This window comes from Centruroides vittatus, unplaced genomic scaffold (genome assembly GCF_030686945.1).
Source record: "Centruroides vittatus isolate TY-2023 unplaced genomic scaffold, ASM3068694v2 contig_273, whole genome shotgun sequence".
NCBI classification, from domain to species: Eukaryota; Metazoa; Arthropoda; class Arachnida; order Scorpiones; family Buthidae; genus Centruroides; species Centruroides vittatus.
In genome coordinates, this window is record NW_027121739.1 from 1,541,833 (window position 1) to 1,602,531 (window position 60,699).

The 60,699-nt window shown below is 29.5% G+C and overlaps 1 protein-coding gene and 1 long non-coding RNA gene across 2 annotated transcripts; both read right to left on the minus strand.

Moving 5' to 3' along the window:
• Positions 1-544: 544 nt before the first annotated feature.
• On the minus strand, positions 545-59,576 carry Smg5 (Smg5 nonsense mediated mRNA decay factor). Its single transcript, XM_067266388.1, has 24 exons — positions 59,174-59,576; positions 40,619-40,717; positions 35,241-35,364; positions 30,477-30,639; positions 29,292-29,393; positions 26,928-27,096; positions 26,738-26,848; positions 26,588-26,662; positions 15,461-15,645; positions 15,247-15,387; positions 15,077-15,177; positions 10,280-10,394; positions 7,449-7,683; positions 7,202-7,342; positions 6,451-6,580; positions 5,119-5,200; positions 4,871-5,034; positions 2,849-3,010; positions 2,709-2,777; positions 2,481-2,637; positions 2,308-2,398; positions 2,159-2,239; positions 1,526-1,668; positions 545-1,352 (listed from the first exon to the last, which is right to left on the minus strand). The coding sequence occupies exons 1-24, from the start codon at positions 59,233-59,235 to the stop codon at positions 1,285-1,287; spliced, it is 2,970 nt and encodes a 989-aa protein (XP_067122489.1). The 5' UTR covers positions 59,236-59,576; the 3' UTR covers positions 545-1,284.
• On the minus strand, positions 12,485-13,804 carry LOC136971891 (uncharacterized). The gene is made up of 2 exons (XR_010880236.1): positions 13,470-13,804; positions 12,485-13,061 (listed from the first exon to the last, which is right to left on the minus strand). It is a non-coding gene; the product is annotated as an uncharacterized lncRNA (long non-coding RNA).
• Positions 59,577-60,699: the final 1,123 nt, after the last annotated feature.

The following is a 60,699-nucleotide window of genomic DNA, read 5'->3' on the forward strand; positions in this document are numbered from 1 at the left end:
AATTGGACTTAATCAGAAGTAATGACGAAGTTACAAGGTTTCTCCCTTCGGGGATTTACCATCCATTACGATATTAAATGTAGTGATTTGTGATCTACCCTTACCTGCGTCTCGCTGGTGTCCCGACCCATTACCTCCGATCGCGGTAGTAGTGCATCAGCGGACGCAAATCCCTCCTCGCAATTGGCTGTTCGTGATTTCCTCCGATCTCGCTCGCCCAACGATTATTATAAAATAAGTTCCACCCGGATAACCGGATTTACGGGGGAAGATGCGGACGGTTTTCTGCCCGTCATCGCCCTCTGATGCTCCTGTGGTGTGTGATGGGCAGACTATAATTTACAAATTGTGGTCTCTACCTCCACTCCTCAGTGCCAAACGGAAAAAGTTTGGCACTGAGAAGAGGAGGTAGAGACACATTAGAGAGGATCAATCTCCTCTATGTAATGTATGTGTGTATGCCAATCCTTGTGAGTGTGTGTGTGTGTACACCACTGTCTGTCTATGGTGTGTGGGTATAGAAAAAACAAAGAACTTTCTGCAATTTTTCTTGTCAAAGGGGGAAAAGGTTGCTTTTTATTCAGCCAACAATTTTTCATTCCAATAATATAATAAACCACCTACTGAAATTTGTTTGTTTTCTTTTGAAACTGGATGTTGGACCGTGGCGGACATGTGGAAACAGACTAACCGGAGGGAGGGTTCCGTTCCTCCCGTGCTTCTGGGGTCGTGCTAATCCGTTGGCAGTTTCGCCACGGTTACCGGTCGTGGGTCGTCTGGCCAAAAGGGACGTCGCCGTCCACAACCATTCCCGGAGAGGTTTTGGAGAGTGTGGTTAAAATTTTCTTGGGGTACTCTGGGGTGATTAAAAATAAAACAGGCTTAAAGTATTTTTTTGAACTATTAGCACCATTACACTATTGACGACTTTTGTATTGTGTCTTCTCAAAACAGCCGTTTGGTCTGACGGTTATTTTTCTTATTCTGGCTGAAGTTTTTTTTACCTTTGGGTGGAGCAACAAAATTGTCTTTGCGATAACACTTTTTTTTTTATCTCGTAAATTTAAATTTGTGTAACGACACTCTTGCGAGAGAATCCTCGTGCTTTCGACCCAATATAGTCCCGGTTATATCAAGTGTGGGAATCCGTTTGGCCTAATTTGACTGCTTGGACAAATTTCTTCTTGTCCGTCCTTCTGTGGAAGGTAGCAGTGTGTTCTAAGATGAGAATCTCCTTTGCCACTTTTTCTGCCAAATGCTTCCTCGACTGTGTAATCCTTGTGATCAACCCTGGCTCTTGGAAGAGTTACGCCACTTGGAAACAAATTCCTCCATGTTCTCCATGTTTACACCTAAAGAATTGATGGGAGAATTTGGAATTAGATTTATATATAACAAACGAAATATTTTTCAAGAAATCTTGAGGATAATGTGGATGGTTGTGCATTCTTGCGGATTATCAGGATTGAAACAATGAATGGCTATCAGCTCGGTACAAAGTTAGCTCAAATATTTAATTACTTACCTACTGACAGTGCAAGAGTGGAGGCATTTGAAGGCAACATATTACTACTACCAGTAATCAGAGTAACTAATGGAACGTCGGAATTGCTGTTCGATCCTTGTTGATTTAAATAATGGCAACATTCCAAGATCTTAAAAAAATCCCTGCAAGAATAAAAAAAATTGAATACTCATTAGTCATTACTGCTATACAAATTATTGATTAACAATAATATCTAGAAATATTTTTTTGGTAGGAAAGAGGCAGGATGGAAAAATAAGCTGGTCATTTATAAATCAAATTTAAAGTCATGGAAAGAAAAAAAGGGGCTGCGAGCATTGTTTAATACAGAAATTAAGTTTGGTTTCAGAAAAATGGGAATCTCCAAAGTCTAAATAATAACCAGTTCAAAAAATTTAGTAATTAAAGTAATATTTGGCAATGTTTAAGCATCTTCCAAATTTTCTTATAAATTAATTAGTTATATGTGCACAAAAAATAATATACGAAGCAGAAAAAATTCGTTTATGGACATTAAAATTGAAATATTTTAGATAATGTATAAATTTGTTTCCAAACTCTACCAACAGATGGCGCTACCTCACAGACACACCCTCAACCGGCAAAATATAAATAAAAACGATACAAACTTACCATGCTTCTTTATCCTTCTTCTTTGGATATTTCACTAGAGTCAGACTTAATCTTTCCTGTTGTTTCTGAGCCCTCATGTATCTAAATAAATAAATAAATCTTTTTATCTTAATTCATAATCAAAATTTTTTAAAATCTATTATGCTTACCTGCTACCTCTACGTAGTTCCGATTCGAGCCAGCGTATGGCCTCTCTGGCGCTCGGACTCTCTCGTTTTATTTGATCTAGATTTTCTATAACTGCAGAACGAAATGGTAATTCATAAATTACATGTAATTTCTAAATAGACTTAGAGATTCAAAAATTCTATATTTAGCTCACCTACTGTAGGGATGACCAGAATGAATCTTTTAGTTGCTACCAACTGCTTTAATAGAGTAAGTTGACTACAGAGAGACCCGGTGTCGGGAACTAAATAGGGAGACAACTGAGGAGTCGAACTGCCTTCTACTAATACTTCTAAATCATTGACTTCGGCCTGTGTAAATTTATAACATGGTTAGAAATATCTTGAAAATTTAGCATTTAATATGATTACTATGATCATACTTTGAGCCACAGATGAGCCATGCTTCTCATCATTTGTTTTCTTTGATTTTCTAGTTCTTTGTTATCAACCTAACATAGCAAATGTGATTAAATTAAAAATTTGAAATTGTTAATTTGATCATATAAAAATTTTAACTCACTTCTTTCTTAATTGAGGTTTCCGTTTCATTCGAATTTATTGTTCCGTTAGTCGATGGGATAATGGCATACAACTTATTCTCGGAATTGAAAGTAATTACTTTGTTGCAACACTTGCACAGAACGGAACCAAAATTCAGAAGACACTGAAGGCGAAGAAAAGTCTGAAAAACATTATTTTAAAATTATAAAGGATGCTTTTTTGTATAATAAACGTTTTAATAATACCTTGTTAAAACTAATAGCAACTTTGAATAGAAGTCACTGTCAATTTACATGTTACATAAGAACAAAGTTGAAACACCTCATATATGGAGCATTTTTTAATATTAAATTCTCATCTTTTCTGGCAAAATCAAATACTTTTGTGAAACATATGAAAATATAAACACACAGGGATAAAATCTATCTAAATTATACTTTTTGAAACTTATAAATCATTTTACTTATCTAAAATTATGGAAACAACACACATTTATGAATTTTTACATAAATAAAACTGTGTTAAGAATGTATCTTTTGCATAATTCAAATGTCAAGGAAATCTCCTACAGAAAATAGCTAAATTATGAAAGTTGTAATTACAAATCTAGTTGTATAAATAAAGAATTACTCAATTTGCAGATTAATCCAGAAAAGTTTTATAACAAAAGTAACAACTGATATGTGTTATTATCTTCAATCACTTTAATCCTGTTGAAGTGATTGAAGATGATGATAATACAACTTCCCAACAAATAAGAAAAAGTAAATAAACTGATACATTTTTTTAAATCATCAAAAATGTTTAAAAACAAGCACAAAAAAATAATGTGGACATAATACATCATTCTCATTACATATAAATAAAACATTACTAAAGTCCAAGGAAATAATAAAAATCACTTAATGATTTTATGTTACCTTCAAATTATAACTGTGAGGTAAATTTTTTTCTAGTTTAAATTGGTTTTTTAATAAATATTAGCTAAAAATGATCCAAATTTTATATAAAATTAATCAGTAAAGGTCCAAATAAAGTAGACTATGCTTACTTTAAGTACAGATATTGTTAAATATATAACTTAAAATACACAGTTTAGGCACTTTTTAGGCTGCCAGCTTCAATGTGTGATTGATAGTGCAGTTGTTATCAAGCTTAAGCAGTGCTTTAATTCATTTTACTCAACATTTACATACAGTATAGTAGCTTAAATTGTCAGTCACTTCAGTTATTTGCCAAACAAATCACTATTAAATAATAAAAATGATGAATTAATCTTCATTTATGTACTTCAGATTGTTTTAATGTCGAAACCAATAAAATCAATGTTTCTGGTAAATCCCACTCATTATTATTGGATGGTTATCATCAGTCCAAGTCTCAAATTAATCAATCGTAAGCAGATTTCAACGTATTTAATAATACATAAAAATACTTACTGATGTTATAAAATGTTTTAAGCTTCATAAATTTTAAATTTAAACATCAAGACATTTACCGAAATCACTTGTTTTGTTTTTTATACATACAGTTGATACGTGTGTAAAATTATTTATTTTATTCCATAAAGTAGTATGTATTGACATTTGGTTTCCTCCCAACAAATAAAGAAAATGAAAGTATTCAATGTAAATGTTATTTACTTTGTTGTTATATGAGCATTTTTGTACAATTGTTAGTCAAAGAGAAACTCCATCAAAAGCAGTTTTATTAATGAAATTTTTCAAATGGTTTCCTAAACAAAGTTTATTATTCATCATGCTTTGTGTATTTTCATTAAATAACTTAAGAGAAAAAAAACATTTATTGAATCATTATTATTATCTAGTAGGATATAAACATTAGTTTACATAAGTGACTATGTAATAAAAAACTATGTAATTATAGAATTTTTATTAAAGGAGTTGGTTATTGTGTAAATATTTATTTTTCTGATTTCAATTAGTTTTTATTATAAGACATTTGATAAATATTACTATTTTATATCTTGTGCCACTAAATAAATAATATATTTAAATATGAACAATTAAAATATACTTACTTGCTGGGTAAGAGATAAGCTCTTCTTTTTATCAAAGTTTAATTTATTATGAATATTTTCTAACAAAGGAAGATTTTGAAGTTCGATGTCTTCGGGAAGAGGATATTTTTGTTCCCAATCGCTGCAATTTCTGGAAAACTGAAGAAGACTGCTGATATCCAATTCTGTTTAAAATATTTTAAAATTTTATTAACAACAAATTTTCCAAATTACGTACTCTTTTTAAACTTAAAATGTTAATTACTTACCATTAGCTGATAATATATTTTCTTCAATTTTTAAAAGAAAATTAAGAAGATCCACTACTTGACACCAAAGAAACTTTGAACTCTAAAAAGAATAAAAAAAGAAAAGTTAACATAATAAAAATATCAAAATTATTATTACAGGTTTGGCCAACAAGTCTGTGCAACTTTTCAACATGAGAGTGAAAGAATTTTTTCGGATAAAAGCACTAACTTCATTTGAATAATGTATTGACTGTTTTGATCTACAATCTTTTGGGCAGCTCCATAATTTCTTGTTCAAAAAACTTTGTTTTTTCTGACAAAATCAGTTCAAGTGCCATTTGATGCCTTCCACAAAAACAAAGTGCTATCCATTTAATTAAGGAATTCTGAAAACAGCAAAACAGATGGTAATTAGAGATAGCAATATCTGGAGAATATGGAGGATGTGGTAAAACCTCCAGCCCAGCTCTGATAATTTTTGCCATGTTTGCAAAGTTGTGGGAGTATGGCATTGTTGTGACAGAAGACAATGCCCTTGCAGTTTACCAATTCTGAATGCTGCTTGTGGGCAGTTGCATTCAATTTGTCCAGCTGGCCACAGTATACATCCAAATAGATTGTTCTGTTCTTTGGAAGCAATTGTAGAACACAACACCCTTCTGGTTCTACCAAATTGAGAGCTTGATCATGTTTGGTCAAAACCTTGCCTTTGAAGTAGTTGTTAGTGTTTGCCAAGCTGTCTCAAAATAGATTTTGCTTGATGTTGCATACAATGCATTGTTCATTGCCTGTTATCATCATCTTCAAAAATGGATCTCTTTCTCACTGATGGAAATGTGCTCTAGAAGATTTGCTTCAGCTACTACTTTGTATGAAACTAAAACATCAAGTCTGATAATGTTGCCAAGTTAATGCAAGTGGTTTTTAATATTTGGAGAATGACTGCAATCTTCCATGTCATGTAGCATGGTTTGGTATTAGATTTGCTCCTTTACTTTATTGGTCTCTCTCTCTTGTGGCTGGCCCAAGTGAGGTGTGTTTTGGACAGAAAAATCCCCAGAATGAAACCAATTTTTGGAATAGGCATTGTTTTCAGAGCATCCTCACTGTACAACATACATCTTTTTTACAAATTTACTGTTTTTCTCTTTTTTAAGTGTTCCAAAAATTCTTGTTTATTCATTTTTCCATCAACATAAAAACACACACAAAACACAATCAAACACAAAGTTTGATTGAAGTTAGTTGCTTTTCGTAAGGTCTCCCGCCAACTATCAACAAAAATTGCCCGAACTTATTGGCCAACCACATGTTGTTAATGAAAGACACATTTACAATTATGACAGTTACCTCTTCACAAGCAGAAACTATTTCTGTATGGGTCTGCATCCAATCGAAAATTATTTTCAAACAGGGTAATAATCCTTCTTTGCTTAAGATATTTAGTGTTTTCAGAGGAAGTAAAGTAATTGTAGATATGCTACAAATTATATAAACATAAAAAAAGTAATAAATAAATAAATTTCTGTTAGCTTGAAAATAAACAAATTTCACAATTTGCTAACAGTGGATACATACATAGTTTATCAATTGATCAAAAATATTTTTAAATTTTAAATTTAACTTAAAATCTTATGCCAAATGTATATACATGATGATCCAGAAGCCAATTAACTGACATTTTTAGGAACAATTAAAGCAAGTTTGGAATAATTTCATGTTATTTGTTTCCAATAAAATGACTAAACAACTATTCCAAACTGGTTGTATGTATACTTAAAATAATCTCAATATAAACCTTGGTTAACTAATTTGGTGATTCTTTTGTCAATTCTGTTGCAATGAAAAAAAATAAAAGTTTTAGATTTTTGCAATGTTTAATCCATTTTATATTAAATTTTAGCAACCACCTACTAATTAATGTCAATTTCTTCTTTTACATAAAATTGAATTTCCTTTTTTAATTTCATAACAGAGAATGTATGAAATAAAAACACACGTACAAATTATTGTCATTAGTTTCTTTCATTCTTTAAGATTTAAAAACAAATTACAGAACATCATTTTATGTATTTAAAAGCTTTTAATAATCAAAGCTTACTTTTGTTTCAGATCTTGTTTGGAAGATTTTATCTTATTACTTGAATTGACTTTATTATGCATGATTATTGAATCGATTCCATTATTCAACTCATTCTTGCAGTTGTTATTGAGCTTGCCATTTGGCTTTTTCTTCCAATTTCTTTTAAAATTAAAAATATTTTAATTAAAAAATTGATAATTTTTCTAAACTTTGTTAGTAAATAACAAAAAATAAAGATAACTAAATATAATTTTTTTAAAATTACTTGATAATGTGATTTGGTTTTAATTCTCCACTACTACTGAGAATATCTCCGCTATTACTGAAAGTTAGTTCACCATTCAGAGTCGACAAATCTCCACTTGAAGTGCTTATTCCGTTTACGACTAGATCGTCCTCCGTTGCCTCTAGTTCCGCCAAACTTTCACTACTGACGCTACCAGTTTCGCTAATGTCAGATGTAATGTGGTCACTCGGTGAAACTTTATCGTCGTCAGAATCTGTAACGTAATAAAAATATAAATTATAACAAGCAAAATTAGCACGTCAATGCAATTACAGTAACAATGAAATTGTATTGCTAATAAATGATACAAGGTTTGTTTCATTTATCTCAAAATATTTTTTATTTGATTATAGTTCATATCAAATATTAGTAAACAGTAAAAAATATAAAATGGAACAGACAGTGATATAAATAAAAGTTTGCTGTCAAACAAAATCATGTATTGTGTACTTATTTACTATGAAAGAATACTTACACATTTTTTCATCCTTTTAAATTTGTACTTTAAGGGTTTTTAACACTTAAAATACAAATTTTACATAATTAATGAACCAGACTCTTGTAAAATCTTTTTACAGGAATCTGTCTAGTGCTGGAGATTATGATGCATTTCTATAGCTGACTTGTGGGAAGGTTTTTTCCATATATATATATATATATATATATATATATATATGGAAAAAACCTTCCCACAAGTCAGCTACAGAAATACATTAGTACTAATTACAGTCATAAATACAATTAGCCTACTAATTGTACTTGTGAATGAACATTTGTAAACAGAACATTTTAAACAGCTTTGAGGTCTTGACTCAATTTCTTTCAAAAATTATCTAGACATAGATATGAATAATAAAAATATTAGTAATGAGTGGTGAGACGAAGACACTGAGAAGGTAAGGCTGCAGCCACAACTACATATACCCACACATTAATGTGGCACTATTTGTAAGAAGACTTCAAAAAAATTTCTTTTGTAATTACTCCTCAATTTGTGAAATTTTTACTATCACATATTCAATTATTTAGTAAAGTCATGGTTTCCAATTATATCTAATTTTAATTCAATTAAATAAAGATTAATTAATTGAATGAGTTTTTATTCATCTTCGTGTTATCATGTTCATTTACATAACATATAATGTGTTTTATATCTATGTAATTTTCAAAAAAATATAACTTTTAAGAAAGAAAATTCTAAACTTATACTTCTTAGTCATCCATATTAAGATTAACTTGTTAATTAAAGGTAATAAAACATTCTATAAAAAATAATGTATATTATATATAAAACATTTAACATAATTATGAAAAAATTCTGATGTTTCTAGTACTTGATTGCTTATTGTTCTCTCTTTTGGTTGTATGTTCTTTGGAATTAAGCACAAATTATTATGGAATTATTTATTTATTTTTTATTTTATTTCAGTTTTACACTACACTTTTAATACTTAGTTATTCTAGTAGTCACCATTAGCTATATTTTAGATTATTTTTGAGTTGTATGCATATGTAAAATAGGAATAACTATTAAATGTATTCTGTAATTTCTTATTTAGTTTACCATTATATGTAATAAGGACTGAAGAGGGGCATTGGTTCAAAATGCATTTCTCTTCATTAAAAATAGAAAATAAAATTTATCTTTTCCGTTGAAAAAAGCATTCCTGTATGATAAGTTCTCTGTAGCAATTGTGCATATAATATTTCTGCTTATTTTTTAATTAAGAGAATTGATTTATAAATGAAGTTTTAAATAATGTAATAATGTAGCATTGTACAAAATGCAGGAATATAAATATGTGACCAGCACTATTTAGTACCCCAAGTATCTAATCTGTATGTACAAAGTTTTAGTTCATTGTATTGCATTATTATATATGAGGAAGCTTGGATAAGTTTGAGTTTGATTGTTAAAATTCAAACTTATCCAAGCTTCCTCATTTCATACAAAGTATGAATTAGTGATTTAAGGTTGTGTACAATGACAGAAGCAATAAATATAGCAAAGTATTGTGAAACTGAACGAGTGCTCGAGACGTGCTCACAGTTATCTTTCTTGTACTGTAACAATGTAATATCACACTGCAATAAGTTAACAGTAAAGACACCACTTATATAAAAAACCAAAGTTACAGGTTATTCTGCACTCTCTTTATATGCCAAATCTTTCACTGTCAAACTTGGTTATTCCTAAAATTAAATACAGGGTTAAAAGTTCAACATTTTTCATTGGATGCTGAAATTCAAGTTGCTGAATGGGAAGGAATTGCAGAAAAACCAGTTTTTTCTTCACACACAGAATAGAAAAATAAATTGAGTGTTTAAAAAATGTGCCATTCTAAATGGCAATTATGTTAAAAAATGAATATGGTAGGATTAAAATAAATATTTTCAAAAAGTAGTAAAAATCAGTCACATTATCCTTTTTCCCCAAACTAATTTTATAGAAAATGGAACCCTTATTTATCAGTCAACCCTCATAATTACCATGTTTAATTCTTTAAACACAAGATCGGTCAAAACTGCCTTAATCTGTTCAAGACAAAATTGATTAAAGGAAAAGTTCTTTGACTGGTTTTTCTATATAAAATCCCTTCATAGCCTGAGGAATAAAACAATTCTTTTTCCAGGTACATTGAAAGAAGAAATTCTCAAAAAGAGTTAAGTCCTATTTTGAATAAACAGTGTAATAGTTCCTTATGTATATTTGATAATAAACAGTATAAAATCAATTACTTCAATATTATTATATATAAAGTATATATTTATTTAATTTCAATAAAGTCTTTTGTTAAAGTTATTCATACCTTCACTAAACTCCGAATCTTCTTGACTAGTACCGCTCATTTTCCTTCGACGACGAAGCATCCGCAAGCAGGTTACAGATTTGTTATTTTTTCTAGACAGTTTCTCTTTATATTTCTAAAGAACAACAATATAAAAAATTTAATTAGTAATGTAATAATTTTAATTACTGAACATCCCCTACTCATGGTTCCAAGTTACACTGTTCAATTTAAAAAGAAACCAGTCTAACATTGCTCAAGTAAAGTTTATATTTTGAAACATTAGAAAGTATATATATAAACTAAACTATGGTAAAAAAAATTTAAAAATGAAATCTAAGAAACAATTACAAGTGAAATAAATTTCATTTAATATTTGCAAATATATAAACCAACATATACAAAACCCTCATATTCAGGGTGCATAGTAAAGTCCTTAAGCACTGATGTGTATGAGCGATGCACTACATATGAAGTATAGTAATGAATGCAGCATGAAGACATAGAAAAATGAGAAATACACATTTTACTACTTGTGCACATAAGCATTTCATGTTTTCTATTCACACTATTCATATACAGTCTGTTACAAAAGTGTAGGAACACCATAAATTTTGTTTTTTCAAAATTTATTTTGAAATTATTACTGGAAGTATTATTAATTATTTTTATTATTAGTTTAATTATTTTATCAGATTTTTTTACATTTCATAAAGCAACATAAATTTTTTTTTTCACAAATATTCATTTTTTGATGTGTTAAAAAAGTATAGGTACACCACTTAAAAGTCTCTTAAAAATTAATTTATCATAATAATAATTAAAAATATTACCACTACATTAGATATCATTTTTAACTGTCCTGGTGGCTTTTTTGAATGTTTTATTTAATGTTATATACACATTTTCAACAATGCCTCGTGGAACTGTACTTCAGGAGCAAGAAATAGATAAAATTTATTATTTGAGTGGTTCAGGCAAGTCTCTGAGGCAAATTGCTGCAGCTGTAAATAGATCTACAAATGCTATTCTAAACATTTTGTAACAAGGTGAAAATTACAGGTAAAAAAGGAAGTCAGAATGGCCTAAAGGCCGTCATTCAAGAATAAGAGACAAGTTTGGAAGCTTATAACTAATAAAAACATGTAAACAAGACAAGCTCCTGCTGAATTACCAGTAGCTGTATCTCATGCGACTGTTTGGAGAATTTTAAAAACAATGACAATGTAAAATATTTAAAAAATAAAGTTGAAATCACCTTTAAAAAATCAATGCATTTAAACTGGGCTAAAGACAAGATGGGATGGACTGAAGAATGGCAAGAAATAATGTTTAGTGATGAGAATAAGTTTAATTTAGATTGCCCTGATGGGTTTTCATATTATTGGCATGATTTAAGAAGAGAAAGCAGAGTTAAAATAAGCTGGCAACCAGGGGATGGGTCTGTAGTGATTTGGGGTGGTTTTGGATGGGGAGGTAAAACTGATTTAGTATTTGTTGACAAAAATATGAACTCAGAAAAGTATCAAGAATTATTGTATAATAATATGATTACATTTGGTGCATTAATTGAAGGTCATAAATGGAAGTTTCAGCAAGATAATGCTCTCATTCATGCCTCAATTTCAACTAAAAATTGGTTTAAGAAAGAAAATATTGATGTAATTGAGTGGCCCAGATTTAAATCCCATCAAAATTTATAGGGAATGTTAGTAGCCATCGTTTATCAAAATAGGAAACAATATGAATCTGTAAATCAATTGAAAATTGCAATAATGGATACATGGGATGAAATTAAGGATGAACAACTAAAAATAATTAATAAACTCCATGCCTAACACAATTTTTCAAGTAATTGTAGCCAAAGAAGGTGAAACCAAATATTAAAGGTGTTTAAAATTTATTTAAAAATTATTTTTATGTAATTTTAGAAAGTGTACCTATACTTTTGTAACATATCAAAAAATGAATATTTGTAAAAAAATTTGCGCTGCTTTACGAAATGTAAAAAACATGATAAAATAATCAAAATAATGATAAAAAATAATTAATAATATTTCCAGTAATATTTTCAAAATAAATTTTGAGAAAACAAAATTTATGGTGTTCCTGTACTTTTGTAACAGATTGTACACGTGGTGTCCTTTTGTACTAATGTAAGATTCGCTGACTAAAAGGGGTACAATCAATCCCACGTCAGGATGAGTCCAAGGGAAACCACATACGAGGTCTGTTCAAAAAACACACGGACTGATGTCATAAAACAAAATGTACTTTATGTAGAAGTTATATGTCTGGGTCCCCTTCAAAGTACTCTCCTTTCCAATGCACACACTTATCCCAACGGTGTTTCCACTTGTTGAAACAGTCCTGGTATGCTTCTGTTGTAATGTCCTTCAGTGCCTTTGTCACATTTGCCTCAATCTTGGGAATTGTCTCAAATCTTCTTCCTTTCAAGGGTCTTTTGAATTTGGAGAACAAGAAAAAGTCACATGGAGCAAGGTCAGGTGAGTAGGGTGGGTGGGGAAGAACAGTGATCGAGTGTTCGGAAAATAACTCACAAGTTCTGAGGGCTGAATGGGCTGGAGCATTGTCATGATGGAGAAACCAGTCGCCACTCTTCCACATTTCTGGCCTTTTGCGATGGATGGCATCCCTCAGACGTTTCAGAACTTCAATGTAGTAAGTCTGGTTCACTGTGGAGCCTTGGGGGAGATACTCGTGGTGAACGATATCCTTAGCATCAAAGAAAACTGTCAGCATCACCTTGACATTGGATCGAACTTGGCAAGCTTTTTTGGGTCTGGGGGACGTTTCACCCAGCCCACTGGGATGATTGGACCTTCGTTTCAATGTCATAACTGTAAACCAATGATTCATCACCTGTTATGATCCTTTGACAAGAAGTTTTGATCTTTTTCTGAACGATCAAGCAGTTCCTGACAAACCTGGACGCGATTGGCTTTTTGGTCATCCATCATCAGGCGTGGCACAAATTTCGCAGCAACACAATGCATCTTCAATTTTTCGGTCAAAATTTCATAACAAGATCCAACCGATATCCCACACTCTTCAGCAAGCTCCCTGATGGTCAGATGTTGATTTGCCCGCACCAGGGTGTTGATTTTGTCGACGTGTGGGTCGTCAGTTGACGTGGAAGGACGTCCAGGATGCTCATCATCTTCAATCGACTGTTGACCATCCTTAAAACGTTCATGCCACTTGAAACATGCTGTACGCTTCATAGTAACATCACCGTAAGCCATGTTGAGCATAGCAAATGTTTCAGTCGCAGATTTTCCAAGTTTAACACAAAATTTCACAGCAAGTCGTTGCTCCTTCAAGTCATTCATTCTGAATTCCGACAAACAAAAAAATCGCACTTCACTAAAAACCACGTAGCTAATCAACAAATAAAGATATCTGTAATCGAGAAATGGCTTTATCACCAGACGATCTGTACAAACCTAACAACACCAAGCGGATTCCCCTGGAACCAACTGGAGTCATGCAATTCAAATAGTCCATATATTTTTTGAACAGACCTTGTATGTTGGCTGTGGCGAAGGGAGTAAATGAAAAGCAAGTGTTTTATAATTTAAAACAGTTTATTTGGAAACGTCCATAGCTTACATCAGGTCTATAGTTCTACTTCCTTGGTCCTTCGTCTGTAGAGGCCCCGGGGCAAATGAGTTTAAGTCCTTGGGCGTAGTTGACAGGATGAGAATCGCTGCAGTGCTCTAGGTGACATGAACTTCCACCCTAGCACACAGTGAGCTATCTCCGAAATGGTTAGAGGAGACTGTCAGAGAGAATCTCCTTCAACCTTGAAGTCCCAATTTTTATACATTTTCTCTTGTCATCTGTACTTGTGATTGTTTTCTCGTCCCCCTTCTCTTTCTCTGATTGGTCTCTCCCTTGTCTCCAGGTGCAAGACGAAACCATCTCGAGTCACGGGAAAGGTCCGATTTGAGGTGTCCACCTGATACCTCTTTGTCGACTCTGCTTGGAGATTGTTTATAAAACAATAACACCTGCACTCATAATTCAGGCCATTGTTTGTAAATTTTTGGGCATCTAGAAATTTTAATGATCATTTTTCATCTATCAAAAATGTTCCTTTTTTGAGACAGTTTATCCCGGTAAAAAACTTATAGATACTCGAGTCAAAGATCTACCTGTTTATGAATGCTCATGCTAGAGTTTAGCTTCTGGTTAGACATTGACAGATTATTTAACATGTGTTCGAGCAGTTCCGAGTCTCGTCGTTTAGATCAAAGGTTTTTTTCTCTTTCCTGACACAATTTATTGCTATAATTTTTAGCGCAAGAATTTCGCGATTTACTCGATTTTGAACTTCGTCTGGGAACTCACACTAAATCAGTTATGATCTATAACTTTGTAATTGACTTTTTCTGTATCATGCATTGTTTGAGATATGAACACTAACCTTTCAAATTTTATCACTAGGAGCTCGGCAAGTGGTCTCATCTCTTAGCACATAGCAACTTTAATATATCTATAAATCATGTTCATAACTAGTTATTTGCATTCTTCAGTTACTTCAATGTATAAGAACTTTACTATGTATTCTATATATTGTATACATTCATGTTTTGCTTACAAAAAGTAATAAGATATAAAATATTGAAAATAATACTGCCACTGTGCTGCCAAGCATATCTAACATTTAGCTTATCACTGATTAATAATGCTATCTCTATATTGGACAGCAATTCAATGTATAATTTTATTAATACCAGAAATTTATGTAAGTAAAAATTTATTGTGTTAAAACAAATATTAAACATTACACACCTTGGAAATATCATGATTATCTCCAGATGATATTGTACTGCAATGTATTAAAGGAGGTTGCGGGGAAGTTGTAGGCGTTGTGTCGACAAGGTTTTGTTCACCTTTTAATATAAATGTTGAATTTATTAGCCAATAACAAATAGTTTTTAAAATAAATAAAACGGATTTACCATTTTTTAAATCACATTCTTCTAAACTATTTTGCGCGTCCTCGGAAAAAAAAGATTCTTGAATTCTCTTGACGCCATGTGAAACAATACTCGAAAAGAGAGCTAAAGTAAAAGCTACAGAAGCCGATATTGCTGATTTGTCTATGCAATAACAAGACAAATTTAAATAATAAATACATTGCACAACAGTTGAGGGAAAAAAGTTTAAACTTACTTTTCTGCTGCAGTCTAGCCACGCACATGATACACATAACAGTCATTTTAAAAATAACATCGTCAAATACGACAGTATTAGTGCCGTCTGCGTGGTTTGAATCGACTAGTCCTTTCTCATTAGCATATAAATATTCCAAACACTTGTCCAAATCTAAAAGTGCATCGTGACACAATGCAGACGTTCTGAAAATAAAAATAAGATTTGCATCTTAATTCTCTAAAAAAATAATTTACAGAACATTATATATTTCCTTAAAAATATTCATCAATTATAAATGAAAACTAATTTATACATTTTTGTACATCATTAGGTACTTTTAGATGAATAATTACAATATTTTGTACATACCATTTGTTGTCATATGACAACACTTAATGTAAAATAAAGAATGAATTTCATTAAATGAAAGTATATTTGTTTACACAAGTACACAAATTAAAGATTTTTGTACTTGTACTAACTTTTGTACTAATTTCAGAAATTTTTATGTAAATAACAATTATTGGCATCTTCAGGCCTGCTATCTTGTTATCAACGCTAGTGTAAAACAAAGCAAAATAAGTAATTTTTAAGAAAAAACAACGATAAGTAATTTTATTATTATGCATATTTGTTTAAAATTCAAAGTTTCATTGAAATGTTCTCAATGAAAGATTAACGCTTGTTTTTAATAATTAGACAATTGTTTTTGTCACTTGTTTATCATTTGCATGCATTAAATTTTTATGCCATAATCTTTTTCACTATTGTGCTGTATTAGAATTAAAAATAGTACATTTACTTTAAGGTATTTATTTATCTTTGTTAGTTTCCTATTGAGCGTGACTGGTTATCTGAAACTGTCCTGCCCCAATTATTTAGAATAATTGATAATCTACCATACAGTATTTATATTCCTAGGCAATTCTAATGTATTCCAAAAGAAAAGGAAAATTTTGCACTGATGTTTTTAACTCAAACATATTTATACATTAAATAAAATTATTAAAGTTCAAAAATGAATACATATGAGTGTCAATTGACATCTCCTTTTGTAGCGTTCTGAAGTGTGGGTATAGAAAAATGTGTGTGTCACCATTTACTAGCAGTGAATGTTAGTCTTTGTGTGTGACGTTCCAGTTTGCTTTGTTGCATTGTTGCATAACAGTTAAATTAAATGTAAACTCTCTCATTCTGAACAAAGTGGCAATTGACGATTGAATTTTTAGTGTCAGAAGATTGAATGCCTATTAAAATTCACAAATGGTCTGTGACATTTTGTGAAACTTTACAAGTACTTGAAAAATGAATTTATACAGTGAGGCCAAACAGTCTCTCTCTCAAATCTTGATAAATAACACAAAACTATTTAATTAAAGAAACTACATAGATGGTTATTAATCAGAAGTCAAAGATTATTCTAAACTTTTCTTGCTGCAAGATTTGGGAAACTGTCCAAGCATTCACCAAAACCCCCTCATTTAATATTGTGAAATAATTTTTATTAATTTGTTTACCTTCAAAGATTATGAATAGTTTTGGATTTTGAAGCAATAACTGAAAGGAAGAGGTATGTAATGTTTCAGAATTCAAGATTATGGGATCTAAGATCAACATCATCAAATTAATTGGAAACATCAAACTTTTCTTGCAATTGAGACAGTCTAATTTCACCTAGAAACAAGTGCGAAACTAATAAGTCCTGAGAGATAATATGCAAGACTAACAAGAGTGTTCAACTGAGAGACCAACTCTATAAAATCAGACATCTCCAGGACATGGGGACAGTATGAACAGTTTATACACCTTTCTGTTAACAGCAAGAAGTGCTGACAAGTGTTCTCTTTTTTGATTCTTCACTGACCTCATTAATGACATATAGCTATGTCTAACTTTCTTAGAGTGTATCTTCCTTGCAGATAGAACATCTGAAAACTTAACCAACTTTCTGTTAATTGCCTAGTCTCCTGAACTTTCTCTGAACAACAATTTCTTAAACGACCAGACATGAATTTTAAAGTTACAAGAATTATTGTAATTATACTTGTACCCATCGAGAATGTCTCACTCCATAACCAGTTTTATCATGTCAAAAAACGCACATGTCCTTCAAACCATCATCCTTCAACCAATGAACCTTCCCAGTTAGTTAGTTAGTTAGTTCTAGTTTTTTGGCACAAGAGCCAAACAGGCTATGCTGCGCCATGACAAATGGTAAAATTAAACAAAGCTAAATATATATATCACAAGGCGTCAATACAACACAAAAACACAAACAAACAGAACAACACAAATATAAATATATAATAAATAAATAAATAAATAAATAAATAAATAAATTAGTTAACTTAAATCTCTCTATTAATATTTATAACTTTCAAAAAGTTCAGTATCTTATCAAGATTTGGCCTCTGGCCCAAAATCTCTCTCAAAGTTGCATTTCCAAAATGCTGTCTGCGACTCTGGTCAAAAGCAACACAGTTGCAAAGTATATGTTTAACACTTAAAGTACAAATGCAATACTGGCATACTGGCTGGTCATCACCCTTCAAAAGGTATTGATGAGTAAGCCGAGTATGTCCAATTCTCAGACGAGTAAGAACGACTTCAGATCTCCTATCATACTGTTTCTTGTGTGTCCAATTTTCTATTATAGGTTTGATCTCGTAAAGTTTATTGTGGACTTGTTCGTTCCACACATTTTGCCATCTCTCTGCTAGTCGTTTTTTAACAACCAGCTTCAAGTCACCTCCTTCAATAAGCATTGTATGCTGAGAAGAACTTGCTGACTTTGCAGCTGCATCAGCTGCTTCATTCCCTTTTATACCTACATGGCCTGGGACCCAACAAAATTTTACAAAAATATTACTTGCAATAAGATGGCAAAACAGTTTGCGAATTTTAATCACTATAGAGTGAGAACTAGGTTCATGTGAGATCAAAGCCTGAAGTGCACTAACTGAGTCAGTGTAAATAACACAGCAACGATGACCTTTCCTAATTACATATTTTAAGGCTAGGTAAATAGCCTGCACCTCTGCAGTAAAGATGGAAGAATTTGATGCAATTTGTTCTGCCACGATCTCATCCTGGCAGACAAAGGCTGAGCCAACGTAATCAACCGATTTCGATCCATCTGTATAAATAGGAATTAAATTCCTGTCGTGATGTTGAATTTCTGCAAAGTGCTGCCTATAGATGTAGTCCGGGGTGGATTCCTTAGGAAACTGCTTTAAGCTAATGTCAACATTAATCACAGAAGTTGACCAAGGTGATATATTATCGACCTCGGCCTGTGAAATGTTGCTTGTGTCCAGGTCAATCGTGCTGCTTACATTCTCCATTCTAATGTCAAATGTAGGAACACAACTTGGGCGGGCTGTAAATAATCTTTTCAGCTGAGTATCTGATACTCTACAATAAACTGAAGGTTTAGCCAAAGATTTCTGTTTAATGTAATAGAACAGAGACAACTGCTCTCGCCTGAGAGATAGTGGGGGCTCATAAGCATCTACGTATAAACTTTGGACAGGAGAAGTTCGAAACGCACCAGTGCACAAACGCAATGCTTGATGGTGGATTGGATCCAGCATCCGAAGAGTAGATTCTCGCGCAGAGCCATACACAATACATCCATAATCAAGCTTAGAGCGAACAAGAGCTCTATATATTCTGAGCATCGAACATTTGTCTGCTCCCCAGAATGAGCAGCATAATACCTTTAAAAGGTTCAGAGATTTTAAACATCTACTCTTCAAATTGCGCAAGTATGAACCTTCCCACATGTCCACTTTCCTAACCTTTGCTTGTGATGTTCAGTTATGGCCTCTTCGAGTTAAAATTTAAAGTGAACTCTTTCGGTTTTTGATACTGACTATGATGAGAAGTCACACGACCTCATACTTACAGTCCAGATCCAACATTCTCAGACTTTCAATCGTTGCCAAATTAAAAGAAGGGTTGACACATTTCATTAGATGCTGAAGGTCAACATTTTTATGGGAATAGATGGAGAAAAACCAGAAAGATTTTTCATGCACAAAACACAAAAATGGATCAAATGTTCAAAATAAATGTGTCATGCCACAGTGATTAATTGAAAATGTTGGATGTGAAAGCAGGCCTTAAATGTAAATTAAACACTTAAATTATTATACAATGGTATAATTGAATATAACTGCTAATACTGCATTCTAATAAACAGTGCACTGTCTGCAACTTTTTCAGCTTGCAATTGCACTGTTGATTAGATGGCAAGTACTCTTTTCATTCTTTGGGAATTGGGTGCAACTATTTGAGGGTAACTATTAACAAATAAATTTGGTAATTTTTTACTTTATTATTATTCAAACACAACATTTAACATGCTTACACCTTATTTCATCATAAGGTAAGAGTGACAATGCTGACTAAAATGTGCAATTTTTCAGTTTACAATAAGCCTTATCTACTTCCAATAGACAATGCACTTACTAGTAGAGGAGGCATTTTTCATCTTGCACAGTTTATTTCAATAAATATAGTAATGGTATTCCTTGTAGAACATTGTACAGTCGAACCTCGCTTAATGAGCATAATTCATTCCAGAGTCGTACTTGTAGTGCGAAACTCGTTAAGCGAAACAATTTTTACCATAGAAATTAATGTAAAATATGATAATGCATTCCATGCTGAAAAAATACTTAAATGTTTTATGTATAATGTTTATTCAAAGAAATTTATACAATAAACATTGTTAAAAAGCATGAATCATCATCATCTTTTCTTCTAGAACAAAATGAACCAACCTAGAATGAGAATTCAATTTGCAGATGACAAAACAAAGAAAAAAAAACCAGAGATAATATGTTTGATAAACACTCCAGATATGCCAAATCCTTGGGCTACGTAAAAGCTATAATTAAATAATAGAAATCAATTAATTTGACTAGAGGTAGGCAGTTATGCTTCCATTTCGTATTAAATTTAATAATTATAAATAGTTAATTTTTAATTCAGACATTTCTAAAATTTAATAAGAGATGGCAGCATAACTGCCTACCTCCAGTCAAATGAATTAATTTCTATTATTTAATTAAAGCCTTTACATAGCCTAAGAATTTGGCATATCATTTGGGGTGTTTATTATATAACAGGCTTTGGTTGTTGATGTTTATTAGTAATGTGTGTGAACACAAGTTTGGAAAAATATGTGATCACAAGTGACACTAAAATGCTAGCAGAACGAGTGCTAAACACAGACTGATGAAGCATGCACACAATTCAGGACTTCCCCTCTCCTTGTCACTCGTCGTTATGCGAAACATCACTCATTAAGCGAGGCAAATTTTTACAATTTGTTTTGCTCGTTATGTGAAATACTCATTGTGCGAGGTGCTCGTTAAGTGAGGTTCCCCTGTAGTTATGTTCTGAAAAAGTGCCATTATGCAAATCTGTGCTACACGAAACAAAGGACGAATGCAAAACATGGGGTTAAATTCCAAAAGTTAGCAAAAGTATACTAGTCATTTTTGTTACTAAGAGAAATATGCTTATTAATTAAAGCAGTTGATAATTTATTTCCAATCAATAATTAACTAACAATCACAGTTATAATTACTGTATTATGTGTTAATATTAATTTTAGTTAAACACAGGTGCTTTCTTTTTATAAAGTATTGCCATCTTATAAGCATTTTTGCTGATATTGATTAGAAATATCAGCAATGTCTTCAATTTTTTATTTTTAGCATAAAAATTTTGGTTAAAGTTTACCTAGGGAACCCCAACAGCCGCACTTCCAGAATCTCAATAGCATTTGCGATTAGAATGCGAATTTTTAATTTTCATGGGCCCCAGGACGCATGTTCTAATCTAACCTAACCTAACCTATTCTAATAAATTACCAAATTATTGGTAATTTATTATGGAATAGAATTGGTTAGGTTAGGTTAGAAGATGTTCCCTGATTCCAGCAAACAGAAGAAACGAATAATTTGGTAATTTATTAGAATAGGTTAGGTTAGGTTAGAACGTGCGTCCTCGGGTCCACAAAAATTAAAAAATTCGCATTTCTAATTGCAAATGCTATCGAGATTCCAGAAGTGCGGCCGTTGGGGTTCCCTAGGTAAACTTTAACCAAAATTTTTTATGTACAACAAAATAAATTTATGTTACTAATTGAAAATTTGTTATAGTGTGTTGCATTTGTTCAATACAGGACAAAGTGATTTTTCCCCCCAGAATTTGTGTTTGAGAATACTGAATTGTTCAAGTTAGGAACAGTTTAAGTACTGAGACACTGCTGCATTTCATTAGTCACATTTATGAATGATTTTACTTACCTAATAACTTTTAAATAAACTTTAGTAAATACAAGATTAATTTATAAAAATAAAACAGAGTCAGTCTTAAAGACTAAAATCTGAAAGCAACAACAATACCTGATTGATAGGAAAGCGAGGACAAGGGAGAAAAAATTGCACCATCAGTTTTCATTAAAGTAAACCCAATGAAAGGCACAAAACAAATTGAAAATTTCAATACAGTGGTACCTCGTACAACGTACTTAATCCGTTCCAGGTGCACGTCCGTTAAGTGAAATGTCCGTTATACAAAACGCATTTTCCCCTAGAAATACATGTTAAAACATCTAATTCGTTCCGCAGCATAAAATAATCGTACTGTATCATAAAAAAAATGAACAAGTGCGTTCTTTTATTGCTCCGCGTAACTCTGCACGAGCAACATCCGTTTAAAAATTCCTGCAGAATGCATTCCTACATTCTGGTGGGAGTGCGCGCCATCGAATGGCAAAAACTGCCGCTTGTAGCAGTAGTTTACGGTGGAAAGCAACATGGCGTCCTCCATGGCTCAGATAGTTTTGTTTCCGGGTCCATTATGTGGTTTTATGAATGAGAATTTAGAAATTGTGAAAGCGCGAGTTAGCGCACGCAGTGATGTAAGCGTCTTTACAAATTTTTTTTCAAGGCTATTTTGAATGCTCTTTCAACAAATAATTTATTTTATGGTTAAATTTTACAATTGGGACCCTTCTTTTGCCTTTAGAAGTTCATATTTTAGAATTATAGATTCCTCCATCACGATACTATCGATACTGCGGGCGCCGCCATCTTTCTTTCTTTCACCATCGTTTCTAAATGCCTACAAACAGCAGCGCACTCCCGTAGTAGCGGAGACGCAGAGCGACCGCTATTAAAGAACGCACCCATGGAGCAGTCACCAATTATGCCGAAAAGTCCGTTGTTCGCAGCGTCCGTTATTCGAGGCACCACTGTATTCTAAAATCTATGGGCAAATTTGAGAGAGCATGCATGCTTACTTGAATAAATAAAATATCAAATAAAGGAGTTTGCACTTAAAAGTTACGAAATTTTGTATGGAGAATTTCCCAAATTCTCAAACCAAGTTGTACTCGGGGTTCCCTAATTTTCGAACCATGTTAGAGAAAAACTGCCTTATACGAGAGATACCTGTACATACCTTTCTCAGAAAATTTATTTATTTACATTTGACTAGAAATAACAATAATAATAAAGATCTAAGCAGTTAATTAATTAAAGTTACAAGCCAAAAACTTAGAAATTCAAATTACAATATAAATAATCACATTTAAAATATATTTTTAAGGATGTATAAACAAATGTAATGAATTTTGAATTTTCTTAAAATCCAGTAAGATACAACTAAATATTTTAGTCAAAAGATACATCGGTACTTGTAAATTTTTAAATATTAAATTTCCTTCTTTTGATGAATACATTGTCCCATAAAAAATTATTTATTTACATTTCATAGTACACAAGTTAATATTTAGAATAAGAAGATTAACATAGAGAAAAATTTTGTTTCTGAGCTATTATGTAAACAAACAAAATAAACAGAGAAAGAAAAGATAAATATTTATTCTTTACGTAGCAGATCAATGAGAATTTTATAGACATTTCTTTAATATAATGTATTTATTTAAGATTTTTTATGCTGTATTGATTTCCACATATCAAATTAATTAAGAAATTTATTACTTAATTGAAATAAGAAATCTAAATACAAAAAATTTTAGGATAATTATTATTATACAGAAATTAGAAAAAAAATTATCATCTGGATTAAAAATTGATCATTAGCTCTTGTGGATTAAAATTGTTTTTTTTTTTATTTTAAATATCAAAATCATTTAAGTAAAAGTTTAATTAAAATTTAATGCAAGTGATAGACACTGTTATATGACTGCAATATTTTTTGAAGATTTAGGAATTTCCTCAGCATCAAATAATAGTTTTTGTACCTAAGTAAATTGCCTTACAAACTAATATTATTTTGTTTATTCATCAGCATTTAATTATATTTAACTCAATGTTACAAACACGAAAATCATTATCTAAAACAAAGTTACAAAATATAATAAAATATGTAAATTTTTTACAAATGAATGTGATACCTAACAATTAAACAAACATTCAGAAAGAAAATAGTGTCACAGAAATTACTAGATATGAAATGAATAAGTATATAACAATATAAATGCATAAAAAAATAAATTTATGGATATTCTTCCTTAAAATTTAAAGAAAGAATAAATTAATCTGCATTAAAAATGGTCTACTAGAAACTTTGCTAAAATTAAAGTTGAATTTATCAATAATTGTCTTAATCAGCCATTCAAGATAACTTTATTTAATTGCATTAATTCATAATATTGGACACATACATTATTGAATGCAACAGAATATATTAATAATATACATAATTGTGTATAGAGTAGGGTTTCTCAAATGAGATCCCGGGATCCTGGTTGTTTTTTTAACCCAGGAAATCCTGCAAATTTCTTAAAAGTTTACATTTTTCTTATTTTATGTTAAGGCTGTGGAAATTTTGTCAATAGAAAGTATAATTAACTCATAAACTCAGAATACATTTGTATTTATTAATTTTAAACCTACTTATTAGTTTTTTTTAATTTTTCCTTGTTATGGCATGTCACAAATGGTCAATAACACAGATCTGCAAAAAAAAAATTTTTTTTTCCAGCTGCATGGGATATTTTTGCTGAATTATATGTTTATATGTTTTAAAGATCAGAGATTCTAAAAATAACTTCTGTAACATTCCATCACGTATAGATTATTTGCAAATTTTTGATAAAACTCTTATTTATTACAATGAACTAAATATATTATATTTTCTTACAACTAATCAAAAAATTGTTTCTGATATTTATACACAATTTTAGGTCTACTCTTTTTTCTTATAAAACCTTTTCTACTCTATGATGCTTCTCTGAACTCGTTTCCGATTTTCTTCTCTGGTTTCTCGATTGAGCATCCAACAGTAGTCAGCTAACATATTGACATCTCATTTTCCGTGGCAACGTCTCTCAATATCACAAACATCCTGGTGAAATCTTTCACCTTGTTCTTCACTGTAGGCCCCCAAGTTTTTGGAAAATAGTCAATATGGAAGTGTAAGAAATGAACTTTTAAGCTCATCTTGCATCCTTGAGCTTCATACGCTGCCAGAATGCATCGTACAATGGTTTTGTAGTCAGGGTCCTTAGTATACCCCAAAAACTTATGCACTATATTCTTGAAAGAGTCCCATGCTTCTTTCTCCTTTTCTCCTATTGCTTCCAAAAAGAGGGGATCGGATAAAAGGTTTATGTTGGGGCCAGTGAAAACTCTTTTAACTTGGCTTCAGACAGTAAAAATTATTTACAATAAGGAGTGAATTAACTTTTTCAAAATTAAACAACAATGTATTTAGTTTTTTTTTTTGGTTTTCAAAAATTTCAAAATATAAAGTATTTAGAAGAAATGTTCTATGTTTTTAAAAGCAAAAATACCTTGAATAAATTTTACCTAAATAGAAAAACTAACAAAGCACAGAAGAGAATCACACAAAACATAACTTGTCCTTACATTTTCTGCTAAATTTTACAATAATTCATATTAGGTTGCAATATTTATAAAGAAGTTTTTATTTAGCAAGTTCTTGATTTTTTCAAAAATTTACTTAGCCTTATAGTAATTTCAGTTCTCCCTTTTAATGTAAAAAATGCATTGGTTAAAATCTTTTTCTAATGCTTAAAACATAGTTTAAAAACAATTTTAAAAAAATCATTTATCTACAAACATTTTCTTATTTGGCTGTCTTATTTCAAAACAATTAACCAATGCTTTTGTGTGCTGATTTCGTTGACTAATTTCCTACATAAAATTTTATAACAGCCACTACACACATTCATTTAATGTGTAGATGCATGGTAAGTTATATGTAAACATGTTTACTTATATACAGTAATTGTAACAAGTCTGCATTGCCAAAAAATTTTTTTTAATGAATAAAAGTGATTACTATTTATGGTACTATTATAACAACAAAACAAACTGCTGAAGTTCAGGTTACTAAAGGTAGATTAATTAGAAATTAGAAACATTTCTAACTTTAATTAGAAACATTTCTAACTTTAATTTAAGCCATCATCAGCTAACAAAATAAACAGAATAGAATTGTTTTTCTATTCTGTTAGCTGATACAGATACAAAGAACAGTTACTCATAGATTCAACCATTCTGTGACATTAGAACACAACACAGATACCAGCAATAAATGGCATGATCTCAATCAAGATCAGAAATGTTTCTAATTAAATATCTTTAGTAACCTTTAGCAGTTAGCTTGTTTTGTTATTATGACCAATCAAATTTCAGCATTTTAAAGTCATTTGTTTTTAAATTTTAGATTTTGAAAATGTAATGAACACACCTGTGATTTGATTACTTAGAGTTATTGGCCAATCAAGTTTAAGAGTTTGTCTATTGGCCTTTCAGACATTATATGGCTTTTGTATATTGTTTTGATATTCATATCTAATACATTAAACTAACTATAAAAACATTATGGGTAATTCAAACTTGCATACATCAAAAGATGAAATGAAATAGCTTTAATGCACCTCTACATCTACAAAAATTATAGTTAATTTTGGAATTATTTTATTAACAAATGTTAGTTTATCAACTTTATTCAGTAATCATGTGAAGTTATTGTTCATGCTCTATAGAAAATGTACAAATTATTATTAAAAAAATGAATAAATAATAATATGGAAGTTTTGTTAACTAAATATTTAGCAATTATACTTACTCATCATTGTGGAATAAAAAGAACTGCTCACACAATACCAAAAACGTACATAAAAATCGTTTCACTTTAAAAGAACTGAAAGATATGTATATTTAATAAATTACTTTACATAAAATAATAAAAATTAACCTTTTCTTTATAAAATATTACCTTTCATTATTTTGATCTTTAGTAATAATTTCTTTGTACATTTGATTATTTTTGTCAAAAACACGTTGCAGATTTCCTTCGGCACCGTCAAACGAATGAGTGCAAAGTATACTGGATTCAAAATTTCAAATCAACAACTATTTTATGTAGAAAAACAAATAAACAAAAAAAAAAAAAAAATTCTTCTTACCACCGCATATAATGATACGTAGCATCTAATCCACAGTTGGCCATTCCAGCAAGCGTGCCTAACTGATTATGTGGCATTCCCAGGGTCGGATCAAAACAAAGAGCTTGATAATAGTATCGTTTTGCAGTATGAACGCTGTTATTTTGTCCCATGTCAGACATATAACGAGCTGTATAAAGATATAGGTCACAAATATTAAAAATAATTTCTTTTATTTAAAAATGAGTGCATAATTGAATTGGTTAATGTTACCCTTGGTGGCAAGATGGCGGCCGGGGAAATTTTTCCCTACATTCTAGACTGAGACGGGGAAATTTTTTTTCCCTGCGTTCGACGTAGCGGCCACGTTTCCTGTAACCTCGAAACGGAGACGCACGATTTTGCGTTTGTGACGTGAGAGGGAGCTCTTTGGAAATGTTGTGATGAAATGTGTTGGTGCCGAGATCATCAAATTATGCAAATTTCGTTTTCAGGGAGTTTAGAAGACAGTGGTGTGTTGCATGTTCGGTGTTGGCATCGAAATTTTTTTTTTTACAATATCTGTTCTTTCCAAATTGCTAAAAAGCTAATTTATATTTTTTACGAGTAAAAACAAAAAGAAATTGCGTTCTTTTTGTTGAAATTTCGTGCACGTCATGGGCAACATTGATTTGAGTTCGAAGGAATTCTGGGCCAAATGTACTACCAGGAAGTTTTATAAAATGATGGAAACAGATTATTCGGAATTGGGATTGAACCCGGCAATTGATAATGCATTCAAATTTGCGGTCAAATTAGGTATACAGCAGATAGAGTCGCAGTGTTCTATGTGTGATAAGACATGCAAATTATATTACAGAAGCGAAAGAAATGAATGTCTTCTTAGATGCAGTTCGTGTGCAGTTAAATATTCAGTGTACGAAGGAACTTTTAAAAGCAAATGTAATCGTCTGTCCTGGGGATGTATTTTGTCATTCATATGGGACTACCTATGTCTAGAATGTGGTACGACGATTTCGGCTTTAGCATCCGGGATATCTCGAAAAGCTAGTGTAGAACCCGAGACAGTTGTGTCTGTACCCGTTCAAAACGGCGATAATAAGAAGAAGAATTCAAAGAAATCAAAGAAGGGTCGGGATAAGAAAACGTCAACCACCGCGAGTAAAAAACGAAGAAATAAGAAGTCATCGACAGTAGCAGCCGACGCAAAACAAAGGGGGGGGAAAAAGATCTATAATAAACGAAGATCAAAGTTCGAAAGTCAGGAGGAAATGTAAAAAAGGGAAATGACAGACAATCAACGTAAGTAAAAAAATGTTTTTTTTCTATTAAAATAGGGTTTACATTAGCTTATTATAGTATAGGAGTTCCTAGGTCGCGTTATTACGAAACAGTGCGCAACACGCAGTCTCCATAGAAGACGAAGATGGCAACCGGAAATGCGACTGCCACGTCGAACGCAGGGAAAAAAATTTTCCCCGTAGCAGTCTAGAATGTAGGGAAAATTTCCCCCGCCGCCGTCTAGAATGTAGGGAAAAATCCCTATGGTCGCCATCTTGCCACCAAGGGTAACATTAACCATTGAATTTTATAATATAAAACTACAATCAAGCTGATAAATAAAAATAATATAGAAATTAATGTATATATCCTTTATTACTTATTTTGTACTTATATCAGAAATGATAATAAATCTAACTTAAATTTAAAAAAAAATCCAGAACATATTGTATTAAAAAAATTTAGATTAGATCAAAGGCAAATGTAGCTCAATTTATGAATAATACATATAATGAAAAGGTTTTAATACAGAATGATTCTTGTTAATTATATGAATTAATTTTTGTCACTTCATGAGCACTTTCATTAAGACCATTCGAAAAAGTTCATAAAAGTCATTATGCCAGGAAGTCATTAACATTGTAAAAACATTAATAAAAATATGAAATTTATATAATTCTTAAGCTGAATATAAAACCCAAATTTGAAGCTATAATTTAGTCATGCTTCATTTAATATCTAAGTCAGTTTTCAATGATGATGGTGATATATAATAATAATGTTTATATTTTCTGGAATATAAATTAGCCAAACAATCACTTTAACTTTCAATTTTAACCTATTTATTTTTAATTATAATAATGAATGAGGTTAGTAAAACCCTTTTTGTATACCCTATTTCAGAATTGTAATAATAATAATATATAATTTTCATAATTACAGTTAACTTTTAAAAATAATTTGCAGGCAAATAAAAGTGAAAATTGAAGTGCAAAATATTATGACAGTGTAGATACACGTATTTTTAAATTTTATTAACATGTAATGAAGACAATTATGTTATGAAAATAATGTTAAAAATTCCTCTATAACTATTATTAATACCTAAATCGCCAAGGTAGACAAGGAATCGGTGACAAGCGTGATGTACCCATTCATTTATGTTTTCTTCTAGTTCTGTTGATTGCTGATATTTTTTCCAACGATCTACAAATAAAAATTAACACATTTCATTCATAAGCTTTACTATTCTTAAAATTATTCATGAGTCAAGTTTTATGTAAGAAGTTAATTTCACATGCAATTTAATTATGTACAGCAGATACTTATGTAATATCATGCTATCTGTTTATCTTATAATAATAAGAATGAAAAATATATATCATTTAAAGCTGTAAATATGTTTCATTAGAATCATATGATGAGCCCACAACACTTATTTAAATTACACATTACAATTCAATTTTATGAATTCTTAATGTTAAAACCTGTTCTCTAATAACAGTCTGTTATATTCTTTCTGTATAATTAAACAAAAGCAATCAAATAACCAATATGAAACTATCAATTACAGGAATAAAAATTTTGATTTTGAGAAAAAAAATGAGCTGTAAAAGCAAGTAAATAAATTAATAAGGAATTTAAAACAATGCTGTTATTATCTACACATGTATATAAAAAAATATCTAAACGATAATACATATAATTTAAATAATTACAAAAAATAAAATAATTTAAATATATTTAAATTATCATTTCTAAAATATTTTTGTTGTTTTTATCATCTTGATCTTAAAGAACTTAAATTATTCTTGTTGTATTGAAGACTGAAAGGAGAAATTTGAGAATTTTGTTATTTTTTAATACAGGACAATCAAATAAAAATCTCTCAAGAAGAATAGACTTGATGACACCACAAAAAATTTTAAACGTTCCTCCTCAAGTTCCTAATAAATAAATGTTCAATATTTCAGTTTTTCTAACAATTAGTGATAGGGCAGTAACAACCACAACTGGCTTATAATGATATTGGTTCTACTTCTAGCAAGTAAACCTTTCATTTGGTTACTCGATAAAACTAAACTAAAAAAGTTAAATTTGATGACTTCAAATATAATAAAAAGGATTACTTTGTAATGAAAAACCATATGTTGATTTGTAACTTCTCGCATTTAATTCTCATGTGAAATCTAACAAGTTTGAAAATCGTGAAAATATATTTGATATATGAAACACATCATATTTGCTTAAGAAAACCATTAACTTTTTTGTCTTTTCTGGAAAACATACCTTTTTTAATTCCCTGTTGATGCCATATGAATGGTATTTCAATTTTACCTTCTAAATTTAAATGAAATTCTGTTTGCAATCGCAACAAAAGATGATGATAATTTCCAATACCAGATAATAAATGAATCTGTAAACTATAATCTGCATCGGGTCCTTGGGTTTTCTGTAACAGACAAAAGTAAATACATATTTAATGAAAACAATAAAATGAATAAAAATTAACGTTAATAATAATGGAAAAAAAAATATATATATATATATTTAAAAATAAATTATAAATCAAAATATTAGCAAACAATAACCTAATTCATTTAATTTGTAGAGATTTATTAAGTTTTAATAATTCTACTCCATTTAATAAATTGAATTTAAACAAATTTCCTTTCTAAAAATGCTTAATTTCAAAATTAAAATAATTTAAGCATAAACAGTTGAATAGGCACAAAGAATTTGTTTTAAATGCAAACTTATGCACTTTTAATGTACATTAAGAGGAGTTTCAAATATGTTTGTATTATATATTAATCTTATCTTAAATAACTCTGAATTAATTAATTACACTATAAGATAGATTTTTTTTTAAAATATAAGAATAAAATAATTTTTAAAGAAAGAAAATTGCTTTCTAAAGATAAATCATACATAATCAGAAAATTTTTAATGAATTTTGTCTAACTATATACTCTTTTCTAATTATATGTAATATCTATTACATACTCTCTTCATTTTTATTTTTTTAAAGCCAGCAACAAAAGTGTATAAATCTTCAATATGAATTATTACAATATTCAATTTTGTAAACTAAGATTTTGCAATCAGAAATTTTATTTTAGTGATCAGATAAGTTAAATGCAGAATTTGTACATTTTTACCCAGTAATGTATATGTTGACTATGTGTGCTAATGTTGAGGACTTACGACATAATGATTTACCTCAAATGCACCTTTGTTGCAAGCTCGTGACTTAACTATTTAGCAATGGTACCTTGTCTTGTTTTTGCATTGCTTGCAGTTATATTTATATACTAAAAAGTTCTAACTCTGGCTTTTATCCAATTAACATTTCAATTAGTACAATCATTCGATTTGTAAGAAATGATTTAATTTATATTTGTAGAGCGATACAATTCACTTCCAATAAATTCAATTTATATTCATTATTCATAAATTTGAGACATATACATATTATAAGTAGTTCAAACAGATCTGTTAAGGATGGCATCACAAGTATTTAAATTAATGATAATGTAACTTGTAAAAGTAGTTATCTTATAAAAAAATTAAAATAAATATGAATAACTTTTATATACTTTTAAAAAGAAATTATATGGTTTTAGGAAGGAAAAAGCTTGTACAGAAAAATCAACTCCACTGTCTCCATGGTACAAGAATATATTAAGATTCTAAATTATTTTTGTGAATGTAATTGTTTATATCTAAGTATATTTCTGTGCTGGACTTTTATCGTTCTATAGTTTTTATAAGATAGTGAAACTAGACCGAAATTTTCAAAAACAATTTTACAAGGTTTAAGATAGAGAAAAGCTTGTAAAGAAAAATCTACTCTGCTATTGTGTTCTTGTATGAGAGAACACATTAAGATAACTAAATAATTTTCGTGTTTGTCTTCAAATTATGTACATCTTCAAACTATTTTCTATAATTGCCATAAATAGAAAACTAATTTTTATAGATTTAGTTAACTATTTTTTTAAATGAAAGACTGTCTTACTTTTTTATGTTCAACAATCTTTCCTTTCTATGGAATGTGTTATAAATACATTTCTATTAATATGGAGTTATGAAATTTCAGTTAATTTATCCAAAAATTTATGTTATATATTTAAATATATATAAAGGAATTACAGAGTTCTGACAGACTATGCATTCTATACAGTTCATTAATATACAATACCAACATTTAAATACAGTAGAGCATTGATTATCCGACCCGTGATTAACCGACTTATCGGTTAACCGATTGCGTTCTAGTCGGCAAATTCAAATGTCCGCCAGTGATGTGGCGCTACAATATTTGGTTATGTCTTGGCTACTTTAATAATATTTTTGTTAAATTTTTGCATGTTTTAGCTTGCAGCACTGGCTCGATCATGAAAGGGAGGTTAGTATTTAAACCAGGCCTAATACACTATACTAATAATGTATTTTTTCATACTTTTTGGTTATCTGACCAACACTAGTCCCCAATTAAGTCGGATAATCGATGCTCTACTGTATTTCAGTTTCTGTTAAGATTTTTACAATCTTTATATTTGATTATTTTTATTAGAGAAAATTTTTTACTTATCTATATATATAATCAAGACGAGTTGATAATGATGATAATGATAATAGTGATAATAATAATAATAATCAGCGCAGAGCCCAAACAGTTGAGTTGAAAGTTGAAATTTGGTACACAGTTAGGGTACGTCACAAGAATGCACACTAAGAAAAGACTTTTTGAAATTCCTCCCCACGGGGAGAGGGACAGGATTAAGTCTTAACACTTCAATCAACGATGGAAGTGTTACGTAACAACGGAAGTGTTAAGAGAAAGCGACGTGCAAGACGCAGATTTTTTTCGTTTTTGCGTGAAATCGAACATATTTTTAGACCTATCTAAAAATTCTGTAATTAGTCTGGAAACAGGGAGGACCCAATTCTTGCATTCTGTGAAAACGAGTAAGGTAATAATCTTAATATTCGCTAAAACGGTTAGGAGTTGAAAGTTTAAATTTGGTACACAGTTAGGGTACCAGATTTAAGTACCAAAGTGTTAAGTAACAATGATAGTGTTAAGTAACAATGGAGAACGAGAGAAAGCAACGTGCAAGATTTATGGGCGCTTGAAAAAAAATGAAAAAAGAAAAAGAGTAATATGTGCAAATTCGACCTTTCTTTAGAAAAACTTAGTTTGTTGATGAAATTACTCTTTTTTTGTGACTATAATGTAATAATCTTAATCTTTGCTATCGTTACTTTTGCCCAAGCAATGCTGGGCCTACCTGCTAGTAGTTTATAAATGTATATATTGTTAGGTGAATTTAATTTTGAATAGAAATATGATTACATATTTTATTAAATACATTCAAATTTTTTTTCAACTGATCAAATCTTCATTCAAGATCTGTATTGGCAGCAATACAAATGCCACCAATATATTTTTATGTATAATTCAGAACATCTCATCAATGAATATTTATATAGTCATTCTACAGAATGTTACATAAAACTTGATATAAGAACTGGCTCTGATTAACAACTTAGTTTATTACATAAAATTATGATATACATATAATAAATATAAGCCTTCTATACCGACTTAGAAGAAATTTGTTTATAATAATTTTAGCAATCATTTTTCTATGTATTTATTATATTTTAAATAAATAGAAATATTTCTAATGTGTTCTTGCCTTAAGCCTTTACTCTATATTTACTATGAAATATTATTGTATTCTCATGTAAAAACACGTGAACAGATAATGAAAATCTTCTTTACTCACCATGTCCAATCACCAGGCTTTCCGCCAGCTCTATTTTACAAAGAATTATTGTATTCTGTTTTTATGAAGCAACATTTATAGTAAAAGTGAAAGAAAATAGCTCCTGACTGATATATATCATAGTAGATTTGTTATTTTCTGTGTAATTATGATTTTGATTATTTTATATTCTGCTGAGATTTAATTTATAAAATTTCTTCATCACTATCAACTTGTTAATGTAAACACGGTGACAAATATGAAAGTTTATTATGACTTGTTTATCATTAAACAAGATCCTTTCATATTTAAGTTGAAAGTAATTCTCTTATAATGGCAATAATCTCTTCTAAAAATATTTTTGGATAACAGATTAATTTATATTCTTTTTTTCCTGCTACTTTACTCTTAAAATCTAAACAGAAAAGATAATCTCTTCTATTCTAAGCTCCTATCTATTTTCTTCACTCCAGTTTTTAAAATATAAAATTTTGTTTGGTGAGCTGCAAATATTGTAAATGCTAATATGTAACAAGATTTTATTAAAAAAATATATATATATATATTATTACATAGAATAATTTTTATAGAAAACAACACTACAGGATTAGAAATTTTTGTCAATTACATCAGAATTCAGGCATTTTATTAAACACTAATTAAACAAATTAGAATTTTTTCTATACTTCCAAGTAAAAGTATCAGTGCTTCCATCACTTTTCTTCTTATATGATTGAAATATTTTGATTACAAAAATAGCTCAGAAGAATAAGATAAAGAAAATCTACATTAACAAATTTGTATAATTAATTCCTATATCAGAAGGTATACTACTATTTTTATAAAATTTTTAAACTAACATATTTTGTTGAATATAAAGTTTTATGAACTTTTATAACGTTTTATATAAAATTCTGTAAGTAAGAATTATTAAAAGTTATTTAGACTAATTAAAAATTATTTTTGGCCAGTTCTTTAATGAAAGATATAAAGGTAGAGGCCTGAAATTTATACTTAAACACATTATTGATGATGAAGTTTGATCCCGTTAAAGAAGTTTACTTAAAATGACTTTATATATTGTCTGTTCATTATTATAGAATTTTTATGGTTTTGTCAAAAACACAATATTTAAAATAAACAATGATTGAGTAAGTCAAATTCTGTTATAATACTAAAACTGAAGTATTGATCATAAAAGTAAGAATATAGAAGTCAAATACTAACTTTGATAATAAATTTCTATAACATAAAAATTACAAAAATAATATTTTACCTTTTTTTGTTGTTTAAAACTTTGGATGAAATCGTAATAAACTTTTCTCCACATCAGTTCTTCTGCTTTGCGTCCATATTCCGCAGGATCAGTAAACATGAGACGTTCGCAATAATCTTTGAGCCTGATGTAAAAAGTCAAAATTAGCCTTTTTAATATCAAAATACTGTAATTATTATCAATTTTCTGTATATAGATTACTAATATATCTAATAAACTATATAGATTCATTATAGATTACTAATAATTCATTATCTGATCCTAGTTGTAAATTAATGCATCAAAGTCAAGTATATTGTAAATATTGCAAGAATACTTGCAAGAAATTTTACAGAAAGTGAGATTATTTAAAGAAATTTTTCTTCAGTCAGCATATTTTTGTGCATTCTACCTATAACAAATTTGGAGGAAATGCAAGTAAGTGGTAATGGTTGAATGATTTAAATATCTTATATTACCACAATATAATGAAATTCATCTTTGCAACTCCCTACTTTTATTTATAAAAATTTCTAATCACAATTGTATGAAACATTGCCATTTAAGAACCTTTTCAGCAAGATACTCTATAAACAAACTTTGAATTTTATAAAATTAAGGTTCAATTCATATGTAGTTTGAGGGAATCTTTTTTCAGAAACCAATTAGATCATAATAGTATGAATTTGCTTTATAGACTAAAGTTTAGAGACATGAGCACATGTTTATTTACTTATGAACACACACAAATAAATAATTCATTAACAACAAAATACAAATGGTAAATATAGTTAAAACTAATTTGAGCACAGTCTAAGAATTGCATTTTTAGACTTTGCTCAATGTAGCACATGGCTCAAAGATAAATTCAATTAAATGTTTAATGATAGCCATCAACTGTTATATAAAGTGACTCTCTGATTTGGCAAGAATGCCGAACATTATGTTTTTAATACTCAACTTATACTCAGCTTTGTTATACACATTTTACATCCAGCTTTATTTCGAATTAAATTTTTAATTTCATAAAAATTTGACTAACTTGTCATGAAAATAAAAATAGAAATAAATCAATCATACTAAATCTGTTAGTTTCCTGTATTTTTAGATATGTAATTAATATGAAAAAAAAAAATATTTACTAGTTGCCAATAGTCTACATGATTTCACAATTAATTTAACTATAGATACAGTTAGTAATATAATAATTTAAGCTTAATTTAAAATTCTCTCATGATTGCTTAAGAATATAAAGTGATAGGTGTTAAAAATTTCTGTTAAATAGTGCAGTTGTTGGTATTTATTATTGAACGAAATATAATTTAAGCACATATATTAATTATTTGTTTTGTTAGATTAATAACAAAACATAATATTAAGATTATAAAACTGTAGTATCTGATATATTATTATAATAAATGCAGTTTATAATTGTATATGAAGATTTTATCTATTAAAATAATGAATAAATAACATGGTTTTTAACTTTGATTAATAATACAATGAAATATTGATTGACTGACATTGGATTATCAATATACTTGTTTAACTTTCTAATTACTATGTTACAATAATTCATTTATGCTGCATTAATTGCATAGATTTGTTTTTATTTCAAAAAACTCTATTACTGTGTTAATAATTTGTAATCTTTCAATAGACAGAAGTGTAATAATACGTATAATGTCTAAAAGCAAACTAATATACGCTACAAATTTTTTTTATTAAAATTGAATTATGCTATAAAAATTCAATTAAATAAATAAAAGATTTTTTCAACTATAACATGCATGCACTGTTATGTATTTTCATCATGAGTATTTGAGATCTTCAAATTTATTGCATAAGATATAAATATCTATATGTAATTTAAAAGCATTTCCCAAAAGAAAAATAATTTGTGAAATTTTAATTGCATATCAAAGATAGCCAGTAGTTTTTAAAATCTAAAAATTTAAGGCACAATTATAATCTAAATTTAAAATTTCTATCAATTCATTATGCACATGAAGAAAATAACAAATTTTACTTTGAGAAATAAAGTTCTTCATTTAATGGGATGAAACTTTCATTCTGAATCAGAGCATATTGTATTATAAAATAGATTTAGCCACTTGTTAATTTTAGTGCATGGCATACAAAGCCACACTACCAATATATTTAGAAAAATGACAATGACTAACTACTTTCAATATATAACTAAGAAAAATTAAACATCAAGTAAATTAATTTGAGTACAAAAAAAAGAAAGGTAAAGTGATAAAGACTGAGGTGTTTCTGCTAAATTATAGGTCAAGGCAGTACATAATTCTTTCTTGAAAGATTTCATTTCAAAATTTAAATCTTTTCTGCAACAAGTTTGAGAGAGATTAATATTGTAATCATGAAAAATGTAAATTCTAATAAATTTATATAATTTTTCATCTTGAATTGTTATTTATAAGTAATAAATACAGGTATACCTCACCTTATGTCAGTAATTGGTTCCAGGAGAGGCGACGTAAGTTGAACTTACTTGTCTCCGAATTTACTTGTCACTAGACTAAACCACAAATTACTATTCCCACTTCTGTATTATATTTATAAATGCATTTTTAATAATATATGATTAATAAGAATCTATTTTAAACTTACAAACAAATAAATTTTAGTTTTTAATATAGTACAGAAAAAAAGTAATCTAAATTTATGAATACATGTACTGTACAATGTACAGCACATGTTTACAATTTGGTGATGTTTACAGTACATTGCAGACTCTTTATTTGTGAATGTGGTTTCTCTAAGACATTATAAAATAAAATGATTTTGTAAGGTTAAATAACAAATACAGTTATTAAAATTATTTTGCGATAGTAGAAAATAAACTAATTTATGTTAAATTTACCAATATCGAGTGGTGCTGACAATGATGCCAAATGGTAGATATTGAAACTACCGTGGAAAACGCCAATAATGAGCAATTAAAGACCGCTAAATAAGACGACAACACAGAAACACAGATGTTTTCATGTTTTTTTCCTCTAGGATTTATGAAAATTATATTAATGTTTACTGTAAATGTACATATTTTAATATGATTTTATGTGCTTTTAACGCTTTTCTAGTGATATTACGACTTCAATATTTGTGGTGGACCAATGTAAAGTCAAATAAAATGACAAACTTGATTTTTATTTTTCCATATACTTTTTTTGACAAATGACGTATAATCAAGAACGACGTAACTTGAGGTATACCTGTATTGTAAAAGTTTGGGGAAATTATCAAATTTCTCACATCATCATTAAATTATTCTGTAAATTGATTAATTATTCAAAAGTTTTTTCATTGTTATCATTATACCTAATACACTGTCTTGGAGGATTTGATGACAAATATTTTCTCGTTCACATAAAATCCATGGCTAATAATATCAAAACATTTAAAGAGAGGCACATTACAATTAAAAAAGTCCTCAATTTTAAAACAACAGGTAGAAAAAAACTGAGTTAAGCGTGATCTTATCCAATATATATCCAAATTCTTTTATACCAAATTTAAAAATTTTCCAAAAGACAAAGTGGTAGTAGAGAAGTGTTTAAGAGATATTCAATTTTTATATATAAATATTAGTTATGTTCTTAATTTTATTTTGAAGAATGCTTCATAAAAACACACAAATCTGAGAGAAAATGTATTTCTAGTAAAATAATTTATAAATTAAATAGAACTTTTATATCTGATTTAAAAATTATATAAGTGAACTTTTCTTTTCTGCATATATCAACAAATTGTTTAATATAAATTCTTCAGTTAATGCCTATGCAGACAATATGAAGTTGTTAAAACATGACCCCACTGCTCTCCAATCTGATCTATACCTCTTATCCTCTTCCTTTAGAAAAGTTAACCTTAGAAAAATCTGTAATAATGTTTTCTTCTTTATGCAGAAATTCACTACATACTCCTTTTTATAAATAGTCATGTATTGCAATAGGTCAACACATACGACAATCTTGAAATTATTTTTGATGTTAAATTAACTTTTAAAAGCCATATAGACAAAATAGTAAATCATTGGCTATCCATCTAGGGATATTATGGCATTTTTGTAAAACCATATCCTCTAAATCTGTTTTACAGTCCATATTTTTTGCAAATTTTTCAATCCTCTTAGACCATTGCCTTCCGATTTGGTCCATAAGACTTTGCTTGCAAAAATATTGAAAGAACTTGATAAAGTTTATCTACTTTTAAATAAGCATAGTACATAGTCTTACTCTAGCAGCATTTGAGTTATTGGTTTGCAGTAGGTTACCTACCACAAACCAATAACCCAAATGTTGCTAGAGCAAGACTAGGATTTCAGGATTTCTTTGAGAGAATTAAATATTTTGATCATATTCTCTTTTTTAAATATTATAAGTCTAATTCCACAACATTGGGTATATCTAAGAATCCCCGAAAGAAACACCCATAACACTACATATATTCATACTCCTCAATTTCATTTGTCATTGTCACACAGATCATATTTTTTTTATTATCAAATAGCAGATAATACAGGCCTGATGGAATGTCTACCTCGTGAAAAATTTCGTTATAAGCAGGCAAGTCAACATTATTCATATAACTTTGAAATTTATATTTATTTTTACTTTTTTATATTTTTATTTATTTTTTCTGCTATATATGTATTTTATGTATTGAGTTATAACATTTTTTTTTTCTTTTGTATTTTTAATCTTCTTTTGGGCTTGTTATGTACTGGGGTGGAAATCAAATGCTTGACAACATTTCCAAAATTCAATGTAAAATAAATAAATAATAGCTAAATCAAACATAATAATTTTACAGTAGTCAACAGTAAATTAAGATTCACAGCAATGAGAGTTACAAATGCCCAACTGGTGGTCAGCTTGTACATAAGAACAAGTTGTTATAGGTCTTGTAATTTTAAAAATTTGAATTAAATACAATGGTTTGCAATAAATGCATGCCCTACTTTGTGATAACTGTAAATATTTCATGACTATCACAGTTTGTCGACTCAAGTTCAGCTTGTCTCTGATCACCATGTTGTTATTGCTGCGTTGTGTTTAAGAAGTTTTAGTGTATTCGGAAGTGGTATGTAAGTATTTTCTATGCAAGAAAGTTAGAAGATAAACATTTAACTAACTGATGATTAATACCAACCATGTACTCATGCTGTGCCTTATTTACAAAATTGAATTAAAGACAGATTTAATAATGAAACACGTTCAAACTCAGAGACTGTCTGTATTCAATAAAACTGTGATGAAACAATAATTACAGTAACATCAGTTTTATTAAATATTTATTTAATAATTATAAAATTGTAAGTTATTTTATATAATTGAGTGTACATACAACAAATATTTTCAATTTCTGTTTACCTTATTCTTATAGTTGTTATATCAGAATTCAGCAAATCTTCTAGGGAGGAAACATTTTGCATGTGGTCTTCGAGGCGTCGAGCCGCTTCCACAGCACTTCTACAGAACAAAAAGTACATTTTAATAAGTTCCTTTTATAAATATTGGGTTGTTCGGAAAGTTCGTAGCGATTTTTAAGAGAAATAAAAGAAATTGTTTTAATACTAAAAATATACTTTTATTCCATTATGTATGCGCCATTGTTTTTAATGACGTGTTGCCATCTATGGGGCAGCTTCATGATACCCTCTTCGTAGAACTTTCCAGTTTTTTCCGCGAAAAACTGATCCACGTGGTTTTTGCAAGCTTCCAAAGTATCAAAGTTTTTATCATGAAGGGAATTTTGTAGAGAACGGAACAAATGGTAGTCCGACGGGGCAAGGTCGGGTGAGTAAGGGGGGTGGGGTAAAACATCCCAGCCTAGTTCCAATAATTTTTGGCGTGTTCGTAAAGACGTGTGAGGTCTGGCATTATCTTGGTGAAACACAATGCCTTTTCTATTGGCCAGTTCCGGACGTTTTTCTTTAATTGCCATGTTCAGCTTATCCAATTGGGAACAATACTTATCAGAATCAATTGTTTGATTCTGTGGAAGCAGCTCATAGTACAGGATTCCTTTCCAATCCCACCAGACAGTGAGCATGACCTTCTTTGGATGAAGACCGGCCTTTGGAGTTTTTAATGGTGATTCATTTTTCTTACCCCACGATCGTTTTCGGCTGATGTTGTTATAAATGATCCACTTTTCATCACCTGTCACTAAACGCTTCAGAAAAGGGTCATTTTCATTTCGTCTTTCAAGAGAATCACAAATGGAGATGCGATCCAGTAAGTTTTTTTCCGTTAAGTCGTGAGGTATCCAAATGTCATAACGATTCACGTATCCGAGCTTCTTTAGATGTTGAAATACAGTACTGTTTGATGACTTCACTATGTCTGCAATCTCTCGAGTTGTGTAATGAGGGTTTTCATCCAATAATGCTTTGATTTGGTCCTCTTCAATAACAGGAGGTCTTCCTGAGCGAGGAGCATCTTCAAGGCTGAAATTACCCGTTTTAAATTTTGCAAACCACTTTCGAACAGTTGATTCTGATACAGCACTCCCACCATAAACATCACATATCTTTTTTGCTGTTTGTACAGCATTTTTGCGTTTACGAAAAAAGAAAAGAAACAAGTGTCGATAATGCACGTTGTTCGCATCCATTTTTGCAATGAGCCAAATTAAACGCTATTTGAATAATCTTAACGGTTTTTTTGTAACGGACGCGTCTCAAGGTCATTTATCGTAATATTCATTGGTTTGTACAATTCTAATCATTTTTGCGTCAATCGGTGTCTCAACTGTCGGCTATCAAAAATCGCTACGAACTTTCCGAACAGCCCAATATATGCAATGGCAAACATCTTTTAATGCTTTAACTACCAATTACAAGCTATAGAATGATTTATTTTTAAACACACAATTTGAAGTTAAAAATAAGTTAATTGTTTATATTTAAAAATAAAATTTAATTACTATCAAACATAGATTAATACAATTTAAGATATAATTAGGAAATAACAAGGAAATTGCAAAATAAATCAAAAGAAATTTAGCAAAATTTTAAGGAAAGAGAGGAAAAGATTAAAAGATTGTGTAAAAACAAATATTTCATGTTAATTAAATAAAAATACATTTTGGAATATAGAAAAAAAAATGTAAGAGAACTTATTTTCATATACTACATCAAACTTATGTAACTACTAAACATCTGTATATAATGAGACAGCAACTTTTTTTTTTTATCATCATAAAGCAATTTACATATGAGATAAATCAAAAATTCTCAGCAATCTGCAACCTTTCATCAGCTTTCAAATACTTTTAATGATATAAAACAGCTCAATAACAGTTTGTAAAATGTTAAAATGTTCAAGTTTTGATAACAAATTATTTAATGCATTAAAACAGAGTTAAAAAAGTTTCACAACATTTTTATAATAAATAAAAATATAAAATTAGTTCACTAAGAAATTATTCTTGCCTACAAATAAAATTTAGTTCTATAAACTTTTATATTTATGAAAAATTATTTCTTATATCATACATTTTGCTAACAAACAATGAATGGCAAATTCTAATGTATCAAAATAGTAAAATATTCAAAGCAGCGGCTAAACAACTTTACAAATTAGTTAATGAGCATCAAGTAGTTTATTTAAATAGTGTTTTTTAAATGTTATTGGCCTAACTAAAGTTCTGAAATGATCCTAATTAAAACAGTAAATATTTAACAATTTATAATGTAGAAGATATATTGTAAGATAAAAAATTGATTATTTAACATATTTTACAATTCAAAAAGGTTAATCAATAAAAAAAAAATAATAATAATAATAAATACTGGCTTTTGGTGTTAAAAACTGTTTAATAAAGAAAATATGTACACAAGTACTTTTGACAGTGCATTAGAGTCAAAGTTTTTTGTTTGATGATGATGATAATTTGTACTTACCCATTGAAAGTACTTACGTACATATTTTCTTTTTCAGAGTTTTTAATGGAAAAAGACAGTTCTATTTTTTATATTATTTATGTAATTTGACATCAATTTTTGGTAACCCAAAAAGGTTTTGAAACAATTGTTAACGTGTCATCTAAAAGTAACTACCAAAACTGTCGCTATAATAAACACAATTGTAACTTATACACAAAAGTAACTTTAATTTTAGAAGTTGGCATAAATACCAATTTAAACAGAATAATTAGAAACAATCTGCTGTAAATACATTGATAGAGAGCTTTTCAAAGAATTTGTGGTGTAACAAATTTGAAAATTCAAATTAGTCACACTTCATGTAAAAATTCACTAAGTTAAACTACTATATCTTTAGATACACTTTAATATAAATACTATAATTTTACAACATCTAAACAAATTAGCCTAGTTTCTTCTAATTACTTGACACTCTGCCTAACCTCCATGCATTGTAGCAAAGATTCGATCAATTAAATTATTAATAAGCTCAGACACACATTCTAACTGTAAATAAAATAATTTTTACAAACAATTGCTATATCTGATAACAGTTTTGCACTAATATTTATATAGTATCGTCAACAATAACATTAAACCTATCCATCCTAAGTGCAACAACATATAGTTCCATTAGCGCCGATTGCATTCAAAATTAATATACATTCTTTAGTCTGTTCGTCCAACACACTTTCATTCTACAATAAATTTATAAAAGCCATTAAACTTTCTTCAAATTAATGATCCTCTCTTATAATTTCATTCTTAAGTTAAAAAAAAGCCTTCCTCCCTTCTGTAAATTATTTACATGCATCTGAAAAACTTTCTATTTAAAATTTAATGACCACATAAAAAACATGGTAAAAAAACAGGAATTTTACTTATCTAAAAGTAAGATAAGAGATAAAATTTGATAAGAGACCATTAAAAAATTAATTTTATATTCAATTTTTTTTACCGCAAAAACCATCATTAATGTCTCCGGATTTTAATAATGAAGTTATAATTATAATCTACAGGCATTAACAACATAATAAACCATATATTTACTCAAGATAATGTAAGAGTAATGACCTTACAGTATAAAATAAATAAATTGCATTACAGTAATTACTTTGAGACATTTACTCAAAACTAATCATTTGTGCAAGATTCTAGTACTAAATTAACGTATTTAAATCATCTGTTTAAATGTGTCTCATTAGGTTTAAACAAATGAAATAATCTATTCAAAGTAGAAATTCTTTATATTCTTTTTTTAAAACCACTTCCTCCTGCCATACTTTCAAAATAAGAATAATTCTATAAATAAATAACACTAACATACTAAAAATATACGCAAGTCAAGAAAAGAGATTTAAAATAGGATCTTTCTCTCTCTCTCCATCTCTAACACAACTTGTCATCTACAGAAAATAATCGAGATGAAATACGCTTTTGTTAGATATATCTGTATCAATCTTCTAACTATAAATATATAATATGTAGGAATATATAAATATAACTAATTCCTTACTAACTTAGCTAAATATTTTACACTATTTGATCATATTCCAGTAAATAAACTGTTAAGTAATCTTATAAACCTTAATACTATATGTATAAATAGTTCATTAATATCTTATTAGAATTTCTATGTACAAAATAATATTTTAAATTGATTATAAAATCTAAAACTAGATGATTTAACAAGATTTTTGCATAAATTTTTGAAGTTTGACTGTATAAACACAAAATTACTGTTATTTTTATTAATATAAGAAGAATGTAAAGCAATTGCTGTGTCTGTGTCATATAAAATTTAAATTATGTACAGTAAATTATAGAACTAAATTAATTCCTTTGTTAAATAATAATTTAATGAAAATTCATTAAACTTAACAGAGAAAGAGGACTATCAAATTATTATTACATTATCAATTTATCTTAATTCATAAACTTTCTTTTTAATAATAATGAATAACAAATAAGAAATATTCAAATTATTATTCTTAAAGCACAACTAAATAAGTACAGTGAACAAATGGTATCACATATTTGAAAACCTGAGTAATGCAAGTAATACAATCTATAAGGCATTTATTCATGCACGTTATCAATTGTCATGTTTGTAACTTAACCACCCATTAGTAATTGTATTTAATAGTCTCTTAGTGTAAATTAAGTGACAGATGGCTAAATGCCACCTTAAATCATAAATTTTGTTATTTAAAGGTAAGTGCACACTAGGACAGAAAGATGGAATAGCCAAATGGACAGAACAGCATTGTTGTGAATGCACTCGGTGACACTGCAGTGGCAGATCTAGCAGAATTTATAACAAAAGAAAGAATGAAAGCATTCAAACAAGGTGTTTTTTTATTTTGGTATAAGTAACAACAGAAAAAATTAGTAATACTATCCTTCTGCCTGCTTGACATGCACACGTTCATAATATATAATGCAGGAAAATTATTTTTTCTCCATCCGCTTTGCTTCATCCTGTCTGTTAGTCCTTCCAAATGTGCACTTACCTTAAGGGTACATCTATACACTATAAATTTTTTTTTTGCTTAAAACAGAAGCAGCATGATCACATATACTGTATACATAAACATATTTCTCTTATTCTTATTTATCTAAAACAAATTATTTAACTCAAAATGTACTTTCAAGTTTCTCAAGTAAAACTATTGAAGAACTAAGTTACTCCACACTGCATAAAATTTCCACTGGCATATTGCCATCTGAAGTATTTCATTTTATTTCTTATGGAAGACTAGTTTTATAGTTTTTAATACATATATATGTGAGCCCTGGGGAGGTTGGAGGAAGTCGGACTGCTCCTTCCGGCAACAGGTCGTTGACCTACTCTCTTGTAAAGGATGGCAGTTATGTTTTGTTATGCATTTTGCAAGTGGAGGAGGTCAGTGGAGCCGACAATAAGGTGTGGCCAACAGTCAAGTAAAAACACCATTTTAACAACAAAACAATATTTATTAAAATCAACAAAAAAAATTTAGTTACAATTCTAAGCTCTCCACATAAAGCTAATTCTCTAATCTGCAAAAGAGGTAGAGAGAGAGAGTTACAATAATCAGTGATCATACCTCTTTAAAATTTCGGAGGGAACTTTCTAAGGCAATGTTCGATTGAAGAAGGTCCTATGTGGTTCTGGGTCAGGGCGCTGGTTATCCACGAGGCACTTGGTCAATTGTTCGCGACTGCGAGGAATAAGTAATCCGAGGTTCGTTACGCAGCACATTCAACTGCAGATCGAATGAGACTCCCCCAATGGGGGAAGATGCGTTTTTTTTTTATAGATTCGCCATGGGAACTATATCACGAGATCGTTGTCGGGACAGAAGAAAATGACGAATTCGGATGGTAAGTGTAAATTTTACGATGTTACAGCATGAGACCGATTGCCTTAATAGGAAGAATTATAAAATTTCCGCAAATTCTGTTGTTTGCTTTCCAAAATCGTAAGAATAATTCATTTGGAAAAATTAGCTAAAATTTGGATTTCACATATATATTGAGTAAACAGATCTTTCCTGTATGAAATTCTATTCTTTAAATTAAATATTAACAACATATTTACAAAAACTGTATAAATTTTAAAGATATAAAAATATCCAAGAAAAATTAAATTTCTCTCTCTTGTAAACTTGTTCAGTAAATTGAAAAATATACTTAATGATATCACTATATTTGTTTACAAGTACTTCCATTCATAATATATAATAAGCAATCTCACTTTCAATCCATTCAAAGAACAATTGAAGATACTTATAGTGTATAAAAAATGAAATTCCCATATATATAGTACTATCATTGACTGTACAGTAAATTTCAATTTAACTTTTAAATATAAAAATATAAACATATTGGGTCAAAAAGGAAAAGGGACTCACAAGTGCCAAAATGCATTTTATGTAAAGAACAGTGGAATGCAGTAGTAATGCTGGGAAGAAAAGTAGCATTTTGAAAGAATTTGTAACCTCATTACCAGACTAATGGTCAGGAAGCTTGGCGACGACAAATCTTTTCCCCATAAACAAGTCGAAAGCAAATTCTAAATTTAGTAACTTCAAATCACAGGCGAAACATTTACTTAGAAAAATTACAATAAACTCCACACACATGAAAAGAAAATTGTAATGTGATTAACAAAAACAAATATTTCATTTAATGGAAAATCTGCTGTCACTTATTCAAAGATAATTTTTCTATCCAAAGTTTGTAATTAGTTGCCCTTTAGACTTTGTGACAGTTACAGGATCCCATTTTCACATCATGTATGCTAAGTTTTGAAATCCATCAAACATTTTTTTATAGTGTATAAAATTCAAATACTTTCTAAATATTCAATGCAGATACTTTCAAATCATTGTGCATATCATGGTTTGCCATTGCCATTGCAGCTCAATCTCTCTAACTCAGTTTAACTTTGTCTTATACAAACAATTAATAATTGAGAAACCAATTAAACAAAAATAAATCATTCTGCAACACTATTGTATCAAACAATAAAAATGCATAATTGAAAATGATTAATTATTAAAAATAAAGATATTTTTAATTTCAAAATGTAAAATGTGTAATTTTAAACTGACATAATCAGTGTCTCATCTCACATTACTAATTATATTATTTTATTTAAACTAAATAAATTTCTCAAGAAATTAATTTAAAACTAATATGACTGTTATACCATAGTCAAATGAAAATATTTTTTTGAATTACAAAGGCTATTTTTTAAATAAGGTCCGTTTTTTTTAATAAGAAAAATACTGCAAATATCATTAAAATATATTTTTTTCCATATTCTACATAATTTTATCTAATTTTCTACATAATTTCCATTTTTGTTTAAACATTTGTCATACCAGTCAACAATTTTTTGAATTCTGACTTCAAAGAAATCTGCCACCCGTGAAGAAGCCCAATCCATGACTGCAGTTTTCTCTTCTTTGTCGTTAAACCGTTGACCACAAAGGAACTCTTTTAAGTATTGAAACAAGTGAAAATCTCGGGGGTCAAGGTTTGGACTGTGTGGATGATTGTATCGAATCAAAAAAGATAAAGCATTGTCCAATCTTTTTGTTTTGTGATCGTCAGAAAGCAATCTTGGAACCCACCGGGAACACAATTTTCGATAATTCAGTTTCTCCATAACAATGGTATACAAAACTGATCTTTAAATCTGTGGAAATTCAATTGATAACGTTGAAACTGTGAATCGTCGGTCCTCTCGAATTTTGTTATCCACATCACGAACCAAATCTTCAGAAATCAGAGGTGGTCTGCCAGGGCGTGGCTCATCATGCACATTAACACGTCCATCCTTGAACATTCTTACTCATTTTTGAACTTTACTGTCACTCATAGCATTATCACCGTAAACTTCACAAATCTGATGGTGAATTTCCACTGCTGCCAAGTTTCTTGCACTCAAGAATTGAATAACAGATCATATCTCACAGTCGGCGGGAGACTCAATTTTCTTAAACATTTTAAACTTCTATAGCTCAGCATACAGACAGACGATATGGCTGCAAATGGCGTCAAAACGCGCGCCAAGCTTGCTCGGAGCAGAAGCACATGCGTACTGTCGTGATTGTGCATTATTCTCACTCTCATTCACAAACGGACCTTATTTAAAAAATAGCCCTCGTATATAAGCTTTCCTTGAGTAATGGTAGTGGAATTTATTTAACTATTTTTTCAAATCTAGTTGAGCAATTCTATCAAATGTTTCCTAATAAATTTCTTATAAAATCAATTTGCTAAAAAATAACTTTAAAAAACGTATCTTAATCTACCAAGTTTTCCTGTAAAAATCGATTAGTCTAAACCAACATTTGTGTCATCAAATACCTTTAACAAATTGCTATTTGATGAATGATATAAAATTCCGTCCAAAGAGGAGGGATAAATGATCTTGAAATGCATCTACAGCTATTGAACGACTATTTACAAAATAAAGGCACCTGTCAAGGCAAATGCTGTTTTGGAATAATCTGTTCTATAAGAACTTGGTAAATTAAGTATCACAACACGGTTCTGGGACTGACTGAAAAGACATTGTTTATATGCTATTGCTTATATTATTATATATTCTGTAATAAATAAGAAATTGTCTATCATTAAATATTTAAGTATAAAATAAAATTTTCTGTCCTTGGCAATTCTGTTATTACACTAGAATTTAAAAAAAAAAATCTTATAGTGAAAAAAATTTTTGCAAGTTCTATGCAAAATCAAATACCATATTTGAAAATAAAATCTAATGCAAACTATTGTTTAAAAATAGTCATCAATTTAAATAAATTATTAAATTCACAATTGGTCCACAGTAATACTAGTTTTTTAATTTCTAAGTCTGACATATTCATTATATTTATAAATTATAAATCTCAAAATATTAAAATCTATACTTTAATTACATTTGTTTTTATACAATTCTGTTTGTTGTCTGTTTTAATAACGTATGCCAAGAAAAAGGTTATGTTAGAGTTTATAGAATCACAATGTACTTGTAAAGAAAGCTCTTCAAATATAAATCCAATTCAAGCAATTTTTCTTTGAGAAATATCTTTAGAAAACCGAATATCTTTTGAGTTACGCTAGAGTGTTTCAAGCTCCCAATAACGAACATAAAATCCAAAAATGCTCAGGTTTTCTAAGATTTTGCTGATAAAAATAGTCTAAATTGGATTTATAGAACAATAAAATAAACTAAATTAATAAGTTTAGTTACAGAAATGCTACACACAGTTTACTAACATATTGGTGTAACTTTCAATATTTAAAATTCTGAAAAATTTTTCAATCAAAACAAGAGCCAAATTAATTATACAATAAATCCATGGATTTATCTAGATTTTAATCCTATTTTTATGTAAATAATTTGCAATCAAATTCCAATAATAATAATCATGTCCTACTTAAATCATGAGATGCACGAAGGTGCTCAGTAATTAAATATACTTTGTCTAAATCCTTTTAAACTCATCTTCGACCAAATTAATTTGAATACGAGTCAATGTATCTGATTTGTATCATACAGAATAAAAAAGTGATTCAATCTGTATAAATTAGTAGGTAGCTTTATCTTCTTCATACAAAAGTTAAGTATGTTTACTTTTATTTATTACAATTATTTACATAAATCTTTAACAAGAAATGTGCGCGCAAAGACTGCCCTTTGCAACAAAAATGTATTTTTATATAACATTTTCGAGTGTTCTTACATTTGTTGTTAGAGAGCCCGCCATTTATTTTTAACAACAGGCACCAAGAACACTTAAATATATTATGAAAATAAATTTGTTTCCTAAAAACTGTGTCTTGCACATATGAAATAAGAACAACAAATTAACTATGTGTATAGTTTACTATTATGTCACCTGTTTGAGTTTGAAACTGTGTCAGTGAACTTATTAAACTTGCAATCAATTTTATTCCATTAGAGAAGTCATTGTATCAAATATAAGCCAGTTTTTTTTTTTACCTAAAACCAGCATAACTTTATTACAGTTTCACTAATACATAAATATGCTTAAATTTTTTAAATTTAAGCAATTTTAAAGCCCAAAGGAACCCCAATTTTATAGTGAACAACTGTTATTTAATCGTAGTCATACATGCTACAAGATAAGATATGTATGTGATTTGTTACCATTCAGCAAGGATTAGTAAAATTTACTATTCTTATAAACCAGGAATAAATATACAGGGTGTTTGAAAAGTTCTGTCAATTTTTTGAAATACTTCAACAGTATAAGAATACTGTACAAATAAATAATTCACAAAACTAAACAAACAATAAGTTTTATTTAACGAATAACAATAACAATAAGCAAAAAAATTTACAACAAATGCTTATAATTGCCTCCTTGGGCTTCAATGCATTTACGTAGTCGCTTGCAGAAAGTTTTAACGATGGTCGCGCATTCTTCCACTGAAATTTTGTCGCAGGCACGCATCAACACTGCTTTCAGCTGGTCCACGGTGGCGTATCATGTTCCCGAGATTTTTTGCTTCAGGATCAACCACACAGAGTAGTCCAGCGGGTTAAGATCCGGTGAGTTCAGCAGCCAAACATCTTTGCCCCAAAAGCCCGGAAACAGCTCTTCACAGACGGTAATTGTCAATTGGGCCAAATGCGCCACTGCCCAGTCTTGCTGAAGCGTAAATCCTTCTGGGCTGAAGTGCTGCGACGCCCACAGCTCCAATATGTTGCGTAGGACCCATTGCTGGTAGATGGCGGCGTTTATCTTGATGTTCCGCTCGATGAAGACCAGCGGCATCTTCCCAGTGGCGCAGATGCCGGCCCACACCAAGATTGAGGCCGAAAAATGGCTATGACCAATGGTTTTTGCAGCAGCAGTCTTCTGTTGACCCTTCTTGAGCAGCTGTCGATGATTTTGGCAGTTTTGAAGCGACTCGAGAGAAAAATCATCTTGTCAGTGAAGAGCACCTTGTTCAAGCAACCAGCGCTGACCAGCCGACACATTCGGCGAGCTTTCTTGAACCTCTTCGCCTTTATCGCTTCATTTAAGAAGTGGACTTGGGCAATCTTGTAGTTGCGAAATCCCCGCTTTCTCTTGACGATATTAGACTTGATCCTCGCTGATTTGGAGCTCCTTGGCCGTTTTGCGCATGGACACCTCTGGATTGCGACGAATCTGGCATTGCACCTTGTTGATGTTCTCCGGAGTGATCGCGATGGTTGGACGACCACTCAGAGGATGGTCCACAGTCCCTCCAGTCTCCTTGAAACGTTTCATGATCCTGTAGAATGTCCTCTGTTGGAAACCAGTCGTGCTAACAATGTCGGCTGTCTTCATTCCCAACTTGTGCAACTCGATGACGATGATACGTTTATTTTCACGAGACATGACGTTAGCACAATTAAAACTAAAAACATGATTAGAGCACTTTCTTGATCAAAACTGCACGTACAATCCAATCAAATCATAAAAAATAACAAAAAGTGCAATGACAAATGCCAAAAATGCACAAAAATAAAACTGACAGAACTTTTCATGCACCCTGTATGTAAAATTCAGAAAAAAATACATATTAACAAACAGAATTCAGACTTGAAACTATCATTTAAATATGTAATTCTGTGCAAAACAAAATAATTATTACTTGATACAGTGTTTAATTAATAATATCAATTCTCAGCTTAAACAATTGACTGATGTAAATATTAAACCCAACCAATCTTGGAAATTGCAACAGTACTATTATTTCAACATTACTCTTAAGTGTTGTAAGCTAAATTTTGCCATATACTATTTTAAATGTCAAATTATTAGTCATTCATCAAATTGATATGCCAAGAATCCAGTGTAGTTTGTAAAAACGTGAACAGAATGTTCGATTTCTGCCAGTTGTTTACCGAGAAATGTCTCATTCATCTTTGAAAAAAGAAAGAATTTACATATAAATATTAAAGACGATGGCCAAATTAAAAGAAGTATATTCGAAAAAAGGATGCCAAACAAACTAAGAATGAGTAAATATTTTGGGTCGCTGCCAATCTCAAAGAAAGTTTCTATAACATGTAATTTCTAATTTTGATTCGATAACGATCCTTTACTGATCATTAAGCAAACTTAATCAACTACATTTAAGTTTATTACTATTGATTTTTTAAATAATAATAATAATTAAGGTTAACATTTATCTGAAAATCTCCAAAGTTGGCAAAGTTTCAGAAAACCGCTTATTTTTGTATTTCATTTCTTGTAAGAAAAATCTTTTCCATATTAAAGTAACTACCGCAAAAAAAATTTATTGTTATTACGGACACACATCATTATTATGTAAAACAGAACTTTGTGTAGAAAGGAAGCAACAAAAAACTTGCCATTCAAACTGTATAAAAATTGTTTTTGATATTATAAAATTCAATTGTACCTTACGATAATAATTTGACAGTAATAAAATTAATTCTTTTTACATTTTTTAACTATACACTTTTAAGAAAATTAATTATGAAAGTTATATGCAAATTTTTTTCTTCCTTTATAATAGTTCATATCAAAGGATATTAAAACAACATTTTTAATACAAAACATTCTAAATGCAACTCCACAAATTGCAAAAGCATTATTATTATAAAATATCTCAAAAATTCATAATATACTTAAATACATCATAGCTTAATTGCAGGAGTAAAGGAAGTATAAAAGACTTTCAGGATATTTAAGTAACTTCGTGTATTGAAAGAAAATTAAAATAATTATTCTTATATCTTATGAGGGAAGGTCACAACATGGTCCTCACAAATTTCAATAATACCATTTGTGTGACTAGGCCTTGGCTTTATTGAGCAAAGAAGAAAATACACTTCTCAAATATTTTCAAGAAAACCAGTTACAAAAAGCTTAAGTGATTTATGAATATGCTTTGAGAAATCTTTTAGCAAAGACTGCATTGGCTTGAGGTTATTGGACAGGGACACTGCCAATAACTGCAAGATTGCTGGTTTGTATCTGGGTTTATACATTTTGTTTTTTTTTTATAAAGTATGCATTCTCTTTTCTTAAAAACAAACTTTAAATTTATTTTAAACAATTCCAGAAAAGAATTTTTAAGGAACAAAAACTGCAGATTTTTTTAACAGAAAAATGAATAGACAAAACATACAAACCTGTGTAATATAAGAATTTTTATATAAAAACTACATTGACTTGAACAGAGAATCTCTCAGACTCAAACCAGAATCTTGCAACTACAAATAAGGAATGTTCTGCCAAACCATGTGGTCTTTGATGAAAGGATTTGTAAAACTTCATTCATAAGTTGCTTGGGACTTTTTAAATTCAATTTTCTGCAAAATGTTTGAAAAGCACACTTTCTCCCCTTGCTAAATAAAAGTTTGTACCAATAGTATTATTGAAATCTGTAAAGACTGTCATGACTTCTCCTTGCTAATCAATTCTAAAAGTCATACACTAAATGTTGTTCTATTAATAAAACATAACAACCATAAAACAGATTCAGGGAATGATTCAGTCCTTACGTTTTAAGCTTTATAATCACCTATCCATATAATGCATCACAAAACACTATTACGAAATGCTTTAACAGGATCTTGTATAATATAAAATAATTTATAGAAACTAGGTTATGATGCTTGTATGCATCTTCTAGAGTGGATACTGTCAGCTTTTGTAAATCCATTTTTAAGTCAAAGTGAGTAGAAAATTAACAACTTTATAAAAGTTGATTAAACAATTTAATTCATAAAATTTACAAATTTAAAACTGCAAGAATATCTTAAAAAAAAAAAAATAATAATAATAATTTAAATTATAATGTACTGTATACCATAATCTTATAGCAAATATAAATTAACAAACAGCAAACATGACTTATTTAGTGACTCAAAGTAAAGTGATAAAACTCTTTCTTCTATCTGTTAAACAAATTTCAGTTTTGTTACTTTGCAATCCTAACAATAGTTGTAAAATTAGTTGATTCAGCATAGCAGAATGTATGTGTTTTGGTTTACGCAAATAATCTGAAACAGAATTCACTCTTAAAGCTTCCAAAATGTTTTATAAATTCTTTACTTTTTAAATATTTTGTATGTATTTCACATTTAGTGAATTATTATTATTAAAACCTGAAAATGAGGCCAAAAGACTCCTGTTCCCTGTTAATAGGAAAAAATATACAACTAATCTGCTACCTCAATAAATCGATATTAACCTTGACTTCAAATTTACAAACAAGCCCATAAATTCTTGTTCCTATTCATTTTGTTATGATGTTAATTGTAATTTTGATATATGCACTCAATTTAGAAATCTAACATTCACTTGAATCACAGTAAAATTTACTAATTAGATATGCTTAAAGTAGGCAAAAGGAAATGATATAATCTAGATGGGCTTAAATAATACATTTCTGAACTTTGGACAGAATTCATTAAACCATTACAAAATTCATTACATTTCACTTATTTCTCAACATCTCATGACTAGAGGGCTTAAATACACATCAATTGTAGATCTACAGTCTTAGCTAGTACTGGAATCTAAATGCCAAACCACACCATACTGAGGAGCATATATAACTAATTTAGATGACAAACTAAAATTATATGTTTTGTTTTGTGATCAATTATAATTACAATCTAAACATTTAATATCCCATATCAAAATCATAAAAAAATAACATTTGTCTTTGAGCAATAGAACTTATAAATTGTTAAACAGTGTTAATTTTAGACTATGAGAGGTTCTAAGCCAGCATGGCTTGCAGAAGATAATTATTTTATATAAATTTATACAATGCAAAGTCAATATCATACAATACTTAACATTGCACACGGTCTAGAGTTCTAGCTATGCCAAACTAAACCATATTGAGGAACATAATATATTTACATCTAATAAACTAGGCAAAAGTTCAGATTGTCTATGAGTAAAATCATCACTGTTTATCATTAATATTAATAATTAATTTCTCTTTGCTTCAATATACATATACAAATAATAATTAGTTACTACATGAACTGTATTTAAAGTCTCAAACTAAAGTCCAAACCAGACTTTCCCCACATGAAATAATCATCAGAGCTTCATCAGAACAAAATAAAAAATTTAATTTGAAAAAAATCAGTTGTTTTGTTAAATTTTGCAGATAAATTCAAAATTTACATTTAACTGAATGCTATAAATTAAAATTCTTTCAAAACAAAACTGGTTCTAACTAAAAACAGGATTGCAGGAAAATTTTCTATTTTCTTTAAATCTGATAAACAAAAATAACTTTTAAATTTCTATTTTTTAGATTATTAAAGCATATTTAAAATTCCTTTGTTTTTTTTAAAAAATGAATCTATAATAAAATTATGACAGAAAAATACAAAAACAAGCATAACAAGACAAATTTAAAATTAAATGTATTACTTTAATATAATAACCATAAAGTAGTGTAAATATGGTTAACATACACAAGATACATATAACAATCACAGTCTGACTCAGTATTTTCAATGCATTACATAACAAGAACAGATTAGGTTTTTCCTATAATAAGACTATTGCAGAATATAATTTTACTTAATCTACAATTAGTATAATGCATGTAAAAAATAACTTGAACAGATTAATCTAACAATTATGCTAAAAAAGCCTTAAATATAAATTATAAATTTAAAACACAAATTAAATTATAAGAGAGATTTTTTTTTTGCTTTATTTAAAATATTCTAAAAATTAAACATTTTATGCATAAAATAAGCAGAATGATGATCAAAAGCAACCTGAATCAATGCAAATATAATTTAACATTTTCAATATATTCTTTATAATCAGTTGTATCATTAAATATATATAAAATATCAAAAATGTGTACATGATACTTAATAATGTACAGTACATACATCATATACATTATATATTCTGTAACATATTTAACTGGATATGGATTTAATATGGTTAACTGGAAAGGAGTCAAGTTAAGACTCCTTCGTGCTTAACTATTCTAAACCAAATATTAAAATTATTCCTAATTGGACTAAGGATAATGTACCTATTTTGTTCCTGATATAAATTTTTGTAGTTGATTAGTAAGAAAATATATATCCTCAAACATTACCAATATATTTTTAATATAAATAAAACAAAGTGTAAAAAATTATGTAGATTATTATTTATATATATATATATATATATATATATATAGAACTTTAATCCAAACTAATTTTTTCAGAATGAGGATAAATTCAAGAATTTTCAAGCTGTTAAGAAGCAATGAGACATAGGAATCCAGAGAAGACACCATAACAATGCCCCATTTGAGGATGAATATAAATAAATAAGAGTGTCATTACAGCCATTAAAAATTTAATGTCAATAATTATATTGTCACACCTGTGACTTATTATGATGCACTACAGTGATAAATGCAACAAAGCCTTAATCAAGCTTATTTTCTGACAGATATTTGTAGTTTTATTTCATATTTAATGTTTAATATATAACTTACTACTTTAAAATTGAATATCTCACTACTTTACAACAAAATAATCTTTAATGTGAAAACTTTCTTCAAAATATTTAAATTTTTAGTGTATTAATTACATAGAAAGAAGGAAAGATCAGATGTTACAAGTATGTATTGCCTTCTTGTAACATAATCTTTACAGCAATTGGGATGAGAATATTTTGGAAATACTCCAAATATAAACATAGTAACTATATGTATTTGTAAAAAAGTTTAGTCTATAACTAATCTTCAATTCACAATACAGATAATTATGTTTGTTTAAAACTTCAGTTGGAAGATATGTTTAGAAATATCTGAAGTAAACTTTCTACAAAATCTGTTAGTTAATACTTCTACTTTTGTTACTAAAAATAATCATAGTTCAAAATTTCAAATAAAAATACTAATATCTTTACACCAAAAAAACAAAATCATTATGAAACACTCATATAAAAATTTACTCAATGAAATCATCATCATTCTAAAATATTTTTTTTTAAATTATCCTACGAAAGTACATAAAACATTGCATTAGTATTTGATAATTTGTGTTTTTATAAAAATTAATCTTTAATCTAAGTTGCTATCTTTGAAAGTATCTTGCTTCAAGTGATTTCACTCCTTCCTAAAAAAACAAAGACCTTCAAAAACCAAATAAAAAAATATATATATATATATAAGTTAAACTTTAATATAGTCAGAAAATAGTCTTTAACCAATTATCAGTTTTTATGCTACTTAAATATTAGATGTTATAAGTTATAAATGCAATGTAATCAGTATAACAAGATCCAGATAGAGGAGGATTAGCAGAGCCATATGACTGGGACAAAGAGCTCCAAAATCTTTGTTCTGTAAAAAATACAGAAACAGTCAAAAAACCCACAGCCAGTTAGAGTCTTATCACTCTGGGGACTGGAGTAAAGTCAACTGATCTTAGTAAACATAAACCCGAAACTCAATCATATTCGGTTAATTAAATTTTTTTTTAGTATCCTCACTATTTCAACCTAACATACGCAGACATATTAAGTCATTTCGAGTGCAACCAGATGTTCGATAATCAAATTCTAATTATTTAAACGCGATTATTAACAAAGAACAAACTTAAATCTTTGAATATTACGTTCTAATACAATTATTTAGAACAACCATTTAACATACAAGTTAGACAATTATATGAGACTGAGCAGCATAGGTTTGTACACAAGCTTGCAATTTGGTAACTTATAAAGGAATTAACGATAAATTAAGCCATCATCGGAAAATAACTAGGAGTTATACCAATAACAGACAAGATGCGAGAAGTTTGATTACTCCTGTACAGACATATCAGGCACAACGACAATAACTCAACGGCAAAAGTATCCTCTGTTACCATCCAGGGGAACTGGACCCAGCAGACAGCCTAAAGAACAGTGGCATGACCAAATCAAGAAGATAAGGGAACGACGGGAATTTCACCAAATGACGTGCCAGATCGGGTAAAACAGAGGAACACACAAACAAGCAGACCTCTGCACCGATGCTGGACAAATGCCGGGAAAGAAGAAGAATAACAATAAATTAATCTTCTTCAAACCGAAATTTATTAAAAAAAATACATTAACAAAGTATGGAGGCGTTCAGAATGAAACCAGATGTTTATTACACATTCCAATTAATTAAAATCGAATATTTATTAACCGAAACTTAAAAAAAAAAAAAAAAAACTTAAACCCCGGAATAACGCTTTCGAATTCTATTACTGTATTTCGAATAAACTGCAAGTACAGTATTTAATATTAAAAAAAAATATGTAATCAGGTAAGACGAAACGGTGTAGATTGTTGCGTGGACCGATAACTCGGCGATTTATTAACAATTATAAGACAAAGAAGTTTTTAATTTGACGTAATTTTATAAAATTGGACAGGTCTGACGTATATGGTGACGTCAGACGAAGAGTTTTGATAAACACAGATTAGGCCTAGTAACACCTGGTTAGGCTTACCTGTAAAGTCGCCTCGAACCATCTTTATGGTCGTTATTAACGCTGGAGAAGGATTTCTTCATTATTTTCACATCCCTGAAGAATCATTTGATACCATTTTACAAAGAAAATTTCCTTTTTAAAAACACAAAACGTATAAAGAAAGGTCGAATTTGTCGATAAAGCTTTTTTACGTTACAGACTCGGTCAAGTCTGAACGAAAGTCGCTACTACAAAACCATTTGATATTCATTCGTTACTTTAACTCTGAAATATTCTTTCACGTGCAGAAAGTTATCGATATCGAATTTCGCTCGTGATAAGTTGCCACGACTTATTATTGACATTTTTAAAATTGCGACGAATGTTCAGACGTCTAGATGGTCGAACAACATCACTACGCATGCTCGCTTAACCAAAATGTATACGCGTCGTGCGCATGACCGTTTGATGGTGGCGGCGCGCGAGAGCATACCAATTTCGCCATTTTGTTATTTTTGTAAATTTTTATAAACGAAAAAATTTATCGTTTTTTCATATTTATTAATATTAAAAATCGAAAAGTGAAATTGTAATTAAATAACAGAAAAATTTCGTCTTTGTATATGTCTATATGCATACACTTAACACCTTATTCTTGCCGAGAAATATAAATTTAAATTTATTTAAAACAAACAAACGTTTTCAGCCTGATTCACAGGCCATCTTCAGGTTTAGAATACATTTGAATTAAAAATTCTATCATTGGAACACAAAATTCAAATTCAAAAATAATAAGATACATTTAAACAAAAAAATTAATTAAATAGACAACATAAATACCAATAAACTAAAACATAAAATATATAAACATGCAAGAAACGAATATATAAGTATTAATAAATGCAATATTAAGACATTCAATAAAACCGCTATAACTATTGGTTAGAGCCCTTATTAAACTTCCTAACCATGAACTTCCACGCAGAGGGTAGACTTTCTGCGTCCCTCGCATTTAGACAGCCTTCTTGTAATCTACTCCTATAAATCTGCAACTTTTCTGCTGTCAATGCCAAAGATGGAGAAGATAAAGGGTTTATGATGGTCGCCTCATTCCATTTAACTATAGCTCCTGGCGCTTGCGCCATTTGGGACAAAATTGTTGCATTAGACCTCTTTCTGATGTTATAACTATGCTCCTTGATTCTAAGCCCTAAACTTCTAGTGGTTACTCCAATGTAGTCTTTTTTAACGCCCAATTGCATGTTCTCATATGGAATTTTATAAACTCCTGCTTTCTCTTCTGATTTTATACCATCCTTATCATTCCTGAGGATTTTGTATAAATTAGGCGCCCTTTTTAAAAGCATTCTCGAACCTTTTTTGTGTGCAATCTCCTTCATGACTGCATTCATACTTTCATTATACGTAAATTTTACGTTTCTATTAGGAGCATTTTTAAAAAACCTTTTTTCGATGTTGGCTTCATATTTCCTAATTATTCCCAGAATCGTACTTTTTTGGTAACCTAGGGCCTTGGCTACGTCTATTATTCTATTTAATTCTTT

Coding starts and splice junctions, on each gene's coding strand:
- Smg5 (XM_067266388.1), bottom strand. CDS start 59,235: ATGAAGAAATCCTTCTCCAGCGTTAATAACGACCATAAAGATGGTTCG. Junction 35,365..40,618: donor ATAACAACTATAAGAATAAG/GTAAACAGAAAT, acceptor TTTTTACATCAG/GCTCAAAGATTATTGCGAAC. Junction 1,353..1,525: donor CACTCTTGCACTGTCAGTAG/GTAAGTAATTAA, acceptor TCAATTCTTTAG/GTGTAAACATGGAGAACATG.